Raw genomic sequence first — 72089 nt, forward strand, 5'->3', positions numbered from 1 at the left:
CACTATGTAAATGAGAAATGTGCAAAAGCATCATGTCACAGTACTTCCTTTAAAAAACATAAAGAACTTCACACTGGAAAGCAACCATATAAATGCAAGCACTGTGGGAAAGCATTCAGTATACATAGTAGCTGTCAAAGACATAAAAGTTTCACACTGGGGAGAAACCCTATTTATGCAACAAATGTGGGAAACCGTTCAGTATAGCCTCTGGATGTAAAGTACATGATAGAATTCACACTGGAGAGAAACCATATATATGTAAGCATTGTGGGACATCCTTCAGTCAAAATGGTACCCTCATTAGACATCAAAGAATCCATATTAGAGAGAAACACTACGTGTGAAACAAATGTAAGAAAGCATTCAATACAGCCTCTAGTTGTAAAGCACATGATGAAATTCACTCTGGGGAGAAAACATGCATATGTAAGCAACATGAGAAATCTTTCAGTCAAAATGGTAACCTTATTATACATAAAACAATTCATACTGGGAGAAACCCTGTGTATGTATGCAATGTGGGAAATCTTTCAGTCAAAATGGTAACCTTATTATAATGAAAGAGCTCACACTGGGTAGAACCACTATGGGTACAGCCAGTATAGCAAAGCATTCAGTATGCAGAAGTGCTGAAAATAAACTTTATCTATATATGTAAGCAATCCACAATGTTTTTCAGCTATAGTAGTACATTTTGTGTATATAAGAGAATTTACTCTGTAGAAAAACCCTCCATATATGAGAAATGGATAAGTGGATTTGTGGCTAAATTCTTACTTTCTAAACATAAAATTTCTACACCAGGAAAAAAAAAAGCCATCAACATGAGGAATGTAGAAAAACTTCCCACACTCAAAGAGATTGTCACTACATGAATGAACTCCCTGTGTTTAGTAATTCTATGCATTTGAACAATGGTGGATAGCATTTAGGGCACAAAAATCCATTCAAATAGTGGAAACATGCACAGAAAGAAGAAACCCCGTGTATGCAGACTGTGTGTAAAGTATTTGCTGTAGTGTTTCCCTTTTGCAACCTAAGATTCCCCTCACACCTGGGAGTAAATGCACATAAGAAATATTTGACAAATTTGACCCGACAGAGGTGCAAACCTGAGTGATGTTATATTGTTTCACAAGCCTATACATGCTATGTGGGGAAGCATTTGGTATTCATGGTTGTTGTCCAATGTGTGAAAATAATCATAATTTAGTAAAATCATACATATATAAGTGACTTTTGGTAATACTTTGAAAATTACTCATGCCAAGGGGACTTATAAAAATAATATCAAATTATTGCTCTAAATATATGTTCATAGATATTTTTTGTAAACTCCCTCAAACACAGTTATCCTAAAATGTTTTTGTTCCTTTTTTAATAAATTACACATAAATGTCTGATCTCTTTTTGTAGTCTTAACAAAAAATACAGTGTTTAAAGAAATTTTAAGTATGTTGAATCCTTTTTTCCTATGTTTTTAATCCACCAATATCTTCCTTTGATGGATGACACCCAATTATCTCATGACCATTTTTCCCACCATAATCTGTAACTCTTTTGTCAGTTTAGAGAAAGATCTATACATTTATAAAAAAAAGTGTTCTTGTGTTGATGGCCTGTGTCTATTTATGTAGTCATGCTTATGGTAATATAAACCATCACAAAAGCAAAGGCAGATCTAGTCACTTAAATCTCATGTATGCAACAAATGTGGAAATATGTTCAGTACACAAACAGATTCTAAAATACCTGATAGAACTACACTAGGGAAAAACCCTATATGGGTAAACTGGAAAATCTTTCAGTCAAGACTGAAACATTGTCCATAAAATTTACACTTGGGAGAAATCTTTTGTAAGAAATATTAAGAAGGCTCTGCTGATACTCCATATTTCCTAGACTTAGAAGATCCCACACAGAGAGAAACCATAGTATGTAAGCAATATGGAAATCTAGCAGCCAAACTCATAGCTTGTAGATGCATAAAAGAATTCACAAAGAGAAGAAGCTGTGTAGATAAGCAATTTGGGAGAGGATTCAGTTCACATAGTCACTGAAAAACACATGAAAGAACCCACAATAGCTAAAATTTGTATGCATGTAAGCAATGCAGCAAATGTTTCCACCAACAATGATTGTAATGACATGAAAGAATTCACACAGGGAAGTAACCCTATGCTTTGCAACAATGGAGAAAAGCATTCAGTGCAAAATAATGCCATCAATTAAGGAAATAATGCGCGCAAGGGAAAAACCCATGTACGTAGTCAATGTGAGGATTTCTTGCAAAATTTTCATTTTATAAATGCAAAATTTTCCACAAATTGGGGAGTAACTATGTCAAAAATATGTATTGGGGAAAAGTTTCCATTGACAGAGATGCTAACCTTCAAAATAATGTCACATTGTGGCCAAAGCCTCTGTATGCGATGTGAGGAAGCTCTCAGTGTACATGAGTATGGTCAAATATGTGTAAGTCAGCACTATGAATTGAGATTTTACATATGTAGGTGATAATTTGGAAAATACTTTGCAAATTACTCCTGTGGTTGAGGCCTGTAAAAATACTATAAAAATGAGGTCAATATATATTCATAGATTTTCCAGAGATCACCCTTAAAGATGGAGATATCCCAAATATATTCATTTTGTGTTTCAGTATCACACATAACTACTGGTTTGTCCATAGTCTTACTATTAAAAAACACAATCTTTAAAGGTAATTCAAGGATTCTGAAGAATATTCACCTTGTTTTTCATTCACCAATATCGTCTTCATAAAAAACACCTATTTTCTTCACAGACATTGTTTTCCACTTCAGGTTATTTTTCCAATTATTCTGAATTATTTTTCTAGAAAGATATACACAAATGTATTCAAAGGTGTCCTTCACCATGTTTTTTTAACATGTATATATGTATGTATGCTTATAATAAGACATTCACAAAAGCAAAAGCAAATTTATAATATGTATAATTGCATTAGTGCCTATTTCTAGTACATAATGGAAGTGTTCATCTTTGGAAGGCATCAATGTGTGTAGTAGGTCTGAGTTCTTTATTGCCTTAACATCCTCTATTTATGTTTTTCCACTGTTTCTTGCTACTCTCCATTTTGAAACACATATGCTCCTGCAGTTAATAAAACAGAATTATACATATTTAAACTACTTCCCTCTTATATTAAGTCCATTTTACATAAATAGCAGAATCCTGAATATGCAAGTGAATTTTGATTTCACACTAGTGAAAATCCTGCTGTTCAAAGGAAAATGCATGGAGTATAATTCCCAGAATAGAAATGGTGAGTGATGGAAATGATGTCATATTGTGACACAAGAAAGATGGAATCACCAGTGTGCAATAAATAAGGTGATAAACACAAGTGTGTGAATCAAGCATGAGAATTATAGAATTAGATTTTTTTGTCTGAAATGGTCTTTTTATGAAGTTATGCTGGTTTTGGGCTCATTTTTTGATCTATATTGACCTTGGGTTCACTTTGTAGTCCATGCTCTTCTTAGGTTCATTGTGTAGTCTAGGGTGATCTTATGCTCACTTTATGGTTCAGGCCGATTTTGAACATGCATCAATGCTCCTGCCTTAGTCTTCTGAGTTCTGGGTTTACAGTCATGCCCCACCATGCCTAGGTTGTAGCATTATGTTTACCTAAAATTTCATGTAGAGATGATAGTATACCACTTTTGCCCCTGGCATTCCAGTCTTTGGGGAATGGCACTTCTAAAATCTCATAGTCTCATTTTAGGCACATGTTCCACAGTGGTACTTTAGCAGCATTTTATGATATTAAAATAAAATTCAGAAATGAAAGGTGAAAATATCTGAATCTTGTTCGATTCTCAGTAGGATAAATAGATCTTATGTCACTCTTAACTTTCATGGATCTCAGTTTCCCTCATCAGAGAGCTATCACATGATGTCACAACCTGACAAGAAGGTTAAGTGCAAGGCAGGACAAGATCTGGAGAGAAAGACAACACATTAACTGGATGATTACGCCATGGTTATACCAATTTCTGCATTTATTAACATTTGTTTATTCATATATTTTTTCAATATATTCCAAAATTATAAATATATAAAAAGTATTCATTTCTATAATATATTGCTCTCCAATATTGGCAATACGTTTTGAGGCAGGTGGCATTTCTACACACTATTTTGAGGTTGAATAATCCTGGCAAGTTAGTACAATGTAGTTCCTATGTTTATTCCCTTATTTTATTGTTTTATTTTTTAAAAATGCAATGGTTCAGACATAGATAAAGTGGGGATTTCATAAGATTTAACCAAACTGGGAACCTGAGGCAAGAGGATTTCAACTTTGCAATTTAAGCCCAAGTTTGGCAACATAGAGACATAATAAAAACTTGTCTGCAAATAAAAAATAGTTCTGGGGAGATAGACCTGTATAAATGTCCTGGATTCCAATATCAGCCCTGAAATGTTAAAATAAGTCTTGTTTCCTGATAGAGAAGTAAAGCCAGTGACATCATCTCACACTCTGAGTAGACTGGCCTGTTCTCACCATCTCCCTCTGAGTTTAGGAGTCATTTCCGGAACACATAGTCTCAAATCACTGGAGTACAGTTTCCATCCTACTTACTACATGTAGGAATAAACTTGCAAAAAATATAGTTATTCAATTTCTGCTCTGAAAGACAAGAGCAACCTCATTTTAAGGTTAGTGATGCCCTTGTAGAGCATTTCATTAGCCCATCTAAATTCCCGGAATGGTAATTGGCACTTTGCTTATCTGTTCACATTTTGGATCATTTTCCCTGTCCCTTAAGTCTCAAATATTTGGTCTTTCATCACTAGCTATTTGGTGATGCAGGAAGGCTGTGTGCTTTGTGAACTGGAAAGAAGCACAGGAAAATCAGGACAATTGATTATGTGGAATCTACTTTTATATTTTTTCCACCATGTTTTGGATGCAGGGTCACCTGCTAATGAAGGGTCCTAGAATTTGAGCCTGGTTGGTGGATGACTTCCTCAGATATCAGGAATCAAATACAGAAGAAAATATCCTAAAGGGTGTAAATGTAACTGGCTGTAAAATGAGAGCCAGTTTTTCCAGTACCATTTATTAAAGAGACTGTCGTTATTCTAGTGAACCTGCTTGGCTCCTTTATCAAAGATAAGATGGTTGAGAGTGTTTGTAGTTATGGTTGTATCTTCTAATCTATTCCATTCATCTTCGTCTCTGTTTTGATTCCAGTACATTGTTGATCTTACTATTGTTGCTTTGTAGTATAACTTCAAGTCAGGGATTGTGATGCCTCCGGCCTGGCCTTTGCTGCTTAGAATTGCCTTTGTTATTCTAGGTCTCTTCTGGTTCCAGATGAATATTAGGAGTGATTTCTCTAGATTTATAAGGTATGTTGATGGTATTTTTATTGGGATTGCATTGAATCTGTATAACAATTTTGGGAGAATGGCAATTTTCACAATGTGTGTTCTTCCTATCCATGAGCAAGGGATGTCTTTCCATTTTCTGAGATCATCTTCAATTTCTTTTTTCAGTGTATTATAATTTTTCCTGTATAGGTCTTTCACTTCTTTCATAAGAGTAATTCCAAAATATTTCTTTTTTTTGCTTGCTAGTGTGAAGAGTGTGGTTTCTCTTATTTACCTCCTTCTGATTTTGTTGTTAGTGAATATGAATGCTATTTATTTCTGAGTATCGATTTTGTATCCAGCTACATTACTGAATTTATTTATTATATATAACAGTCTTTCAATGGAGTTTAGGGGGTCTTCTATGTAGAGCATCATGTCAGCTGCAAACAATGTTATTTTAACTTCTTCTTTTACTATCTTTACCCCTTTTATTTCTTTCTCTTGTATAATTGCTCTGGCAAGTACTTCCAGTACTATATTAAATAGGAGTGGTGATAAAGAACATCCTTGTCCTGTGCCTGATATTAAGGTAAAGGCTTTCAATTTTTGGCCATTTAGTACGACGTTGGTTGTTGGTTTGTCATAAATGGCCTTTATTATATTGAGGTAAAGACCATCTATTCCAATTTTCTTTAAAGTTCTTACCACGAATGAATGTTGGACTTTATCGAAGGTTTTTTCTGAATCTGTAGAAATGATCATGTAATTCTTACTTTTGGCTTTATTGATATGGTGGATTACATTTATTGATTTACGTATGTTGAACCATCCCTGCATTCCTGGGATGAATCCCACTTGGTCATGGTGTATAATCTTTTGATGATTTGCTGCATCCTATTTGCCACTATTTTATTGAGGATTTTTGCATTTGTATTCATTAGGGAGATCGGTCTATAGTTCTCTTTTTTAGTTGGGTCTTTCTCAGGTTTTAGTATGAGAGTAATATTTGCTTCCAGGAATGACTTAGGAAGGATTGCTTCCCTTTCAATTTCATTGAATAGTTTTAGGAGTGTCAGCATTAGGTCTTCTTTGTATTTCTTGTAGAATTCTTCAGTGAATCCATCTGGGTCTGGAGTCTTCTTTGTAGGTAAGTACTTAATTACATTTTTAATTTCATTAACAGAGATTGGGTTGTTCAGCAGTTTTACATCCTCTTGATCTAACTTTGGTACTTCATATGTTTCTAAGAATCTGTCTATTTCTACTGTGTTATCAAACCTTTGAGAGTAGAGGTTTTCAAAATAGGTGTTGATGATCTTCTGTATTTCTATTGGGTCTGTAGTGATTTCACCTTTTTCATTTCTTATTGCATGAATTTGAGCTTTTTCTTCCCTTTTTTCAATAAGGTTGACTAGGGGCTTATTGATTTAATTTATTCTTTCAAAGAACCACCTTTTTGATTCGTTGATTCTTTGGATTGTTTCCTTAGTCTCTATTGCATTGATTTCTGCTCTGATTTTTATAATTTCCTCTCTTCTTTTGGATTTGGGCTTGACTTGCTCTTCTTTTTCTATCTGTTTGAGGTGTAGCATCAGGTTATTTATTTGTGTTCGTTCTGTTTTCCTGATGTGGGAACTCAGTGCAATAAATTGTCCTCTGAGGATGGTTTTCCTTGCCTCCCACAGATTCTGGTGAGATGTTTTTGCATTTTCATTTTCTTGTGGGTATTGACTAATTACTTCTTTAATTTCTTCTGTGACCCACTGATTACTCAAGTGTGTATTATTCAGTTTCCATGTGTTTGTGGGATTTTTGCAGTATCTTTTATCATTAATTTCTAATTTCAGAGCACTATGATCCGTTAACATGCAAGGGATGATTTCAACTATTTTGCGGTTGTTTAAATATGTTCAGTAAGCTAATACATGGTCTATTTTAGAGAATGATCTATGTACTGCTGAGAAGAACGTGCATTCTGATGTTGTTGGGTAGAACATACTGTATATGTCTATCAAATCCATTTGTTCGCAGGTGTGATTCAGTTCTGTTATTTCTATGCTTATTTTCTGTCTGGTTGATCTGTCCCTTGGTGTCGATGGCGTATTAAGGTCTCCTGTTACAATTGTGTTACTGATAATTTGAGTTTTCATTTCTGGTTATAATTACTTTATATAACTTGGTGCTCTGGAGTTTGGTGCATAAATATTGAAGATAATTATATCTTCCTCTTGGAGTTTTCCCCTAATGAGTACGTAGTGACTTTCTTTGTCCTTTATGGTCATTGTTGGTTTAAAGTTCACGTGGTCTGCAAACAGAATGGCTACTCCTGCTTTTTTTGGATTCCTTCTGCATGAAGTATTGTTTTCCATCCTTTGACTTTCAGTCTGTGAGTATCTTTCCGGGTTAGATGGGTTTACTGTAAACAGCATATGGTTGGATTTTGTTTCTTGATCCATTCTGCTAGCCTGTTTCTTTTGATCAGTACATTGAGACCATGTACTTTAAAGGTTATAACTGTGAAATGCTGGATTATTGTTGACATGTTATCTCTCTGCTGTTGCATCTTTATATTTCTGTTCTGTTTAATTATCTGCTTTGCTTAGTGGTTTTTTTCCTTTGTGTATCTAAATTGTCTTTCAATATTTTTTGCAGGGTTGGCGTGGTTTTCACGAAGTTCTTCAGCTGTTCTTTGTCATGGAAGTATCGTGTTTCACCATCAATTTTGAATGATAGTTTTGCAGATTATATCAGTCTAGGTTGGAAATCGTTTTGCTTTAGGATCTGGAGTACTTCATTCCATGCTCTTCTTGACTTTATTGTTTGTAATGAGAAGTCTGCTGTGATTCTGATAGGTTTTCTTTATAAGTGATCTGTCTTTTCTCTCTGACAGCTTTTAATAATCTATTCTTGTGTTGGATTTCTGTGATGGTGATTATTATATGTCTTGGTGTAGTTTTATTTTGGTTATGACTATATGGAGTTCAATATGCTTCACTGATCCTGATATCGGTTTCTGATCTCATGCTTGGGAAATTTTCAGCTATTACTTCTCTAAATATCCTCTTGACATCCTTTATGTTGTCTCCTTCTTTTTCATTAATCCCTATCAATCTTATGTTATTGTTCTTTCATCATCATGCAGTTTTTGAATTGTTATTTCCTGATTCCTTGTTATTTTCAAAAGATCTTTCCTTTCCTGTTCACTAGCTGGTCTCCTGTCTTCAATGTCTGAAATTCTATCTTCACTTTCGTTGAAGCGATTTTTACAACTTTCAGTGGAGATTTTTATTTCCTGTATATCTCTGTGCATCTTCATTATGTATTCTGTTTGTTTCTTGTATTGCTCATCTAGGAAATCTATCTTTTTGTTTAGTTCCTGCAATTTTTTAACTGTGTTTTATTTAGATATATTCAGAATCTCTTTCATTTCTTTTATCATTTCTTCTTTTGCCTGGGAGATTATTTCAAGTTTGAATGTCTTTAAAGCTTCCTGGAGTTGCTTGTTGATTTCAGTAGCTATTATGTCCAATATTTGAGGTGAATGGCATATATTTTCTTCGATATACATCCATCCTAGGGTTTCTTGAGATAGGCTGGAGGTTTGAGGTTGCAATTTGGTCTTTCATTTTGTCATTTTCCTATATTTCTGTGTTTCAAGTGTTATTTGAAAGCTTTCTCAGGGTCTGTTGGAAATCCACTTCTATGTTCACAACTCCTGGGACTCTGGCACCCAGTTCCCCCAAGCCACTGGGCCTCTGGAACCAATGGCCCTCTTCTGCCTGTTTAGAACTCAGTAGTTCCAGATAAGCTGGGCTCCAGGGACACTGTATGCCCACCTGCTTGCTGGAAGCTCCACAGTTCTACAAGTGCAGCCAGAATGGGGAGGCAGATGTAGATGCTTCAAAGCCACTTATGCACTTCACTGCACCTGGAAGCCTGGAGGGTCTCGAACAGTCTGGGCTTGGGGCAGAGTGCACTGAGCACTTACTGCAGGCTGTGGGTTCTCTGGAACTGGTGATTCGCACCTGCTTGCTTTGGTATTCACAGTCCTCCAGAGACATGGGAGGTGGATTCTGGTGGCCCATGTCTGCCCAGCCCTTCCTCTGAACCCAGAAGGTGCAGGAGTCCCAAATAGGCTGGGGTCCAGGGATAGTATGCACCTGCCTGTTTGCTGGAAACTCCACAGTTCTCCAAGTGCAGCCGGAATGGGGAGGCAGATGTAGATGCCTCAAACCCACTTATCTACTTCCCTTGGTGAGATTTTTAATCACTTGCTAGGGCAAAAACATCACTGTCCTCACACTGAAGCAGTTACAGAAGATGGACCATGTAGCTTTTTCAGAATTTAATGAGAAGAAACATTTGATAGATGAGATATAATGCAAGAAATAAAATATATAAAAAGAGACAAGTAGCTGGGAGAACATGGCAGACAAATAACAGCAGCCAAGGAAGCTCTCTGAGATTACAAGTTTAGAATCCAGGAGTGGCGCGCATGTGAGGAGTCCTATGTGAGGGGAGATGTACCCTGCTGACCCAGGAACAAACTAAGCTGAGAGAAACCAACTGGAAATGCAATCCTGATGCTACAACAGGAATGGATAAAATCTCAGTGTGGAAGCTGGACCCCATGCCATTGGAATCCACGATTTGAATTTCCTGCTGCCGATACTGTGTCCCAATCCACACGGCAGGGAGAGAGACATGCGAAAGCTCTGAAGGCTTGAATCAGTGAACCAAACGGCATTGAGAGCAGCACTAGCAGGGAGCCTTGCATCGACCTGCAATTAGTGAGAGAAATGGGGATCCTTTCATAGACTGGGAGGCTCCAACAGAGGACATTCTGGGAATGAGCTGACTAGCCAGAACAGATCCCTGCAGTGACTTTAGTCACATATTCCCCTGTCAAGTGGGATTGGTGGGGAGCACTTGGCCTGGAGATGCTGTGGACTAAGATCCAGTAGGCTAGCAAATATCAGGTCCCTGCACCTGGCATTACACCCTAGCAGTGAAGCATTTAGTAGGTTGACTAGAGGGGCGAGCCCAGCAGAGGCTGCCCAGGTCTGTGTCTCCATATTACACTGCAGTGGACGGGAACACCTAGCCAGCAGATTAAAAACAAACTGCAACAGACAAAGAGAAAAAAAAAACTGGACCTCCTACATATGCTTGTATGGAAGGAACAAAAGTATGGGAAAGGGAGCAACAAGGAAGGGTCCTCAGTCCTCAATCCTGAGAACACTGATCCAGGAAAGGTAAATGCAAAAGAGAATGAAGACAGAAAACATGCAATATCAGACACAGCACCTATACACATAAAATGGTATCTCCGGAGCCTCATAGACGAGTTCAAAAATGAAGTATTTAATGAAATAAAGCAAGAAATATGTAGAATAGTTAGGAAATGCTAACACCACCCAAGAAAAAACAGATGGTGGAATGGAAGAACAGAAAAAAAGAGGAGAATTGTTTGATGGAGAAAATAGAGAAAATATAGAATATGTGAAGCAGGTTCAAAGAGATTACCAGGAAACTAAAAACTCTATTGAAAGCTGTCATAACAGCTTGAAAGAAACAAAGGATAGATCAGAACTGGAGGACAGATTTGTAAGGTGGGAGCATGAAATGAAAAACTTCTTTAAAATAACAAGAAAACAAACACCAATAATACAAAGACTAGATGATAAGAGTATCTATAACTTAAGAATTAAGAACATAAATGAAGAAGTACAGACTCAAATGAACTACAAAAGATAGTCACAGAAATAATCCAGGAGTATTTCCCTAATTTAGCAAAAGCTAAAGATACTCAGATGTATGAGGCATACAAGACCCCAGCCACCTACAACCCAAACAGAGCTACACCCAAGCATATAATAATCAGAATTCCAGAAATCCAATAATAAGAACAGAATATTAAAAGCCATCAAAGACAAGAAATAGATCACTTACAAGGGAACACCCATCAGAATTACAGCAGACTTCTGTGAACAAACCATCAAATCACGAAGAGCATGGGGGGAAATAATTCAAGCTTTGAAAGATAATAACCTGCAGCCACGATTGATATATCCTGCACAACTGTCCCTAGAAATTGATGGAAAAACAAGGTGCTTCCAGGATAAAGAGGAACTAGAGGAATTTGCAACCACCAGTTCAACTCTACAGAGATTACTGGAGGATATTCTAAAAATGAAAAATACCAAGATTCCAGAAAGAGTGGAAGAGAGGCCACAATGAATGGAGCAGAAAGTGAAATGAAGAGGACAAACTGACAACTAATGACAGAAAAAGAGCTCAACAGAAATGAGGCAGAGATATTTAAATGGTAGGAACAGCGATTTTGGAGAAAACAAGACATCTTAATAGGTAGTGCTGATTTAATATCCTCTTGTTTTTAAGTCCCATCAAGCTTTTTTTTTCTGTTTCCATTGGTTTTAATGTGTTGTATCTTATTGGATTTTATTATATGTGATAATATAAACAAAAACTTTTATAGACAAGGAGATTATACAGAAACCATTGTTCATTTTCTGTTAGTTGATTCTAAATACCCTGTAATACTGTCATTCTCTTGAATGGTTTTACATTGTCTTGATATGTTTGATGCTACAGTATATGAAGTTATACCCAAAAATTTTAAGGGAAGAGACACTACGGTAATTACTATTATGTCGAGATTATCTTGTTGTGAAATACTATATTGCTTAAATGGCTATGGTTTGACCTGCACAGTTTTATTGTTATGCCCTCTTTTTTTATCTCAATATCCTTTTTATTATCTACTTTTTCATTTTTATCCTTTTAATTAAGGGAAAATAAATAAAAATAGCAGGACATATTATAGTAACCCACTTTGCTTTGCTATTAACTTGATTTGAAACTCTGTATTGCTCTCACCATCTTGTTTTGACTGATTTTCCTCTATTCTGTTATGCTTGATAGTACCAAGTCTGAAAGTGTAGGTAACAACTATGAAGACAATAAGATGTATTGTGACACCCATTCTGGTTGACTATTATCTTCTTTTGAAGACCTCTAATGTCTCCAATGTTTTGGTTTTATTGGTGTTATTCTTTAATGTTTTGTTCAATTTTATTATAACTGATGATATAAGCAATTCTTTTTAAGATAACAAGAGGCATTATGGTAACCATTGTTGATCACCTTGCATTTTGTTTTTACATTGTGTATTATGTCCATCTTTTTGATTTGACTGACTCTGTCCTGATATGTCACAATTGGTTTTACTTTCTTCAAAAAAAAAAAAAGTAATAAGAACGGTGTGTGCAATAAAACCCAAAATGTGTAATTGTCATTGTACAAAAAAAGAAAAGAAAGTTCTCTAAAAGATATAACTGCATATATATTTAAGAGTATAAGATAGATAACCATATTAATGAGTTTTGTTGGGTCATTGAACAAAATTGTTTGCAGTCTCACTGTTTGAAAGCCCCCTCTATATGAGTTAATTTTGTAACTTCAACAACTACTTCTAAGATGACAATATGTAATTAACTAGTGATTTCCTACTGTTTATTTTTTCTGAAATTCTGTATAACTTGTAACCTTTTTCTGTTTTTTTTCTTTTTCTCCTTAAATAGAATTTTAAAAAAGAGACAAGCAAAATTATTCTTTTGTAAATAAAAATTATACTTTCAAAACACGAACCCATTTTAATGTTTTTTTTTCTATTCACAGAACAGAATAAACAGGGAAAATACCCATTTACATAGACAATTGTTTAGCGTTCCATTTCTTAGCAGCAAACGGACTTTTCATGTGTAGAGAGATCACTGCTTACATATGGAATAGGTTTTATTCATTGAATCCTTCATTATCATACTATACAAGGGCAATTCTACTCACCTACCCAAATGAAGAAGACTGTAAGCAGTCAAATTTCAGATTCCCATTACCTAAAACACATAATGTTCTCCAGATTCTAACTACAGTGCAGCTCACACACTTGATGGTCCACCATCAACTCTTCAATATGTAAACAAAATTACTCTGATTAACACTATCTGAACCTTCTTTTTATATGTTCTCAAAATTCTCCTTCTGTGAAAAGACTCAGTGAACCTCCATCCATCTGGGTGTATTGCATGTGAAGGTCTTCTAAGACCAAGTTCAGCAAAAAGACAATTGGAGATGAAACTGAACACCAGGGAAGAAGAGAGTGTAAATGAGGGGCAACAGCAGAATCAAAATAATCACAGTATATTTTATGTAATATATATATATATCAATGGAAAGTTAGAAAAAGATCACACATTCATTCTCAAAAGATGCACAAAAATTATTTCACAAAGAATACACATTTATGATAATTTTCTTACAAAATTGTAAAGATGGTTTTCAATCTTAATCTGATAATCCAACTGTGACACCAACAGCAAACATCAGTCTAAGTGGCCCAAAACTGAAAACTCACTCGGAATTCTGAAATGAGCATGAGTTGAATGCACTCTGCTCAGATGATGAAGTACAAATGGCAAATTCATATATGGAGAAAACTTCAACATACTTGTCTTTTTAAAGATGCAAATGAAAACAACTCAGATTTCATCTTACTACAGAAAATGGGAAATAAGAAAACAAGCAATAAAAATTGCTAAGAATAATTTGGGAAATAAACTCTTCTTCACTGTTTATAGAAGTGTAAACAGATACACACCTCTGGAAATCAATGCAGACATTTGTAAAATATCTAGTATTACAGGGCTCATGTGTCACAAATGTTCTCCAACATAATATCTTCCCAAAATAATTTAATATATTTTACAAGAATGATGTATGTGTACCCATATTTATAAGAAAATATTTGGTAATGCTAAAATCTTGGGAACACCTCAAAATTTCCATCAACAGATGAAAATATAAAGAAGGCATGATGTTTTATACAGTGATGAAATACCCAGCCATTAATGATATACTATACGCATTAGTAGGTAAAATGATGCACTTTCACAATCTCCTTCAGTGACATAAATTTTTAAAACTTGGGTAAATACTGCATGATCTCACTGGTGTAAAGATTTGAAAGTAGAAATAGAAAGCAAATGTAAAATAGATATAATGAAATAGTAATCAGTTGTTCAAAAACAAAGGAGAAGTAGTGAATGGGGAGTATAAATGGAAATAAGGAGAAAAACAGAAAAAAAGAAAAAAATCATTGAAAATGAGGAAAGGAGGGATTGTAGAGAGCAAAACAGAATTACAAAAAGAAGAATCAGAATATATAATGTACAGGTAACATTTACCTGTGATGAATGCGAAGATTAGCAATATCTAAATTGTAAAAATAAATAATAATAATAACAAAGTGACTCCCATAAAAATCAATGTATATTATATGCAAGTTGCAGTACACCAAAATGCAATCCACTATTCTGTGCAATTTACATGAATTTTAAAATCATTTTCAAATTCTATATATGTGGAAAGATTTATTAACTACCTTAATGTTTTCATTCAGCTATCTATCTAGCAAAGATTAAAAACTCCAGCTGTTTTTGGTTACAAGAAACAGGCTAGTGAAAAAGAAATCTTTCTCCATCAGAATTAGATGAACACACACACACACACACACACACACACACACACACACACACACAGACTCACTCACACATATGTCCAGATTCACTACAGCCAGTTATTTCTTACCAAAATTCCACTATTTGAATTCAGCATTTTAAATAAAATATTTGGATGATTAATGTCAACAGATTGCTCCCTAAGTTTCCATTGATCTTCAGTTCTATGGATTTGATCTCCTCTCATCCTGGGTCAGGTCAAGACACAGGTTTTATTTCCACCCTGTGACAAGCTGACCTCATGAAGACCTTCCTTGGTCCATGAGTTGATATTGCCATGCTCCTTCATCCATTATGCCCTACACAATTGTGTTTAAATTTTCTACTTATTTTTGCCTATGACAGAGATGCTGGTACAGAACATATTCAATGTATCTCTAAATTTTGGAATTATGTTCACTGAATCATGTTCTACCTCAGTCAGTATTCATGTTTGTTAAACAAGGTTAAAAGGACTCCGTGGCACAGACTATGTTAGAGATGGAAACAGTCTCCTTATTCTCTCAAAACCCAGTCATGGGTATTATGTATGTCCATGTGCAGATGTTCTGGAAACTTGAAATTTAATTCCTACCTTATAAATGCTTCTTTCTGTACTCAAATCATGAACTTCACACTTTGCTTCCAAAACATTCAGTAAATGTCTGTCTGAGTCAAAAGAAGAATGAAGATTGAGGAAAAAAATACCTTTCTATATAGAAACAGCAGATGGGCCCGTAGACTACACATGCACCAATGAAGTCACCATAAAGAGTGTCAAGACATGGAACTGCAGGATAATTTTCTAAATGGGTGCCACTTTCCATGAAAATGATATTGCAGCTGGAACAGGACAGGGTACTGAGGTCTCAACTGCCAGCCAAGCCTCATGGCACACTACTGAAGGAATCAAGAGGAAGCCAGTACACAGATCAAGTCACAGACTTCACATATTTATAAGGAGACTCCAACTTCATCAGATAACATCTAGTCTGTCTGTCTCCATCTCAGAACACCTTATCCCACACTTGCATTTCTAGCCTCTAGGTTGTTTCCTTGTGTATTTGATTCCTGCTCTCTGAGGAAATCATCCAGCAACCAGGCTCCAATTCTAGGGTCTTTTGTTGACAGGTGACCATGGGTCCAAAACATGGTAGCAAAAATATAAAGGAAGACTCCGTATAATGAATTGTCCTCATCTCCCTGATCCTCTTTCCAGTTCACAAGGCACACAGCCTTCCTGCATCACCCAATAGATGGTGATGAAAGACCAAATATTTGAGACTGAAAGGACAGAGAAAGTGATCCAAAACCTATACTGATGAGCAAGTTGACAGGTGCCTTTCCTGGATTACATATGGGCTACTGCAGTGCTCCACAAGGGCATTAGTACACTCAAAATGAGGTTTCTGTTGTATATACAGAGCAGGTATTGACTAACTGTATTTTTTGCAAGTTTACTCCTACTTGCAGTAAATAGAATGGAAACTATACTCCAGTGAATTCAGATTATGTAGTCTGGAAATGATTCCTAAACCGGGGGGGGGGGGGCAGGAGAACAGGCTGGATATGCTCAGTGTGTGAGATGAGGCCAGTTGTTTTACTGCCTTATGAGAAAACAAGGCCTATTTCAACTTTTCAGGACAGATGCTGGAATCCAGGACATTTATACAGACCTATCTCCTCAGCATTATTTTTCATTTGCAGACATGTTTTCACTATGTTTCCAAGTTACCAAGCCTGGGTTTAAATTGCAAACTTGAAAACCACTTGCCTCAGGTTCCCAGATTGCTTAAATCAAATGAAATCGCCTACTTTCCTATGTCTTAAACATTTTATTAAAAAATAATAAAACATTAAAATTAGAGAATATAAATATGAACTACATTGTAGTAATTCATCAGCAATATTCTATATCAAGATCAAATGTGCAGAATTGCCAACTGCCTCAATGTATATTACAATATTGGAGAGTAATATATTTCACACATGGAAACTTACACAAATAATATTTTATACATGTTTACAATTTTAGAATATATTGAAAAATGTATACAAGTAAATAATTAAATAGTACTAAATACAGAAATTAGCATAATAACCACAATATAATCAGAATTTTGTGAATGTTTTCTCTTTCTTTTCATATCTCATATTGCCTTGCACTTAACCTTCTTGTCAGGTTGTGACATCACATGATGGCTCTCAAATGAAGCAACATGAGATAAATAATGACTCCATGTGACATCAGATTTATTTACACTACTGAGAATGAAACATGACTTAGACTTTCTCAACATTTATTTCTGAGTTTTATTTTAATATCATAAGATGCTGCTGAAATGCCACTGTGGATCATGTGCCTAAATGGGTACTACGAGAGTTTAGCAGTGCCATGTCCCCAAAGACTGTACAGAGAGCAGCAAAAGTGGTGTATTATTATCCTGCATGAAATTTATTGCTAGAAATATAATGCTACAGCCTGGGCATGAAGGTGTATGCTTGTAATCTCAGGACTTGTAAGGCTAACACAAGAGGTTTGCTGGAAGTTCAAGATCAGCCTGGACTACAAATGGAGCCCAAGGTTAGCCTGAAATACAAAGTGAGCTCATGACCAGCCTGGCCTACAAAGTGAGCCCAAAATCAGCCTGAACTTCATAGCAAGATTGTTTCAGACAAAACAAAACTAACGGTATGACTCTCATGCATTGAATTCATGCACTTGTAGTTGTTACCTTATTTATTGCACACTGGTGATTCTTTCTTTCTGGTGTCATGATTTAAACGTCACTTCCATCACTCACTAGTACTATTCTAGCAACCATATTCCATGCATTTTCCTTTGAACTCTAGGAACTTATGTGAAATCATGATTCACTTGCATACTCAGGATTGTACTATTTATAAATGACTGCCTTAATCTTAGAAGGATGGTGCTTACATTTGTAGAAAAGTACAAGATTGTGTAACATGCAGTAGGAGCATACTTCTTTCAAAATAGAGATGATCAAGAAAGAGCAAAAACATAAATTGGGCATGTTAAGCCAACAATAATGAACTCACGCCTATTATATCCAGAGGCCTTCCAAAGATGAACACTTACATTGTGAGCTAAAAACAGGCACTAATGCATTTATACATATTTTAAATTTTCTTTTGCTTTTGTGATTATCTTATCATAAGCATACGTGCATAGTTGCATGTCATGAGCTGTTGTGAAGGACACTGCTGCTGTGTTTGTGAAGATCCTTTTACATGAAATAATTTATACACATCCAACTGGAAAAGAGTGTGAAAAAATAGGTGTCATCTATGTAGATGATGGTGGATCAAAAATGAGGGGGAAATTCTTCAGAATCCTTGAATTATCATTGAAAACTATATTTTTAATTGTAAGCTTACAAATAGTTCAGCTAGTTATATGTGATACTGAAGCATAAAATGAACGGGATATCTCCATCTTCAACTGTGATCACTGGAAATTCTATAAAAATATATTCACATCTTTTTTTTTTTGGTATTTCTACAGATCTTGACTACAAGAGTAATTTGCAAAGTATTTTCAAAATAGTCACATACATATGTCCAATTTGTTTTCATAGTGCTGACTTTCATGTATTTGACCATACGCAGGAATACTGAGTGCTTTCTCAGACAGCATACAGAGGCATAATTTTGGAGGTTAGCATCTCTGTCAATGGCATATTTTACTCAACACGTTTTTTCACAGCTATAACCCAGTGTGTGAGAAATTTAGCATTTATACAATGGAAAAATTTGCAAGAAATTCTTCTCACATTAACTACTTACATGAAATGTTTCTCTATTTGCATTATTTCAATATTTGATGGCATTATTTTGCACTGAATGCTTTTCTCCATTGTGGGAATGCATAGGGTTACTTCCTTATATGAACTCTTTCATGTCATTATAATCACTGGTGATGGACAAATTTGCTGCATTGCTTACATGCATACAGATTCTCCCCATTGTGGTTTCTTTCATGTGTTCATCAAGTACAAAACGAACTGAATGTTTTCCCAAGTTGCTTACCTACATAGGATTTCCTCCCATTGTGGAATCTTTGATATGTTTACAAGATATGGGCTTGGCTGGTAGATTTCCCACACAGCTTACATACTGAAGTTTTTTCTCTATGTGGAATCTTCTAGGTCTAGAAAATGTGGATTATCAGCAGAGCTTTTAAATTATGACTTGTATAAGTTTTCTCCTGTGTGAATTATTTTATGGACAAGATTACAATATTAATTGAAAGATTTTCCACATTATGCACCTATATAGGCTTTCTCCCTACGGAGAGTTCTATCATGTTTTTTATAACCTGTAATGAACTTTACTGCATACATGACACCTATTTTTTCACACTCTTTTCTAGTTGGATGTGTATAAATTATTTTATGTAAAAGGATCTTCACAAACACAGCAGCAGTGTCCTTCACAACAGCTCATGACATGCAAGTATGCATGTATGCTTATGATAAGATAATCACAAAAGCAAAAGAAAGTTTAAAATATGTATAAATGCATTAGTGCAGAGGATGTACTGAATGCTTTCCCACATTTGTTTCATAAATAGAGTTTATCACCTATGTGAATTCTTTCATGTGTAATAAGGTTAGACTTTTGATTGAAAGATTTCCCACATGGCTTACATACAAAGGGTTTCTCCCCAGAGTGAATTCTGTCATGTACTTTACAAGCATAGGCTGTACTGAATGCTTTCCCACATTTGTTGCATACATAGGGTTTATCCCCTGTGTGAATTCTTTCATGTCTAATAAGGTTAGACTTTTGATTGAAAGATTTCCCACATTTGTTGCATACATAGCATTTATCCCCTGTGTGAATTCTTTCATGTGTAATAAGGTTGGACTTTTGATTGAAAGATTTCCCACATGGCTTACATACAAAGGATTTCTCCCCAGTGTGAATTCTATCATGTACTTTACAAGCAGAGGCTGTACTGAATGCTTTCCCACATTTGTTGCATGCAAAGGATTTCTCCCCTGTGTGAATTCTTTCATGTCTAAGAAGGTTACGCTTTTGATTGAAAGATTTCCCACATTGCTTACATACAAAGGGTTTCTCCCCAGTGTGAATTATTTCATGTTTAATAAGGTCACTATTTTGACTGAAAGATTTCCCACATTGTTTACATGCAAAGGGTTTCTCCCCAGTGTGAATTCTATCATGTACTTTACAAGCAGAGGCTGTACTGAATGCTTTCCCACATTTGTTGCATGCAAAGGATTTCTCCCCTGTGTGAATTATTTCATGTCTAAGAAGGTTAGAGTTTTGATTGAAAGATTTCCCACATGGCTTACATACAAAGGATTTCTCCCCAGTGTGAATTCTATCATGTACTTTACAAGCAGAGGCTGTACTGAATGCTTTCCCACATTTGTTGCATGCAAAGGATTTCTCCCCTGTGTGAATTCTTTCATGTCTAAGAAGGTTACGCTTTTGATTGAAAGATTTCCCACATTGCTTACATACAAAGGGTTTCTCCCCAGTGTGAATTATTTCATGTTTAATAAGGTCACTATTTTGACTGAAAGATTTCCCACATTGTTTACATACAAAGGGTTTCTCCCCAGTGTGAATTCTATCATGTACTTTACAAGCAGAGGCTGTACTGAATGCTTTCCCACATTTGTTGCATGCAAAGGGTTTCTCCCCAGTGTGAATGTTTTTATTACTTTGACAGCCACTGAGTTTACTGAATGCTGTCCCACATTGCTTGCATTCATATGGTTGCTTTCCACTGTGAAGTTTCTTACATTTTTTAAAGATATTACTGTGAGATAATGCTTTTGCACATTTTTCAGTTATATGATGTTTCTCTATACCATATTTTCTAACAGGTTTTTCAATATTGGATGAAGAAATAGAAATATTCTCATAGTGTTTTTGTATGTACGAGTTTCCTGAATTGTCGTTTATCTTGGGGGTTTGAACACTGTTAGGTGTTGTGTGGGCTTTGACACTTTTGTTACCTACAAAAATTTTCTGCCCCGAGTGAGTTTTGTCACTAAGATCAGATCTCTCCTCCTCATATTGCCCATATTCACAGGGTCTCTCTACAGTCTTCCTTATTTCATCCTTCCAAAAGGACTGGAAATCACTGCAGGTCTCTACATCTTCATTACATTTATATTGCTGCTCTTCAATTCTCAAATAATTGTCTTCATCACATCTGTGAAGAAATACAAAAAAATGATATCAATCACAATGGAAAAGGCTCCACATTAGCAATAATTTTTATGATGACAAATTTAGTTTTATTCCTGCTAAGTAATACTCATTGGTTAACTGACTCACTGCCCGGCAGGACTTCTTTCAAAATACTATTCATTCTAAAATTTTTTTACTGTTTTTTTTTTTGGGGGGGGTACCAGGGATTGAACTCACAACTGCATGCTTGCAAGGCAGACACTTATGCCCCTGAGATAAATCCCCTGCTCCATTTAGGCAATTTTAAATTGTTATGTGATTCTAATACTTAATATCATTTTAGGAGACTGGTACAAATGAATAGCAAACATTGATCATTTTTTTTAGCTCTTCGTGTCTTAATCTCCCCTTTGTCTATTTAGCCTGATCATCTTTCTCATCTACAGAACATAAGGACTTTTGGTCATATATTTTCTCTCTTTACTTTCACTTCTCAAATAAGGTTTTAATTTCTCATTTAAGAAAAAACCTGAGTTGTGGCCAGCGATTTAGCTCAGCAGCATAAGCACCAGCCTGGCAAGCATGAGATTGTGAGTTTATTTCTCTGTACCAAAAGAGAGAGAGAGAGAGAGAGAGAGAGAGAGAGAGAGAGAGAGAGACCTGTGATATTTCCATTTCTATGTCTGAATTACTTCACTTAAGTTCCAATACTTCTTGTTTCTTGGGAAATGATATCATGCTTCCCTTTCATAGCTTTTTTTTTCAACATGGAGTTAAACACAGGTCATAGAATGAACTACATTTGCTGATCTATTATTTATTTTGTTGAGAGAGATTTTTATTGATCATCAACTTGCCCGAGCTGAACTTCAAGTTATCATCCTGCTGATTGAGCTTCCCCAGCTGCTTGGGGATTGTAGGAATGCACCACTGTGATGAGCTGACTTCACATTTTCTTTACCTTGACATCCAGTGATGGGCATCTGGGCTCTTCTCAATGCTTAGCTACTGTGAGTTGATTCTTGTATTGGATATTGTAAATGCCCTTTCATGTGCTTTAACAAACAACACACTCATACATCACTAAAATTTGATGATTTTAATGTATTTGACAATATACTGAGAGAATCATTACACATAATGACACAGTATGACCCACTCAATAGTCAGGAGGTAGAGGCAGGAGGATTCGTCTGAGGTTCAGCCCATTATGGGCTTCACAGTAAGTTCAAAGTCAACCTGAACTACAGTATAAAATCATGGCTCACAAGATTTAAAAAAGGATATCATTGTGGATGTACATGTGAAACAATATGAAATATGTTGTTTTAATTTTCAGACCACTGAATATGTATTACCATGTTTGTATTTTATGTGTCCATCAACAATGTATGAGGAATTTTAAACATGAACAGCTCAATATTCTATAGGATATTTTCAGAGTACTTATTGTAACAGTAGAATTCATTTTCATTTTGAATGCTAATGCTATGTGAAAATAATTCTAGATCATGAAAATCTCAATATTCACGTGTATACATAAATGGTATTTTGAAGATGGGTTTTTATCAACTTTCACAATTTGCTCATTTCCTACATATCAGAATACAATATTTAAATTTATTATCATACATTTATATGATGTTGATCATGAAGGCAATTTTTAAACTGATACATTAGTGTTATTTACTACATAGCATTAGAATTACCTCTGATTCTTATATTTCAGTATGTTTCTTTGATTTCCCAGATAATACAAAATAAAATCAAGTATATCTCTTGGTATTTTTCTGAAGTTAAATAAAGTATAACATGATTTCATTTCTTCAAGTTCCTTTGTTGTAATATTTTTGCTCACACATTGACAATTAAGTAATGTCCCCTTTCTCTTATGTTTCAGTCACCTTATATTACTTGAGCAATTTTTGTCCTCTTCCTTAATTTGCTGATTATTCCATATTCTTCCTGTAATATGGACATAGAAATAAAATACAATTACTATAACTGTGCATTAAAATATCACTGATTTGATTTATACACATAGTATAGTATAATCAGACTTGAGATACTCAAGCAAATGTTATTATTATCAAATATATTAAACTGTATCAATGAGCAATAATTAATGCTGTTAGTATAAACAAACATGTCATCCTTACTTGTTGCAGTAATATTCATATATGTTTCCCACATCACTCTTCTGTAGAGCTTCTTTTGGGATGGAGTCAGCAACTCCCACTCTGCTGGGGTGAATTTCACAGCTACATCCTCAAAGGTCACTGTCTCCTGAATAATGACAAGGGTCCTGAAGTTCAGTCACACATGACCTGATATATCTCAGTTCCTGTCATAAATAGTCTAACTGAAATTCATTCCTTCAAGTATTAACTGCATGTCATGGTCATCAAAACTCAAGTACATTCAAATAGAGGCACCCAGTAACACTGATGCTAGAGTATGACACACTGCCAAAGCAATCACAGAACTGTAGCATGGCTTATCCTGCAGGGCCACCAATAGTGTAGTTTTTCACTTACTTTAAAGCAGAGCTCAAAGAGTGAGCATGCAAACCACCATTCACAAAATATTGGTTATTCATAACACTGAGTTTGTCTTTCTTATCAATAGCATTGTGGTCTTGCATCTAGATTTATAGATAAATATTTAGTTGAATATGAAAAGAGATTTCTGAATGATTAAAATTTAATGACAGAAAAGTTGTATTTGACCATTCTATAGACAAGGAAATAAGGGAAAATATAGTTATAAATCTATAGCTCAAGGATACTAAATTATCTCCTTGTACTTATATACTGGAAATTCCACTAGGGTGCAACAGAAGATAATGTGGGAAAAAAACATATATGAAATGCTGGAAATGGAGTGAAAATTGAGGAATAGCAAAGTAACTGGTCACTAAATACAGATGGAAGAGTTCAGTCCAGTGGAGTAATATATGCTTGTACTCTCAGAACTTGAAATCGTGATGTAAGAGGGGTACCACAAATTTCATGCTTGCCATGCATACAGAGTTCAGCCTGGGCTATGTAATAAGGACAGTTCAGACTACAAGTGAGGCCATTCATCAAACTCCCATACCAAATGAAAATTAAAATTAATTCACAATCATTGACAAATCACAGCTTTGCACCCAGGATATATCTCAATGGTAAAAGCACCTGTCTGACATTTGCAAGGGCCTGAGTATACTTTCCAGTACCAAAAAGAGAATTCAAGTGCACCTTTGATTAGTTCCAACAACTGTAGATGTAAGTTAGAGAAAAAAAGCCTACAAACATTGAATATTTGTGTGCAAGCAAACATTTTGCATAATAAACAGGAAAACATTTGACATTCAACATTCATATCAGTGGACAAATGGATCTCAGGAAAGGAAAACAACCTGCAATTCACCCACATGGAAGTAGAATATTATGTCACAATTCAGCTGGCATTGTGCTTCTAGGCAAGAAAGCACAATATGTTTCATTTACATCCAGAAAGAAACAGGTATGTCCCTAGAAATCTGGCCTGCACACTATCGTTGCCTATGTGCATTGGTGAATTATTGAAATGGGAAAGAGAAACATAAATTACTGTGCAATTTATACTGAAAAACACTCAGTGCAAAACTCTTCTGAAGAAAATCAAGCAGCCATGAAAATTAGAAGAATTTGAAATCTATGAAAATTGGAATTAAACAAGAAAACATTTATTGGGAACACAATACAAAGATTTTACATAGAGTTATGATCAATGAGCACAAATCTAAAAGTAAACAAAATTTATGTGACCCAGCAGAAATAATGAATAGAAAAGAAAATCTAAATCACATTTGTGAAAATAACCAAATAATATTGAAGTGTGGAAGAAAAAATATTTAGATTTATTCTTAAATTCCACAAACTCCTTTTCTATGGAGTTTATGAAAATCTACACACAAGTGAATTCTTTCTAATGTCTACAAAATATTTTGTTCTATGATTGCTTGAAATACACGTGATTCTTTTCAAGTGAAATTACAGACTCAGAAACTGTGACAAGAGAATAAATGAGGGGGGCTGAGAAAATGGCGGCTTGCTAGGGGATCGGGCGGCGAGTCTCTCTGGAGAAATCATATTAGAAGCTAGAATATGACAACATGGAGAGGGCCAGACAAATGGGTAACGATTCTTATTAACCAAGACAGCAGAGCTGGAGGATTTAAAGTCGTGCTGAGGCTGTGAAGGCTGATAATGGGAGGCTGCAAATCCCATGCCTTTAAATCAGTGAGCTGACCCATGGACCCAACAGGAAAAGCTGTGTTGGCTTTTGGTCACTGCTGGAAACTGAGACCTGGGACCCCAAGAAGCAGCCAGGACTGCCCCACTGCACCAGAGGAGATTGTAAAAGGCTCTGGAGCTCCAAAGCCTAACGCTGTGCAGTTTTCTGACCATTCCTCACTGTACCAGGAGCGCGGGGAGGGTGGGCGGCGTGGTGTGCAGTGGACCCGGGAGGAGGACCTGCACTGAACCCTGGTGAGTACTGGGGACCATGCAACTGCTGGGGTTGGCCAGAGAACATCTTGGAACTGGGCAGTGCCTGCCACCATGGGGACATCAATAACACAGAGAGTCTGGCAGCAGACATCTTAGAGTTGGGCAGAACCTACAGCTCGGTGACATCACTGAGTCCCCTATAGGGAGGTCTGGTGGAAGACATATTGAAATTGGGCAGAGCCTGATGCCGTGCTGGCTTCAGCGTCATACAGAGAACTAGTGGTAGACATCTTGGATTTGGGCAGACCTGCTCTCTTGGCGCTCCTGTCACAGAGAGGTCTGGAAGAGAACAGCTGGGATTTGGGCAGAAACCTGTGTCATAGTGACATTAGTCAGCTGCTTCTGGTACAGGGAGAACTGGCAGAAGCTACTGGGGCTAATCTAAGCCTCTACTTGGGGCCCAATAAGCAGATACAAAATAGTCACAACTCAGTGACATCCAGAAAGTACAGCCTAATTTACGGATTGACTGGCACAGAGGCTAGAGGCTAGCCTGTACTTCCCCTGCATCCCAGTCTACCCCAGATAACAGCAAATTGGGAGGACAGCAAAAACTCAAGCCAGCACGCTTCTGAAAGGCTCTAAGCAATACGGAGAGGGCCAACGGACCCCCAGGACACTCCAGTCTGAAAGAAACCAGAAACATGAGAAGAGATAAAAATAAAAATAAAAAAAATCTCCCACTGCCCAACATGAGAAAATAAGCCCAGGAGAAGTAAACACTGAAGAGAACAAGCACAGTAACCATCCAATACTCGACACAGCATCAGCCGAAATTAAAAAATACCTTCATGACCTCATAGATGAATTTAAAGCTGTACTCCTAATCCAAGTGAGGCAAGATATAAAGAGATTAATTAAAGAAATGACAAGCCCCCCCCCAGAGAACACAGATGGAAGAACTGAGGAAATCAGAAAAGAAAGAGAAACTTCTAAAGAAGAATTTAAACATAATTTAGAATACATGAAACAGATCCAAAGAGATTACCTGGAAACTAAAAACTCCATTGAACACTGGCAAAATGCCTTGACAGACTAAAGACAGCCTTCTGAAACTTGAAGAGAGATTTATGGTATATGATCGTGAAAGAAAAAGACTCTTAAAAATAACAAGGAACCAGAAAGAAAGAATTCAAAAACTAGAAGATGACAGAGAGATACATAACTTAAGAATAAAGAATGTGAATGAGGAAGCAGGAGCAACCAAAAATGAAATACAAAGAATATTCACACATATATTAAAGCAAAATTTCCCATGTATAGCAAAAAGAAATGATATCCAGATAAAAGAGGCATATAGAACACCACCTACCTACAACCAAAACAGATCTATGCCTAGACATATAATAATCAAGATTTCAGAAATCCACCAAAAGAACAGAATATTAAAAGCAGCCAGAGAAAAGATGCAGATTACCTACAACGGGAAAATTATCAAAATAACAGCAGACTTATCCACACAAACTCTTAAGTCAAGAAGGGAGTGGGGAGAAATATTCCAAGTCCTGAAAGAAAATAATATGCAATGAAAGCTCATATACCCGTCAAAATTCTCTCTCAAAATTAATGGAGAAATAAGATGCTTCCAAGACAAGGAGGAACTGTGGGAGTTCGTGGCCACCAATCCAACCCTACAGAGAGTGCTGAAGGACATTACAGAGAAAGAGAGGAAGGGATACCAGGATTCCAGCAACAGCGGCAGAGAGGCCTCAATGAATGGGGCAGACAGTGGAATGAGGGAATAAAGTGGAAAAATTATAGCAGAAAAGTGGAGTAGCAGACATGAGTCAGAGACGGTAAGCTATAGCCTTTAAGATAGACAGCTCTGAAACACTATTTTAAAAAGGCAGAGGTCATTGTTAATGGTGTATAAGGATTTAAAAGACACAGTAGTCTTATCGCCATATTTAGTTTGAATTTAATTTGTTCTGGTCTGTCCACTCATGTCAGATTTGAGGGCACAGACATCCTGACCTAAAAATAGCAGGTTATACTATGGTAACTATCCTTACTTTCCTATTAACTTAAATTGAAACCCTGTATTACTTACATTGTCTTACTATGACTGATCTTAATTGAATCCAATTCATAAGGCCATGGGTTTGCCTTGGCTGATTTTATTTGAATTTGGTATGCTTATTAGTTTCAACCCTAAAAGTAGAGGCAACTACTCTGAAGATGACAAGATGTAAAGGATATCCATACTGGTATTAACTATTAGCAGCCCTCAAATCCTACAATGCTTTCAAAGTTAAGTTTTTATAAAAATAGGTAATACTATGTTTAACTATAATAAGCCGGTGTTGTGGACAATTCTATTGAAAATAACAAGAGAAAACATAGTAACTATGGAATATCATTTATATTGTGGTCTTATATGTCTTATCCAGTGCATGTTTTTTCTAGGAAATTCTTTTGCTATCTTGGTACGACTTGGTTTTCCCTATAATACAGAGAGGATAGATATATATGCAGAAATTCACACATGAATTTTTTTAATTATTTATGGGAACAGATTATATAATGCAAGATGTAATGAACAGATACTCTGAGGAAGAGATGCTAAGAAACCCGAGGCTAATCTTGTAGCATTATGATATAAATTCTAGCAATACTATTGTTCGCTGATTAGAATGACATTGGACTGGTTCCTTGAGCTCAATTTCAGCATATGTAGAGATGGGGACAGCTATCACAAAGAGAATGAGAGATGTGGTGGTGGTTATTATTGTCTTCCCTAATGTCAGATCTTGAAGACCTAAAAAGCCTTTATCATCCTGTAATGATTTGATTAGTTCTATAATATGCAGTAAGTATATAAAGTGGGTGAAGATCGGGACAACTATTTGTAAGAAACTGGAGACAGTTAAATAGTGAAGATCTCCAGTGGACTTGCTTTGAAATCTGTATTTCTTTAAATTGTTTTTTTAACTGTTTTGTTCTGTTTTGATATGTTTAATCTTATCCTTTTTGAGATGTAAAACAAATGTGTAGGACTGATAACCATATTACTGAGCTTTTGTTCGATCATTGAGCAGTTTGTAGTGTCACTTTTTGAATGTCATTCTAAATATTTTAATTCTGTAACCTGAGCAGCTATTTCTAAGATGACAATATGTAACTTATCAACCAGCAATTTCTTATCATTTATTTTTCTGTAATTTTGTATTATTTCTACCCCTTTTTATCTCCATGTATTTTTTTGTTTCCTTTTCTTTAAATAAAAAAAAAGAGAATAAATGAGAATGCACTTTGGCCTTGATTCACATATCAGCCCTTGTGAACGACAGTGAGAAATGATTGAATTGAGAAATACCACAAAACCACACAATATATTTCTATGTGCAATTTATATTCTAGTTTCTAAAAACTTAAAGGGAATAAGTTAAAAGAATCATCTCCATAAAAGAACACAGTGTACACTTTTTAATATTTCCAAAGAATTGTCATGCAATTTCAATTGTAGTTTCTAAAAACATAAAGGGAATAAGTTAAAAGAATCATTTCCATAAAAGAAAACATTGTATACTTTGGAATATTTCCAAAGAATTGTCATCAATCATGCAATAATACTTTCTGATCTGAAGGTATTTTTAACATGGTTACCTTCATTCCTTGCTTAAGACACAGTGGTGAAACTTTCTGAATACACCTGTGACTCTTTCACTGTTTTCATTAAATCTATACACAAAATCTTTGAGAACAAGATTTTATTTAAATGATTAAAACAATAAATTGCAATACAGGTACTAATTAATTTGTATCTGTTTATCTGTCTTGAGATATGAAATGATTGGACAGTTTACATATTAGATAGTGATAAACAAACTACAGTTACAAATATCAGTGTAACAAATTCAGCACTAACAGTTGTGAAATTTGAAGTTCACCAAAAGGAGAACAGGTCACCCTATCAGGAGAGGACAAATTATCAGGAGAACAGGTCAGACTAAAAGGGACTGAGAGAACAGGTGTCAGAGCTGATTAATAGCTAGACAACTACGTAATCCAAAAATACTCCCATGATCCGGAGTGCAGTGTTTATTATGTGCACACTGATATGAAAGTTTAAAAATTAAGCTATGCAAAAAGACATACCTCAGTGCCATTGATTCAACAAAACATACTCAAGCTACATTAGCTTGATTATATTCCACATGTACAATCAGCAGTTATTTAGAAACAAATATCATTCCTTAATACATGTACCATATAAAGAGCAATCAACTGCATAAACAGAAACAGAATTGAAAGAGAAAAATCAATCATTTACAAGTATATATTTAAGAGTTCCAAACATCTTCATCAGTGACTGACAGCTCAAGAAGACAGAGCAATCTTTAAGGTCACACATAAATTCAACAAGATAATAATTCAAAGCAATATATCAGATGGATTCTATTGAATGGTTTATCACAGAAAAACATACCACAATATTCTCACAGCAAGGCAATAAGTATTCACACGTGTAAACCAGATTCAACACAGCAATACAGAACGTAACATAGTCATGGAGTAGAAGTCATGCAAAGCAGGCTCTTACCCAATACTGGAACAAAATTATAAATGAAAAGTAGAAAAAATGAAGAATATCCTTAGAATGAGAGATCAAAACACAAATTTTAAATAATTTTTCAATAAAAAGCTTAAATAATTAAGGATTTCACAATCCATGTCAATGAATGCACATTTAGAATTATTTCAGTTCCTCAAAATTGATGTCTCAAAACATATTAAAAACAGTGAATGGAGGTACTGGAAAAGAACATAGACTTCCATTGTAGAACATTAGAGAACACACTGCAGAGGGAAGCTCAACAGAGGAGCTGTGAGCTGAGTGCATGGCATCACTCTGCATGGCAGTCTTTTGGAAATCTGAGACTATGGACAGCAGAGCACATAACAGGCCCATCCCTGAGCCTCAGGAAGCTAAGATTCCAGAGAGAACTAGAGAAAATTGCTGTAATGTAAAAGTGTTAATCACCCCACAGGAAATAGGATATTCATTGCTCTATATTTGAGCAGATTCCAAAGTACAATAGAGAAGAAACTCTTAAAAATATTAGAGGCATTACTTAGTAATTAATGTAACTAAATACATAAATATCTGGGGAAAAATCAGACATTGATGTCAGCGGACACAGACAAGACACAAGATGAAAAATTTAGCAGAGTAAGCTGGAATGCACACAAATATATTCACTTTCAAATAAGAGTCTACATGGTGAAAAAATGAAAGTTTCAACAAAAATTTAATAGAATTTATAGGATAATATACCACAGACAATATCTCTTCATTGGAATAGAGATACGTGCCATGTAAATATGTATCAGGTATCAACAACTGATTTGGCTTGCAGCCACCATGAACCGCAGCCCAGCCTTGCCCGCTTGCCTTGGAGCCAACTGAGTGTGGAAGCCAACCTCCAAAAACTGGATTGAACTCACAGCCTTGTGCTTGCCAGGAAGGCACTTATGCTGCTGAGCTAAATCACTGGCCAGAAGAAACTTGAATGTACTCACCAAGAAAAAATGTTGGACTTCCAGGAGAACATGGTGGATAGAGAGCAGCAGCTTCAGAGGCTCTCTGAGAAACCGCACTTAAAATCCTGGAATGGTGCTGGGCAAGAAATCCTAATCAAGTGAAGATACACTTTGCCAACCCAGTAACAAACTAAACTAAGAGAAACCAACTGGAAACACAATCCCAGTGATATAACAGGAACAGATAAGGTTTCAGCATGGAAGCTGGACCCCACGGCACTGGAAGCTGTGATTTGAATTTCCTGAAGCTGCTGCTGTGTCCCAATTGCACAGCAAGGAGAGAGCCACAAAAGTTCTGAGAGTGGGAAGCAATGAACGGAGTTGAGAGCAGGACTGGCTGGGGGCCCTGCATTGACCTGCGGTGAGTGAGAGAAACGGGGACCCTTCCATAGAGTAGGAGGCTTCAGCAAAGGACATACTGGGACCAGGCAGACTAGCCAGAACAGGTTGTTGCAGTGACTTCAGTCACATATTCCCCTCTGAAGCGAGATTGGTGGGGAGTGCCTGGTCTGCATGACGCTGCTGACTAAGACCCGGTAGGCTAGCCCAAACCAGGTCCCAGTGCTGGGAGGTGCACCCTAGGAGTGAAGCCTTCAGTAGGTTGACCTGGAGGGGAGGGCCCAGCATAGGCTCCCAAGGTCTCTATCTACCTAGTACACTGCAGTGGGCAGGAAAATCTAGCTGGCGCAATTCAAACAAATTTTTTTTTATCGGTACCTGGGATCAAACTCATGATCGCCTGCTTACAAGGCAGGTGCTTATGCCACTGAGTTAAATCGCCAGCCCAACTGTAACCAACAAAGAAAGAAACTGGGCATCCTATATTTGCTTGTATAAAAGGAACAAAAAATATGGGAAGAGGGAGTGACAAGAAAGGGTCCTCTGCACCCAATCCTGAGAAACACGCAATATCAGACATGGCACCAATAGACACAAAGCGCTATCTCTGGAGCCTTATAGACAAGTTTAGGAATCAAGTCATTAATAACCTGAAGCAAGATATAAGTAAAATAGTTATAGAAATGCTAAAAACCACCCAAGAAAAAAACAGATGGTGGAATGGAAGAACAGAAAAAAAAAGGGGAGAATTGTTTGATAGAGAAAATAGAGAAAACAGAATACGTGAAGCAGGTTCAAAGAGATTACCAGGAAACAAAAAACTCTATCAGAAACTGGCATAACAGCTTGAAAGAAACTAAGGATAGATTATCTGAACTGGAGGACAGATTTGTAATATGGGAGCATGAAATGAAAAACTTCTTAAAAATAACAAAATACGAACAGCAACAATACAAAGGCTAGATGATAAGAGGATCTATAACTTAAGAATTAAGAACATAAAAGAAGAAGTAGGGATACAAACAAATGGACTAAAAAAGCTATTCACAGAAATAATCCAAGAGAATTTCCCTAAGTTAGCAAATGGTAAAGATACTCAAATGTATGTGGCATGCAGTAACCCAGCCACCTAGAACTCAAATAGAGCTACACCCAAGCATATAATAATCAAAATTCCAGAAATCCAATATAAGAACAGAATATTAAAAGCCATCAGAGACAAGAAACAGATCACTTATAAGGGAACACCCATCAGAATTTCAGCAGACTTCTGTGAACAAACCATCAAATCACAAAGAGCATGGGGGGAAATAATTCAAGCTTTGAAAGATAATAACCTGCAGTCAAGATTGATATATCCTGAACAACTGTCCCCAGAAGGTGATGGAAAAATAAGGTGCTTCCAGGATAAAGAGGAACTAGGGCAATTTGCAACCATCAATTCAACTTTGCAGACAATACTACAGGATATTCTAAAAAAGGAAAATACCAACATTTCAGGAATAGTGGCCGAGAGGCAACAATGAATGGAGCAGAAATCAAAATGAAGAAGACAAGCTGACAACAAACGACAGAAAAAGAGTTCAACAGAAATGAGGCAGAGAAGATCGGATGGTAGGAACAGCTATTTTGCAGAAAACAAGACATCATCATAGCTAGTGTTGATTCAGTATCATCTTGTTTTGAAGTCCCATTAAACTTGTATTCTTCTGTCTCGATTGGTCTTGAAAGGTTGTATCTTATTGGAATTTATTATATATGATAATATAAGTAAAAACTTTTGTAGACAAGGAGATTATACAGAAACCATTGTTCTTTTTATGTTAATTGGTTCTAAATATCTGGTAATAATGTCATTCTCTTGAATGGTTTTATAGTGTCTTGATATGTTTGGTGCTACAGTATACGAAGTTATACTCAAAGATTTAAAGGAAAGAGACACTACAGTAACTATTTTTGTGTCAGCATATCTTGTAGTGAAACACTATTTTGCTTAAATGGTTATGTTTTTACCTGCACTGTTTCTGTTGTTATGCTCTCTTTTATCTCAATCCTCTTTTTAAAAAAAAATTATTTACTTTTTTCTTTTTAATTAAGGGCAAAATAAATAAAAAAAATAGCAGGATACATTATAGTAACCAACTTTGATTTCCTATTCACTTGATTTGATATCCTGTATTGCACTCACGATCTTCTTTTGACTGATTTTTCCATATTCCACTTTGCTTGATATTACCAATTTCGAAAGTATAGGCAAAACTGTGAAGACAATAAGCTTCATTATGATGCCGATTCTGGTTGACTATTATCTTCTTTTAAAGTCCTGTAATGTCTCCAATGCTTTGGTTTTATTCTTTACTGTTTTGCTCAATTTTATTGTAACTGGCTATTCTTCTTAAAATAGCAAGAGGCAGTATGCTAACCATTATTGATCACCTTGTATTTTGTTTTTACATTACCTATTATTTCCATCCTTTTGATTTGACTGACTCTGTTCTGATATATTGCATTTGGTTTTATTCTCTTCAGAAAAAGTAATAAGAACTGTGGGAGTAATAATACCCAAAAATGTGTTAAAGAAAAGAAAGTGCTCTAAAGGTTGTAACTGCATATATGTTTAAGTGTATAAAATAGATAACCATAGTACTGAGGTTTTTCTGATCACTGAACAAAACTGTTTGCACTCTCACTGTTTGAAAGTTCACTTTATATGCTTCGATTTTGTAACTTGAGCAACTATTTAAGAAGAGAATATGTAATCTATTAACTAGTGATTTATTACTGTTTATTTTTTAAATTTTGTATTACTTGTACCATTTTTCTGTTTTTTTCTCCTTAAATAAAAAAAGAAAAATTAAACAATTGATTGAAATTATGAGCATTATACCACATGCAACTCATACTGACATAATTTTAAAAATATGAATACCACATATGAAACATATAAAGAGCCCAAGGTGCATCTTTTAGCGTGTCCTTTTCAACAATGTACAGTCACTATCAATGAAGTATAATAATTACAGGAGCAAATGGTGCTTCCTTCTCTGCACACAGAGAAAAAATCTTGTACAAGATCAGGGATATAGCTGAGCAGCACATTGCTTACCTGGCAATGTGGCATTGTGAGTTTGATTCCCAGTTTTAAACAAATTGCATGTACATGCGAATGCTCTACTTCAGAGATCAATTTGTGTTTTTAACAGGCAGCCCCTTTGCAAGTTGTCCTTTATCATATTATTTCACTTTCTGTTATTTAAATTCCTATCACAATATCCAACTTTTATCATTATAAGGTATAGAACCTAATATATTCAAAAGTGTATTCATGTATTGCATGACCCTAGATGTAAGACAGTAGTTTATACATGCCTGGAAGGCTCCTAGTAATTATTTTCATCATAGCCATAGTAATATGTATTTTAAAATTTATTGATGTTAAACTTTAAAAAAAATTCTCATGTGATTTTTAAACATCCTAGAAGGACTTAGAATTCTCATGGTGCATTCATTGATTCTGGAATTCAACATCATTACAATCATACTCAATGTGGAGGATACTATTTGTCTGCTTGAGGCCTCATATTAAACTCTCATTTTATTTGTCATAGTTAGATGTCGCTGGCATTTCCTATGACTTGGTTAAAATATCCAACAGTGTCACTACAATGGATTCAAGACTTATGAAAACTAAACCTAGCTGGAGAGCAGAAAGAAGGCTGTGTGCAGTGTCCCACCCTCAATTCTGGCCCTGTGAGAAGATAAGGATTCAGCATGTAAATTTTCTGTAATAGACCTTTCCATCTCAAGGGATGAATGCTAATCTCTTTTAACTTACTAATTTTTTCAAAGTAAATACTCAACTTTGCATGCCTGATGCCTAGAATTCTACTGTCACATTCTGAGTGTTTGAAGGCATTGAGGTTATTAGGAAAGACATGTATGCATGTGGCTTTATGTTGCAAGGAAACCTGACCCACAACATTACATCTGGTGCATGAACCCTGCCTCTCAGGCTCTCTCTCACTCCTAAAGAATCTCCACTGGAAGGTTGAAGATTTGATTCTGAGAGAATGAGCAACCTGAAGCCAATATCATAAGGCAATGAAATACCTATGCCCATGCACAAAAAGTAAGAGACTTGTTTTCCCTTATTATTCAAACCAGGTCATATTTGTTTTTGTCAAGCACATAAAAGGGAGTCATTTGCCATGTGCTATAAATCAGTAATTCATAAAGAAGTGCAGAGCATTAAAAATGGACTGGGACATTCATACTATCATGAGACACACCAAAATAATCACTACAAAAAATAATCTTTATTTTGCTAAGAATTCCCTTCACAGATATTCTTCATACATAGTAATTATTTTCTGATTCTCTTAAATCTTTGCAGGAGATAAAGAAACATTTTATCAGTAAAGCCCTATAACCACTGGAATCTCTTCTCCAGAAAGAAAAGATTCACAAAATTATCTGTATATTAGACACAATCATTCCAGTATTCTGCAGCCTGCCCTACTCAAGAGTACTACGTCACCCTCATGGATTTAAAGCAGTAATTCATATCATGAAAAATAAAAAATGCTAAAATTTTATTTTAAGTGGAATAATTAATCACAAAATACACAATGTGCTTTGCCTATTTTTCCTGGGCAGTTTCACCTCCCCCATTCTACTTGAGTGAAGGCCCTAGGAACTGAATCAAGTGATTTTCATGCTCTAGTCACCTTATTGAACAATTTCTGTATGCTCACACAAATATATATGTAATCCATACTCTAATAAAGTCCTAGATACCTTAGAAACTCCTCTCCCTTTAAAGAGATGAAACTCCTGAAAATACAAAACCTTCTGATGATAAATCACACCACTCAATTGAAATTATAAACCTTAAGCTGTGTTACAGAGATGACATTAAAAGATATATTACAGAAACACTTGCAGAGTCTAACTATAAACTTAATGTCAGCCTCTCAGCTCAGTTTCCACTAATTTAAAATTTCCATTTTATCCTCTTGTCTGGGGTATATAGGTCAAACAGTATGCCCATATGGGGCTACATCAGTACAACAATAATTTAAAAAATCCAGGGAAACATAGACACAAAATACCCAGAGTAGTGTTCACATTTCCAAACAGGATTTTACTGCTCTCCTGATAGAGCTGCTCAAGAGAAACAGGTGAATACAGCTATCTAAACTGGAAAGAACTGGGTAAGTGAGGCTCCTGTTCTACAGGGTACAAAATTGAAGGCTGGAAGAAATAACGCAAAAGAGATATTTGAGTTTCATAAGGAAAATGACTTGATCAAACTAAAACTAAGGGACAACAAAATGAATTGAATATTAAAAACAAACCTTTTATTGCAGACACTATCATTGAGCATTAGATTTTTTTCAACCTGCTGAATACAAATGCTTTAATATGTATTTCAGATATAACAGAAAGAGAAATTCATAATACAACACTAAATGACATGTAGCTCACTGAATGCAGCACACTGTGAATCACTGTTTGTTCACCCATGGTGTCCTTTTTCAGAGAACAGAGACTCATCATTGTATCCTCCAACGTGAGCATATAAACTTCACATTGAGCCAGTATCGCTAGTACAAACTATGTGTCAACTTAAATATTTAATATAAGTTTACACTCAAACATTTTCTCCGCATTATCCAAGGGCCCCATGGACTTTAGAAAAGATAATTTGAGATGGGCATAAACTTTCAATTAGCATCTCATATTGAAAAAGTTCAGTAATCCGGGGTGGCCTTGATTTTTAAGCACTCCTAACTTTCTGAGGGGGCTGGAATTAAATTTGTGCATCACCATGACTCAGTGATGTTTATTTTACCCCACCAGTGAATTCTTGGTGAAATTGGGTGACATGAAAATAAAACACTGATCCAGGCATGGCAGTGCATGCCTGAGTCCCTAGCATGACAATGGATGATGTATGAGGCTCTGAGAATTAAGGACCATGTGAACTAAAGAAGGAGACCCAATTACCTCCAGCAAAGCAGAGGCATAACCATCACCATCAAAGTAGAATATTTCTGTCATCCCCTCACTGGCAGTTGAGCTAGTTAGAAATATTACATCCATCAGAAATGGCTAGGATCTGGAAGGGCCCCCACAGAGGACCAGATATCTGGTGACTTTGGAAGAGATACACACACCACATGCTGTGGACCAGATCTCAAGATAGATGACAAAGAAATACAATCACACCCTTAAGTATAATTCTTAGGGGTTAGGGATGGATCACCTTGAGAAGACAGGAGTTGCCATTCTAACCACCTACAGAAAAAGTGACTGGTCCATAAATAATGCTAGCTTGCTATGTGATTCAATTCCCCATTTGTCTCTGATATAGTCAATTTTACCTGAGGAGGGAAACTGATTGTTTGACCATAGCTCTTTCCCACCTCATGCCTGCCTGTCTTGTGAGTTATTGATCTGCCATTAGACTTCCCTCATCTCATTGTTTTACATTATAAAAATTCCTAGAAAATGCAGAGTCTTTGGCAACTCACATGGGACCCCTTCTGTCTCTCTCACAGAAGCATTCTTTCACTCAATAAATACTTCTTCTCTTAACCTTGGTTGTACCTAAAATTCATTCTTAAATTTAAAAGAACATGAATTTCTGCTGGATATATAAGGATAGACAATTTCATTCCCATATATCAAACTCAGCAAAGTGCTGGCAAAGACACACCTCTTCTTGTGACCATGTGCAAAGTAGTAAGACGTCATCTCTAAATGCCAAAAAAATTTTATTAATTAAATCTTTTTTCAAAATTTGCAGGATGTTAATAAGGGCCAGGTTTCTAAGGTCAGTCACTGGACAAGAAGAAACAACAAATGTATCTTAAAATCTTTGGTGTCCAAAAGAAACTCCTTCCCATGTTATTTTAATTGTGATGCCCAACATATTTCAAAACCTTCAATACTAGGGTTCTAAGTACCTATCTTACCTCATACACGATTAGGAGAGCTGATCAGTACACATAGAAAAAGTTTTTATCCATGACTAAGTTTCCCTCCTTTCTATAGGCCTGTGAGTTTTTTCCTACTCTCAGACCTACCACACAGTCAATCCTCCAGTGCTGTCACAGTAGGTCAAGCTCACCTCAGAAGTCCTTTACTATGCTGCCTGCTGATTGGGCCTCCCTCCTCATGCCCCTGCTCTCTCATTTCCTTTCCATCATGTTGGCACATATTATTAAAACTTTTTTCCTTATTCTTTAATACTCATGCAGATCCTGACCATGTGAAGATACCTCTACTTCAGTAAAACAGTCCTTTTCATCGTTCAAATTTCTTTTCGAGACAAGGACTCATGATGTAATTCAGGATGCCATGTCCTGGAACTCACTTCATCCCCCAAGCTTGTCTTAAACTTGCAAGGATCCTCCTGTATCAGCCTTCTGAGTGCTAGGATTAAAGCCATGTGCCACCACACCCCACTCACTGCTTCAAATTTCAGGTCAAACTAAAGCACAACCCAAATGTAACAAATTTTTGCAGTTATGAAACCTACTTCCATTTCCACTCTCATTTTATCAGATCTCTACATCCCTGTAGACACCAGTTTGCTGATTTTCTCAGTGTGGGATTAGCATGCAGCACCTACAGGAAGTTGTTCTCAGCAAGAAATTTGCACTCAGGAACTAATGCATTACCATCCCACAAATACCTCACAACATTCTAAACTTTAAGAAAACCATTGCTTCAGTAGTTCAATTGTAAAAAAGTATTTATCTACTTAGCTTATAAATAAGGCACTCCCTAAGGAAATGGCCTGAGGTAAAGTTGCAAAAGTAGTGGCTGGGATAAGAATTAAAATCAGAACAGACCATGAACTAGGACTTTGAACTTCACAATAAATTGCAGATTCTAGTCTACTAGAGTGAGTTGCAGGTGCTAATTACTAAACTCTTGAGGTAACATAAATGTAAACACAAACATCCAGTTTATCTCTAAAACCTGTTTCCTATAGACCCCACAGGCTGAAGAAAACGGTTGGACAACCTCAGCTCAAAGTATTTCTTTTTCTGGGTGCAGTGACTCTGGTCTGTAATCTCCTCACACTGGAGACAGATGGAAGAGGATATCCTGGATCTCATGGGCTGGCCAGACTACAGAGATACACTCTGTATCCAAACAATAATAATAAAACATAAAAGAAAAAAGAAAAGGAAACAAAGATGGAGATCTATTTTAAATCCATAGAGCCAGGTGTACCCTCATGGCTATCTATCCATGTACGAAACATTCACAAAGTCAAGCAGTTTTCTCATTTTTATTTTGGTTCCATAACTCATAACACACAATGACATGAGATTATGAGTTCTGTTCATGCCATAACATCACGGCGGGTAGAAGTCTCACATAAGGAATTCAAATGATAGTGTTTTCTAATTTTGAGGCCAGAATTCATGTTTGCCTCCAAAGAACTGCACTCCTTAAACACAGCTGTGCCTGAGGCTGTGCAAAAGACACTCTGGGTATACAGGGGTTCTGCCCAGTACCATCCAGACTGGCCAAAATTCCATCCCATTCCCAGCTGCAATACCATCAAGTTACCATTGTTATGCTTGAGGATTTCCAAGGATCCTTTCCAGTCCTCAGTAAGAAGTAGTCACAGAAACTTGACATGAGCTCAGCTCCAGGCACTCAGCACTGAACTCCCAGTGAGCACTTCTACAAGAGGGATGGGAAGACCCTCCTCCCCTGGCCCACCTGATTGGCCCTCCTACCTTCACCCACCTTTATCAATAATTGGCTCCTGGGCCCATCTTTCTTCTATGATGTCACCCTCACCTGCCAGGATTCATAGTTTACTCTTGGCTTTTCAGTGCTGTCCTTGGTTTCCTTAAAGGTTTAGTGCCCTCTCCTGAAGCTGGGTCCCAAATATAACCAGGTGAATGTTCTGTGGAAGAACCAATCCCTTGAGGACAGAAAAGTTTATTTGTCAAGCTCAGGCTGGGACAACTTGGCACAGGTAGGGGCTGCTCAGGAATAAGACCATAAGCTTTATTGCCCAGAAGTTCACAGGGTCTCTCTCAGTCTGCTCATTTGCATTAAACTAATTTTTAGGCCATCTACCAAGAGAAGTCCATCACAGCATGAATGAAGAAACTACACATTAACAGTAAGAGATTGCTGAGAAAAAGTAAAGATAAGGAAAATCAAACAGTCCAACTGCTTCAGAAAAGCTTTACACTCTATTCAGTGTCATAAATCATAACTACGTTTTGAAGATAATCCTTGCCAAGCATAAGCTTCACTATTACTGCTGAAAAAGGGTACCGCACTTGATCCACTAAATCACTTCCTGGTATTGAGTGTGGGATAAAAAAAAAAAACACTTTAGATTGTGTTATGGATTAAGAACTGGTGGTCAACTTAACACCAGATGGATTACATCAGCATGACATTGATTGAAGATGCTCCACCTGAGGAAAGTTGCAGGATAATAAGTGGAGAAGAAGCGGTGCTGAAGAATTAGGGCGTTATTGCATTGAGGTATAGTGGGTTCTCCTACGAGTTGCTGTTTGAACTGTTGGTTCTCCTGCAGAAGCTTTGGTCCTCACACCCAGCATTGCTTCCTGGCTCCAGAGTGGAAGACATGTGATGCTTGGACTCCAGGATTAAATCATCATGCTCCTTCCTAGCACGTACCCGACTGTGCTTGTTTGGAGGAGCTCAGGGCCTCCGTGTCGCTGAGGATCACTTTTGTGCCTTTCAAGACAGACCTGGTCTTTTTTGTGAGTGTGACTTCTTGGCTCCAGTGCAGAACCCTCATCCCCCCAGCACAGCACCTTCATTCTACTGGCGTGGACATTCTGGCTTCCACCGCTGAACCTTTGGGATTTCCTGGCATAGATCCATAAAAGAGACTGGGGTGAGTCTTTCTTGTGGGCACTGGACCTCCAGTTGGACTCATCAGAGGCATTGTCCTGAGGATTTAGGCCCTTGACTAAATATTCTATGTCTTTGGTGTTGTGGATAGGTTTCCTGCATTTTCCTGTGTTAACTCCCCGTGACCATTATAAAAATATTATAAACTCCATGCCCTGATTCTAATTGTTCTCAGTGTATAACCCCTAACTACAACAGACTGTAAGTGAAAACATTTTTGGCAAGTATGTATATATTTAACTCTAGAATCATTATATTTTTGTATTAACCTGTTGCCTAATTGTTGACTTCACTTCATGTGCAAGATTGCTTTTAGCCAATCTATATATTTAAGATCTAAAATATAGAAAGTATAAAAAAAAAAAAAAACCTAATGACGCTGAAGTAGGAATGTGCATGTAGGAAATGGTACCTGAGTTGGGATCATAGAGCCTGGCACAAGTTCCAGGGAAAGTTTTTTTTTTTTTTTTTTTGTCTCTTTAATCAATGCTGCCAGGAACATAGGCCTTCAATTATGCAGCCACTACCTTCTCACAGGTAGCTGCCTGATTGTCGTTTCTCTTCCTTCTTCCAAACTGTTTTTTTTTTTCATTTCAATCTTGCTGTCTTTAAGCCCTTATTTTTATGATTGTTACCTTCCCTTATTTACTATAGTGCAGTAGTAGGGTGTGCACACCCACCTGTCCCTAGGTAAGATAGAAAACCAATTCTCTTTTTTCCATGGATTCCACTTATTGAACAGCAAAAAATTATTTTCTTTTCTTGTTTACTTTTTAGTAAAGGAAGAAAAATATCTCTCCTAAGTTTCTGGTTTTGTCCACAGCTACATATCTTGTCATTGTGAATCCCTGAGCTCAGTTTGTACCAAATTAACAGGTTCAGTAATTTTCTCCATAATGATTACTGTTTGGCTATTGCTAATAGCCTTGCTATCCACCTAACAACAATGCCTCTTGAATAATAGACTTTTCATAAGTGTGCTCATGCAGTTTTTAATTACCAATCATGTATCTAACTAGATTTATTGTAATGCGTTTATCTGACATCAACTGTATAAAATTCTGTTTCTAAGCATCAAGCTTCTGATGTACTAGAGGCCCTAATTCACTCCTTAGAAAAAACTGGAAACCTGACACTAGCAGGTTCCATATGAAATTCCTTCAGATGTCTGTGACAACCTTCACAGGGCACAGGTACTTTATTGGTCGTAATATTAAATAAACTGCTATTCATGAATTTTGGATTCCTGAGTGTTTTTGTACTTACAAGAAGAGATGGTAACTGAATTTTTATCATTCTGCATTCGTGTTAATGAACTTTCTATCACTGTGATAAAGTGCCTGAAAAATCCAGATATTAGAATTGGAAATTTACTCAAGGTGTATTTTATCTCATACTTTCTGAAGATCACCCCATGGGGTAAATGTGAGATAGAACACAGGAGCTAGGTCATGTTGGTAAACATGCAGAGTAAGAGATGATGTAGCTACATCAAAGTAGGCAGGGTCCAAGGGCACTATGTGCATGTGTGTGTGTCTGTGTGTGTGTGTGTGTGTCTGTGTGTGTGTGTTTGTGTGTGTGTGTGTGTGTGTGTCTATGTTTCTGTTTCTCTCTGTTTGTGTCTATGTCTGTGTCTCTGTCTATGTGTCTGTGAGCAAGGGATTCAACAATCCCAATGGGAGTACCTGTTCTTTCTCTGCACAGCTATGACCTGTGTCACTGTAAAGCTCAGCCCCTCAGTACACTAAAGCTCAGTTTTCTGTCTCCACATGGTTGTTGTATCTTAGTGAACACAGATCTCACTCCCTGTGTCTCTCACACAGTGAGGCTCATCAGCGTCCTCATGATCACACAAGGAGACTGCTGCAAAACAGGCTTTTGGAGTGGTCTCTGGAGTTGAATGCATTATACTGAATTAAATCCTATAGTAAGCATAACATCCAGCATCAGTGTGAACAAATAATTCCAACCCTACAAATTGCTAAGGAGTAACAAATAGGAGACAACATACGGTGATAACTGACAATGTTATATAAAAATATAAAAAAAATTATTGACTAGAGACACTGTATACTGCTTCCTTCCATCCAAGTTGAGCACTCCAAATGAGATAATTGACATGTCCTACATCCAGCTGAGATAACAGTGTCCAGCTCCATCATGATATATCCTTTCACTGTCACCTAAGCACTCATATTCCCCAGGCAATTACCAGGATTGGCATTTTAGGATTTACTGAAGGCCCTTAGTCCACTGGCAGTGTCTCCCTGTGAAGGAAGTGGCACCTGCAGGGGGCTTACACCTGTCTTTGCTGACATTCTCCCTGTGTTCATTGTCCCTGGACAGGAGTCTCTGATCTGGAACACAAGGCTGACAGAATCAAAAGGTACTTTTACAGGTCCCTGATGCTTCTTTGGCTCTGAGCCCTCCTGTTTCACATCCAGGATTCTCAAGGCCTTCCTTCATGGTACTGCAGTCCCTTCAATGTGGGAATTCAAAATTGGTGTGTAAAGTTGTAAAGGCCTTTAAATTCCAACCCAGATTTCCTACAGTCTGCACTGGGGGCCTGAACATGTATCATCCATCTATGCAGAAAATAACTCCTCTGGCCCAGATAACTGCTGGTGTTGGCAAAGGAAAACAAGGATATCTGTGGATGAAGGAGTGCCTTATTCCTGCAGATTGTCATTACTGGGGCTCCCTATAGAAGAAAGATAACTAAAAGATTGCAGTCTTTATAAGCTTTTAATTTTAAATCATGCAAGGATCCAAGTCCTGTAGGAATGTGTCCCTTATTTGGAAAGTTTCCCTTTACTGAAGTGCAGGGAGGTCACCTGTTAAATTCCCTTCTGCTCTCCATACCACAGGAAGGGATCTGTATTGATCTTATGCATGTATTAGCACTTCTGATACACATGTAAAAAGGTGACTTAGTATCAACACATTTGTCCACTGACCCTGGTGGTGTGGTTTCAGGGTCAACAATTGGAAGCAACACTTGCCTGATCAGAAAATTCATCTATGAGACATATTCTACAGGACACATTCTAGCCAGGAAGGACACAATGCTGGTGTGGTGGTTTCCAGATACTAAGCTTTTCCATTCATGACCTGAGAAACCAGGATAGACATGAACACAAACATCCTTGAGTCTGTGTTGTGTGACTACTTGGTTGAAGGAAAATGTCTGTCTGGTGTGTCCTTCTGGGTCTGTATCTTCAGCTGCATCTCATGGCACTCCTGGATGTCCCAGCTGCCCATGTGAGATAATCATTGCTGTGATTATCAAGGGGAGAGGGAAAAATGCACTTGAGGTCTTGGGGGCTTTCAGCATTGTATGGAGTTTGTGGAGGCAGATGCTGTTCAAAGTTGCCCTTTTTTCTCTTCTGTCTCCTCTGCCTTCTGCAGCTTCACTTAGTTTTCTCAGGTGAACCTGGGTCCTGCAGCTCCCTCAGCTCCAGTTCTCTCTCATCACACTGTGTACCTGTTACTGTGGAATTCTGTGATCCCTAAGATTTTCTATCATATGACATCCTAAATAAAAGTCTTGTGATATAGATCATTATCACCTGACAACTGTAACTTTTGGTGGGACTCCATTTTCTTTGGTTTGTTTCACCTATGAATTGTTTTAATTGTTCAGGATCATATTTGAATTCTGGCTGGTTGTTCTGTACTTGTAATATGTTATATCCACATAGCATCCATTTCTGAAAATGTCCTTTGAGAGTGCCTTCCATCTGCACCAAGTTCTATGTCCTTTCCCAAAAATCAGTCCTCTCTTCCCCATATCAGGGACCTGGGTGATTTTTGTTAATATTATGCTTGAGATTATGAGAGCTGCTACAGGTAACATTTGGTTTCTGTGACACCTAGTACCTTGATGTTAACTCCTCATGGTCCTCTCCTGTCCTCCAGTCATCCAGCATCTTGCCATTAGTGCTCCCTCCACTCTGGGCCTGAGGCACTTGCTGTACCAGGAAGCAGGGCTTGCCTGGGATCTGGATATTCTGTCTCTCTAAGTTAATTGGTGTTCATTTGGTCTACAATTTTATTTCTTTCATTGGTGAACCAAAAGAGAGTGATGTTTATTTTATCCAGATTTTTGTAAATTTGAATATGTGAGAAATGATTTTCTGTTTCTTTACAAGTTGGAGCAAATCTAGGTACAACTTCAGTAGCAAAATTTGAACTCTTGTTTGAATCAGGGTTCTAGGATCAATAATTGAAAATGTCATTTGCAGCAGAGGAGGAGCTGGGCAGATCTGGGGTGCCTTCATGGGCCTCTCTGTGTGTCTGGAGGACTGTGGATATCTCCGCCCAGACTGTTGGAGTCCCTCCAGGCTTCCAGGTGCAGTGAAGGGGAGAGGTGGGTTTGAGCCTTCTACATCCGCCTCCCCATCCTGGTTGCACTTGGAGAACTGCTGAGCTCATGATGGGTGGGCGGGCCCACATTATCATCCGAGCCCAGCATGTTTTGCTGCCACGCCTAGCCATCAGTGTGCAGAGGAGGAGCTGGGCGGATCTGGGGTGCCTGCATCGGCCTCTCCGTGTGTCTGGAGGACTGTGGATATCTCTGCAAGCAGGGAGGGATCACAGGTTCCTGAGGAACCACGGCTGGTGGCGAGTACCCTAACCCGGCAGCAATTGAAGAACTGTGGACATTACAAGGGTCAAATGGGTGCACAGTGTCCCTGAGGCCCAGCTTGTCTGGAACTGCGGAGTTCTAAGCAGGCAGAGGAGGGCCACTGGTTCTGCAGGCCCAATGGCCTGGGGTAGCATGATGCCAGAGTCTCAGTAGCTGCAAACATAGAAGGGGATTTTCAACAGATCCTGAGGAAGCTTAAAAATAACACTTGAAACACAGAAATAGAGGAAAATGACAAAATGAAAGACCAAATTGCAACCTCAAACCTCCAGCCCATCTCAAGAAACCCTAGGAGTGATGTATACAGAAGAAAATATATCCCATCCACCTCATATATCGGACACAATAGCTACTGAAATTGACAAGCAACTCCAGGAAGCTTTAAAGAAATTCAAACTCAAAATAATCTCCCAGATAAAAGAAGAAATGATAAAAGAAATGAAAGAGATTCTAAATATATCTAAAGAAAACACAGATAAAAAATTGGAGGAACTAAACAAAAAGATAGAATCCCTAGACGAGCAATATAAGAAACAAACAGAATACATAATGCAGATGCACAGAGATATACAGGAAATAAAAAACTCCACTGAAAGTTGTAAAAACCGTATTAATGAAAGTGAAGATAGAATTTCAGACCTTGAAGACAGGATTGCAGCTAGTGAACAGGAAAGGAAAGATTTTTTGAAAATGACAAGGAATCAGGAAACAACAATTCAACAACTGCAAGACGATGCAAAGAAGAATAACATAAGAATGAGAGGTATTAATGAAAGAGAGGGAGACAACATGAAGGTTGTCAGGAGGATATTTAGAGAAGTAATAGATGAAAATTTCCCAAGCATGAGATCAGAAACCGACATCAGGATCAGAGAATCATATAGAACTCCAAATAGTCATAACCAAAATAAAACTACACCCAGATATATAATAATCACCATCCCAGAAATCCAACACAAGAATAGATTATTAAAAGCTGTCAGAGAGAAAAGACAGATCACTTAGAAAGGAAAACCTATCAGAATCACAGCAGACTTCTCAGCACAAACAATAAAGTCAAGAAGAGCATGGAGTGAAGTATTCCAGATCCTAAAGCAAAATGATTTCCAACCTAGACTCTTGTATCCTGCAAAACTATCATTCAAAATAGATGGTGAAATACGATACTTCCATGACAAAGAACAGCTGAAGAACTTTTGAACACCAAACCAACCCTGCAAAAAATACTGAAAGACAGTTTAGATACACAAAGGAAAAAACCACTAAGCAAAGCAAATAATTAAACAGAACAGAAAGATAAAGATGCAACAGCAGAGAGATAAGATTCCTACAATTAACCAGCATTTGACAGTAATAACCATTAATGTAAATGGTCTCAATGTACCAATCAAAAGAAACAGACTAGCAGAATGGATCAAGAAACAAAATCCAACCATATGCTGTTTACAGGAAACCCATCTAACCCAGAAGGATACTCACAGACTGAAAGTCAAAGGATGGAAAACAATTCTTCATGCAGCAGGAATCCAAAAAAAGGCAGGAGTAGCCATTCTGTTTGCAGACAATGTGAACTTTAAACCAACAATGACCATAAAGGATAAAGAAGGTCACTACATACTCGTAAGGGGAAAACTCCAAGAGGAAGAGATAACTATCTTAAATATATAGGTACCAAACTCCAGAGCACCGAGTTATATAAAACAATTATTAACAGAAATGAAAACTCAAATTATCAGTAACACAATTGTAACAGGAGACCTTAATACACCATTGACACCAAGGGACAGATCAACCAGACAGAAAATGAGGAAAGAAATAACAGAAATAAATCACACCTGTGGACAAATGGGTTTGATAGACATATACAGAATGTACCACCCAACAACATCAGAATACACATTCTTTTCAGCAGTACATGGATCATTTTCTAAAATAGGCCATATTTTAGCTCACAGAACATATTTAAAAAAATGCAAAAGAGTTGAAATCATCCCTTGCATGTTATCGGATCATAGTGCTCTGAAATTAGAAATTAATGATAAAAGATACTGCAAAAATCCCGCAAACACATGGAAACTGAATAACACTCTCTTGAGTAATCAGTGGATCACAGAAGAAATTAAAGAAGAAGTTAAACAATACCTAAAAGAAAATGAAAATGCAGATACAACTTACCGGAATCTGTGGGATGCAGTGAAAGCCGTCCTGAGAGGAAAATTTATTGCACTGAGTTCCCACATCAGGAAAACAGAACAAATACAAATAAATAACTTGATGCTACACCTCAAACAGCTAGAAAAAGAAGAGCAAGTCAAGCCCAAAGCCAAAAGAAGAGAGGAAATTATAAAAATCGGAGCAGAAATCAATGCAATAGAGACTAAGAAAACAATCCAAAGAATCAACGAACCAAAGAGTTGGTTCTTTGAAAGAATAAATAAAATCGATAAGCCCCTAGCCAAGCTTATTTTAAAAAGGGAAGGAAAAGCTCAAATTCATGCAATAAGAAATGAAAAAGGAGAAATCACTACAGACCCAATAGAAATACAGAAGGTCATCAACACCTATTTCAAAAACCTCTACTCTCAAAAGCTTGATAACACAGAAGAAATAGACAGATTCTTAGAAGCATATGAAGTACCAAAGCTAGATCAAGAGGATGAAAACTGTTGAATAACCCAATCTCTGCTAATGAAATTGAAAATGTAATTAAGTCCTTACCCACCAAGAAGAGCCCAGGCCCAAATGGATTCACTGCAGAATTCTACAAGAAATCCAAAGAAGACCTAATGCCGACACTCCTCAAACTATTCAATGAAATTGAAAGGGAAGCAATCCTTCCTAAGTCATTCCTGAAAACAAATATTACTCTAGTACCAAAACCTGAGAAAAACCCAACTATAAAAGAGAACTATAGGCCGATCTCCCTAATGAACACAGATGCAAAAATCTCAATAAAATATTGGCAAATAGGATCCAGCAAATCATCAAGAAGATTACACACCATGACCAAGTGGGATTCATCCCAGGAATGCAAGGATGGTTCAACATACGCAAATCAATAAATGTAATCCACCATATCAATAAAGCCAAAAATAAGAATCACATGATCATTTCTATAGATGCAGAAAAAGCCTTTGATAAGGTCCAACATTTATTCATGATAAAAACTTTACAGAAAATTGGAATAGATGGTCTTTACCTCAATATAATAAAGGCCATTTATGACAAACCAACCGCCAGCATCATACTAAATGGCCAAAAATTGGAATCCTTTACTTTAAAATCAGGCACAAGACAAGGATGTCCTTTATCACCACTCCTATTTAATATAGTACTGGAAGTACTAGCCAGAGCAATTAGGCAAGAAAGAGAAATAAAAGGGGTAAAGATAGGAAAAGAAGAAGTTAAGTTATCATTGTTTGCAGATGACATGATACTCTACATAGAAGACCCTCTAAACTCCATTGAAAGACTCTTAGATACAATAAATAAATTCAGTAATGTGGCTGGATACAAAATCAATACTCAGAAATCAATAGCATTCCTATACACGAGCAACAAAATCACAGAGATGGAAATAAGAGAAACTGGACTATTCACATTAGCAAGCAAAAAAATGAAATATTTAGGAATTACTCTTACGAAAGAAGTGAAAGACTTATACAGTGAAAATTATAGTACACTGAAAAAGGAAATTGAAGATGATCTCAGAAAATGGAAAGACATCCCTTGCTCATGGATAGGAAGAACAAACATTGTGAAAATGGCCATTCTCCCAAAACTGTTATACAGATTCAATGCAATCTCAATAGAAATACCATCAACATACCTTATAGATCTAGAGAAATCACTCCTAAATTTCATCTGGAACCAGAAGAGACCTAGAATCGCAAAGGCAATTCTAAGCAGCAAAGACAAAGCAAGAGGCATCACAATCCCTGACTTGAAGTTATACTACAAAGCAACAGTAGTAAAATCAACATGGTATTGGAATCAAAACAGAACCGAAGATCAATGGAATAGATTAGAAGACACAACCACAACTACAAACACACTCAACCACCTTATCTTTGATAAAGGAGCCAAGCAGGTTCACTGGAAGAATGACAGTCTCTTTAATAAATGGTGATGGAAAAACTGGCTCTCCATTTGCCAAAAACTAAAGCTAGACCCATGGCTATCACCATGTACTAAATTAAAATCTAAATGGGTCAAAGATTTGAATATTAAAACAGAAACACTAAATCTATTGGAAGACAAATTGGGTAGAAACCTTGGAGACATAGGAGTAGGTAAAGAATTCATGAACAGGACTCAAACCGCACAGGAAATACTTCCCAGAATCAATAACTGGGACCACCTCTTATTAAAAAGTTTCTTCATATCAAAAGAAATCTCCAGCATAGTGAAAAGAAAACCCACAAACTGGGAAAAGATTTTAGTGAACTCTCTCTCAGACAAGGGACTCTTGTCTAAAACATATAAAGAATTAAAAAAACTGAGACCCCCAAAATTCAAAGATCCAATCCAAAACTGGGCATCTGAGATGAATACGCAATTCTCAGATGAAGAAATGCAAATGGCAAATAAATACATGAAAAAATGCTCATCATCATTGGTCATTAGAGAAATGCAAATTAAAACCACACTGAGATACCATCTCACTCCTGAAAGAATGGCCAGGATCAAGAAAACCAACAACAAATGCTGGAGAGGCTGTGGGGAAAAAGGAACTCTCCTTCACTGTTGGTGGGAGTGTAGGCTGTTACAGCCTTTGTGGAGATCTGTCTGGAGATTTCTCAAAAAGTTGGGATTGGAAATCCCATTTATTCCAGCTATTCCTCTTCTAGGCATATTCCCAGAAGAACCGAAAGCATCATACCACAGTGATATATGTGCACCTATGTTTATAGCAACACAATTTGTAATTGCCAGATCTTGGAAACAACCCAAGTGTCCATCAACTGAGGAATGGATAAAAAAGTTGTGGTATTTCTATACAATGGAGTATTATTCAGCTATAAACAAGGATCACATTGAGATATTTATCAATAAATGGGCGCAGCTTGAGACCATACTCATAAGTGAAATAAATCAATCTCGCATGTGTGAATACCGAATAGTTTCCCTAATGTAAGTAATGATTCAAATATATAAAAATATGTGGTAATCATGATTCCCCATTATGTGGCCTTGAAGCCTTATAAAGTTTTCCCTCATTAATTAGAAAGGCTTTATTCTGGGCTTCTTGATATGGAAATATTTGATGCTATAGTATATGAAGTTTTATCCAAATATTTCAAGGAAAAAGACAGACACTATGGTAACTACTATTAAGTCAGGTTATATGGTGGTGAAGTACTAGGTTGCTGAAACAGTCAAGCTTTGACGGCTATTGTTATACTGTTATGTCCTGTATTATCTCAATCTCCCCCTTATTCTTTAAAAAAAAATTTAGTTATTTCTTACGTTTGTCTTAATTAAGGGGAAAAATTTAAAAAATTAGGATATATAATAGTAACTCTTTTTGATTTCCTATTAACTTGTTTTGAAGTCCTGTAATACTCCCACCATCTTGTTTTGACTGATTAGACACTGTTCCATTCTGTATGATAGTATCAAGTTTGAGGGTATAGGCAACTACTTTGAAGGCAATAAGATTCACTAAGATGCCCATTCTGGTTTGACTATTGTCTCCTTTGGAAGTCCTGTAATGTTTACAATGCCTCAGTTTTATTGGTCTTGTTCTCTACTGTTTTGTCCAACTTTATAATATCTAATGAGCTAGACAATTCTTTTTAAGGAAACAAGAGACAAAGTTGATAACCATTTTTGATAACCTTGTACTCTGTTCTACACCATGTGCTATGTCTATCCTTGGTTTTGACTGACAGCTTTGTTTTGCCATATTTGACTGTATTCTCTCCCCCGCAAAAAAGTAATAAGAACTAAGGAGTAATAAAATCCAAAATGTGTAAATTTTGTTGTAAAAAAGAGAGGGGAAAAAAAAGAACTCTAACGGATATAACAGCAAGTGTGTTTAGGGGTGTTAAATAGCTGACTATATCAATGTTTTTGGATCATTGAACACAGCTGTTTGCAGGCTCCCTGTTTGAATGTCCACATTGTATTCTTTGATGCTGTGATTTGAGCAACTATTTTCAAGATGATAATATGTAATCTATTAACAGGTGATTTCCTACTGTTATGTTTTGTTTTTGTTTTTGTTTTTTTTGTAGTTCTGTATTACATGTACGCTTACACCATTTTGTTTTGTTTTGTGTTTTTCTCTTTTTCCTCTTAAATAAAATTTAAAAAAAAGAAAATGTCATTTGCACATCCATGATTGAAAATTCAATAACAGAGAAATAAAAAGAAGGAAATACATGAAAAGTTTTAGACATTTCAGAGATCTGTTTTTAGCTGGAATTAAGAAGATCCATCAGAGGGGATCTGGCTAAATCTCAGGTGATGATGTTACTGGAAATACAGGTATGTTTGAATATTTTAGGAAAAGTTAAATATATATGACTTATAAATACAGAATTAATTGAGGCAACCTGACATAAAGTAAAGGAAATGCATGAAGACAGAACTATAAGGATATGTTTAAAAATATTGAATATTATGATACTAAAGTATTTAATATTACATATGAAAGACACAAAGAGAAACAGAGACAGTGGGAGAGACACAGAGAGAGTGAGAAAGAGAGAGACACAGAGAGAGAGAGAGTAACAATGGCTACATTGTATTGTGCTGTATTAATGAATCCCTAGTTTCTAATGTTTAAAAGGAAAAAAAAAAACATGCCAAAGTCCTGCTCAATGCACTGTCATAAGAAGAGAACTCTAAAGCCCCTGGCTTGTACCCTGAGTCTAGCTAGACTGCCTTATTTCCTTCCTCCCTCAGGTCTTTGCTGCTGGGACTGAAGCTGGGGAATAGGAATTCTGAGGGGGCCAAGGAGAATAGAGGTCTGTGAGTTCTCAGAACTTAGAAATAGGAAATTTATGCAATTAATTTACTAAAATGAAGCATTTATTCTTGAGTGACAAAAGTCATTGCCATCCAGAAAAGATAGTACATTCATTTTAGATGATGATTAATTGCCATATTGAAGAAAGCAATTGTATGGATGAATCTAGAGTGAAGCTGCTAGGTTGGTGAGGAGAAATTTGTTTGTCATCAAAATTAAAGAGACCACAGCAACAACTATTAAGACAATAAGATTCATGTGACGCCCATTCTGGTTGATTATTATCTTATTTTGAAGTCCTCTAATGTCTCCAAAGTTTTGGTTTTATTGGTCTTATTCTTTACCGTTTTGTTCAATTTTATTGTAACTGATAATATAGGCAATTCTTTTTAAGATAACCAGAGGCATTATGGTAACCATTGTTGATCACCTTGTATCTTGTTTTTACATTATGTATTATGTCAATCCTTTTGATTTGACTGATTCTATCCTGGTATGTCACATTTGGTTTTACTTTCTTCAAAATAAAGTAATAAGAACTGTGGGAGTAATAAAACCCAAAAAGTGTAATTGTCATTGTACAAAAGAGAGGAAAAGAAAGTCCTTTAAAAGATATAACTGTATATATATATATATATATTTAAGTGTATAGGATAGATAAGCATATTACTGAGTTTTGTTGGATCATTGAACAAAACTTTGCAGTCTCACTGTTTGAAAGTCCCCTCTATATTCTTTAATTTTGTAACTTCAACAACTATTTCTAAGGTGACAATATGTAATTAACTAGTGATTTCCTACTGTTTATTTTTTCTGAAATTCTGTATAACTTGTACCCTTTTTCTGTTTTTTTCTTTTTTCTCCTTAAATAAAATTTTTAAAAAAGAGACCACCATAGGAAACAAGAATAGCAAAATCTGAGCAGTGATTCTTGTCAATACCTACGTGGCAGACTTGGAAGGATGTAGAGACACAGAGCTGGAAATGCTTGAGTAGCAAGTGTCATGTCACACTTCATAAAGACATACTTAACAACACTGCATATGTACATGAAAATTTTTTTTTAATTTTGGTGATCAGGAGAAACTCCTGCCAGTTAAAATCACCCCAGGTTTATGTCTGAGTTTACACTGAAATCTTCTGAGTGTCTTGCTCAGTAAAATGTGATCATGTCCTTGGAGGTCATGGAGTTCAGTTGCATGGTAAAGTGGTTCTTATTTGTGTCACCAGTGAGGGAGATGCAGAGTTGAAAATCCAGGTTGTAGATTGTGCTAACAAGTACCTCATCCATTGTAAATCTTTCCCAGGAGGCTGGTGGCTCCAACTCAAGTAGTAATCAGAGACAGAGCTCCTTATGACAGGCAGGTGTAGGACAGAAGCTTTTCTCATTCAACAGGCTTGATCCTGACTGACCAAGTGTCAGATCTCACAGCACACATGAGAACAAGGGGATTCATGAAGAATCTTCCATTCCCACAGCCAGAACCCTTAAATATCTAGAGACCTCAGGACTAACCTAAGGTCCATATTATTCGCATGTTGCCTGCAGGATGTGGACCTACCCAATAGCCAAGCTGCTGACAGGAATTTAGTCTGCTATCCCCTAGCCTAATTTGCACATATGTGTTGAAGGACAATATATAGGATACTGAGCCAGCATGACTTTCAATGTATCCAAGATCAGGCATTATTGTGTATGAGAGCTGCCCAGCCTGGCATTGACCATGAGAGATTTATCCATGCCTAAGCTGTACAGCGTTCTGTGGCTTTTGTGTGTGGTTGATGCAGTTGTTGGGCCTGGAAAGGAAATGTTGAAGCTTTACCTGTTGTCTTCCATTTTTGAAGAAAATCCAATGTCAAACCAAGTAGAAGGCTCTTTGCACTGAGAAATGAAGCAGGCTACTTTAGTGATCTCAGCACCATTGGGCTGGGGGATGATAGCGTCTAAATCACCAATGAGAAACCCTAGTTTGAGTTCAGTTTAAATAGTTTTTGAGCAGAAATGCAAGGCAGATGGCAGGTTATTGGTTCCCTGAATCTAATTAAGTTACATATTGTCAGGCTACTTAAGTCTAAATAGAGTTACTTAAAAGCCATCATTTAACATCATGTAGGAACATGATGGGGACAAGGAGAGGGGACGTGAGTGGAGAAAGCAAAGTTAAAAATATTCTTGATTGTATCACTTTGTTTAAATCAAAGACCTTGAAACAAGTTGGAAACAGGATATATGTTTTTTAAGTAAGAGAATTACAAGCTAGGAATAGTCTGCCTGATCAGTGTATGCTCAGAAGAAAGCTCCTGAGCAGTCAAAGCTAACTGAATGTAGCAGGCTGCTTATATGAAAAGCACCAGGAGGTTAGGCCGAGGCCACTACTTGATTTTTCACTTGCTGTCATGTCTTTCAGTTTGTTGTGCTAACTGTGCCTTTACTATTTTATAATAATGCCCTTACACCATGAAACCATCAGGCTGTGCTCCAGAGAACACTCCATGCAGGTGCTTCACTTGAGGAGATGCAAAATGTGCTTTTACCATCCATCTGGGACTGTAATGGTCTAACTCCATCAGATATGAGTCTTTCAGAATTCACATTGGTTTCCTCTCCAACATCTCCCTCACTCATGTTACATCATTATCATGTGTGCTTCACATAATTTGATTAGCTTTTCTATATTTGTATTGCCTTTTTTAGAATTATTGATGACTAAATTTAACAGGTCCAATGTTTTATTTCTTATTCTGTGCCTGTACCAGTTTTTAGATTGAAAGGTTTTGTTATCCCTCTCAAACCACATTGAATGATTCACTCTGAGGTTTTTGGTTTCTTCACCATCAGTGCTACATGGATGAGTTTTGGGAGAGTTAGGATTCCTGGGAACATTTCTGTTGGATTGCCTTCTTGTGTTTCTCTTTGTGTTTTTGTTGTTTTGTTTTGTGTTGAGAGTAGTTAGTTTATTGCAGTGCAGTTCTTATTTTAGAGATATCTCTGGTTAATTTCTGTTTTTTAGTGATGTTCCCTGGGAGTGGTTAACCAGCAACCTTTGCCTCTGTCCCAAGATTCAGTCACCTCTGTTTAATTGATATGTGATGTGGTAGCATGATGGGCCCATACATAGTTCTCCTGGAATAGTCCATAATATTTGTAATAACACCAAGTTAACATAGATGTTTGCATGTCAAAGAAAGTCAATTAATAGCAATATTATATTACTTTGGAAAAATAATTAAATCAGTATCCACTGTGTCATTAAATGCAAAATGAATATCAAACCTAAGAACCATTAAAGTACTACACTTATTGACAGAAAAAAGATCTATTTTTATGGTATGAACACTAAGACAAACAAAATATTCACCTGCTATTAACCTAATGTAAATATCTACTAAATGGAACAGATTTGCCTCTAAAAAATAAAACACCATTCAATGGCAATACTGTAATGTACACTAGTTATGTAAAGATTAATAAAGTTTAATACCTACACTAGTCAAGACAGAGCTGCATGAGAGCAGAGAATGGAAAAAGCAATTAACAAATTAAAAAAATGGGATATGAGAAATAGTAGTATTTGAAAATGTAAATACAGGCAGGTGCTGGGGTCTTGAAAACCTGATCATGGCTTGATTCACCCTCTCATGGCACAGTGGATTAGTAGCTTGTTGGTGAGGGCCTAATTACTTGGCCAATTATTGTCTCACACAGGATGTCACTGATTTGGGTAGACCCAGTGTGAAGTGCTCTCTTTAAATCACAGCAGAGGCTTGTGCCAAGCATTTGGGTCACTATAAAAAAGGTTGACAGTGAACCCTCATCATTCAGAACTTATTCAATCTGCTCCATCCATTCTGTTCCAGCGATAGAAAATGGACTCAGATACCTATCCAGTGCCATGAGTTGGAGGACATTTTGCCCATAAAACTGAGAAGGTGATGACCCATACTTTTACTGCACCTCTTAGTGTGGACAAAAACAAATTGAGGGAAGGTATAATTATTATCAACCACCATTTCCCCACAATTACAGCCACTGGTTACCTAATGAGTTTTGGATGAAGAAAATATATTAATGAGTTGGCCCACTGTGTCACAGGAAAAAGAATTTAGAGACATATCATAGGAATGCTCTCAAATATTTTGGCCAAAATATATACTCTTTGCCGCATGAAGATAATTTTCCCTCTATGCAGAATAGTTATTCAGGTATCATTTTCTCTAATCTTTTAGATTTTGTGAATAATTAATTATAATTATTTCAAATTACTTCTCTTTGTCACTATGATTATCATGTATCAGTTTTATGCACATTAAGAATTTGTCCTTATACTCTTGCAAATTTTATGTCACTAGCACTGCACTTACACATTTTCCTTTCCTGAACATTTTCTCAATTCTAAATGTTACAATTAATTCTTTTCTGGCAAAATGGATCTTCTTAGGAAGTGTCCTGCTTACTTGAGGACACACGCTAAAGCACTGGGTGAATTGCTCCACGTATTTCAACCAGCAAAGGATCCTGCAGTGAGCCCCACAGAGACACAATTGTTAAGAATATTTTTTTATTTAAGGAGAGAAGAAAAAAAAAGACATAAAAATTTAGTAAAAGGGTACAAATAATACAGTATTTCAAGAAAAAATATATATAGTATGAAATCACCAGGTAATAGATTACATGTTATCTTCCAAGAAACAGTTGTCCATATCACTAAATTAAAGCATATGAAGTGGACAAATGTCCACTCAAAACAGTGAAATTGGAGACAGTTCCATTCAATGATCCAACAAAACTCAGTTATATGGTTTTCTTTTTTTTATATGTCATATACATATTTTATTTTTTTTAATTTTATTTAAGGAGAAAAGAAAAAAAAAGCAGAGAAAGGGTACAAGTTATACAGATTTGCAAAAAAAAATGAACAGTAGGAAATTACTAGTTAATGGATTACATATTGTCATCTTAGAAATAATTGTTCAAGTCACAAAATTAAAGCTTGTAAAGTGGACATTCCATCAATGATACTGCAAACAGTTCTGTTCAATGATCCAATAAAACTCTGTGATATCATATTCTATCTTATACACTTAAATATACATGCAGTTATATAGTTTAGAGCACTTTCTTTTCCTCTCTTTTGTACAATGACTATTACACATTTTGGGTTTCATTGCTCTCACGGTTCTTATTACTTTTTTGGAAGAGAGTAAAACCAAATGTGACATAATAGAACAGAATCGGTCAAGTCAAAAGGGTGGATATAATAGATAATGTGAAAACATAATACAAGGTGATCAACAATGGTTACCATAATGCCTCCCGCTATCTCTAATAGAATTGCCTATACCATTAGTTATAATACAATTGAACAAAACAGTAAAGAACAAAACCGACAAAACCAAACCATTGGAGACATTGTAGGTCTTCAAAAGTAGATAAAAGTCAATGAGAATGGGCGTTATAATGAATCTCATTATCTTCACAGCTGATGCCTAAATTTTCGAACCTGATACTATCCAGCAAAACAGAATAGGGGAACATCAGTTAAAAACCAGATGGTGAGAGTAATACAGGGCTTTAAATCGAGGTAATGGAAAGTCAAAGTGAGTTACTATAATATATCCTGTTATTTTTTTCCTTTAATTAAAAGGATAAAAATTTTTTAAAAAGTATTAAAAAAGTAAATAATGGCATGGAGATTGAGATAAAAGAGGGCATAACAACGAAACAGCACAGATCAAAACATAACCATTTAAGCAGAATGGTGTTTCACCACCAGATAATCCTGACCTAAAAGTAGTTACCATATTGTCTCTTCCCTTGAAATCCTTGAGTACAACTTCGTATACTGTAGCATTAAGTATATCAAAACAATGTAAAACCATTTAAGAGAATGACAGCATTAAAGAGTATTTAGAATCGACTAACAGAAAATGAATAATGGTTTCTGTATAATCTCCTTGTATTTAAAAGGTTTTTGCTTATACTAACGTACATAATAAAATCCAGTAAGATACAACCTATTTAGACCATTGGAGACAGAAGGACAAAAGCTAGATGAGACTTCAAAACAAGATGATACTAAATCAGTATTACCTATTAAGATGTCATTTTCTCCAAAATAGCTGTTCCTATCATCCAATCTTCTCTGCCTCATTTCTGTTGAGCTCTTATTCTGTCAGTTTGTCTTCTTCACTTTGTTCTCTGCTCCATTAGTTGTGGCCTCCACTATTTCTGGATTCTTTGTATTTTTCTTTTTTTAGAATATCCTGCAATACTCTCTGTAGAGTTGAATTGGTGGTTGCAAATTCCCCCAGTTCCTCTTTATCCTGGAAGCACCTTGTTTTTCCATCAATTTCCAGGGACAGTTGTGCAGGATATCTCAATCTTGGCTGGAGATTATTATCTTTCAAAGCTTGACTTATTTCCCCCCATGCTCTTCGTGATTTGATGGTTTGTGCAGAGAAATCTGCTGTAATTCTGATGGGTGTTCCCTTGTAAGTGATCGGTTTCTTGTCTCTGACAGCTTTTAATATTCTGTTCTTGTATTGAATTTCTGGAATTTTTATTATTATATGCCTGGGTGTTGCTCTGTTTGGGTTGTAGGTAGCTGGGGTCCTGTATGCCTCATACATCTGAGTATCTTTACCTTTTGCTAAATTAGGAAAATTCTCCTGGATTATTTCTGTGAGTAGCTTTTGTAGTTCATTTGTTTGTGTCCCTACTTCTTCTTTTATGTTCTTAAACCTTAAGTTATGGATCCTCTTATCATCTTCTTGTCTTTGTATTATTGCTGTTTGTTTCTTTGTTATTTTTAAGAAGTTTTTCATTTCATTCTCCCATATTACAATTCTGCCCTCCAGTTCAGATAGTCTGTCCTTAGTTTCTTTCAAGCTGTTATGCCAGTCTTCGATAGACTTCTTAGTTTCTTGGTAGTCCCTTTGAACCTGCTTCACGTATTCTATGCTTTCCCTGTTTTCTCCATCAAACAATTCTCCCCTCTTTTTCTGTTCTTCCATTCCACCACCTGTTTTTTCTTGGGTGGGGCTTAGCATTTCTCTAACTATTTTGCATACTTCTAGCTTCAGGTCTTGATAACTTCATTCCTGAATTGGTCTATGAGGCTCTCTATATGGTGCTTTATGTGTATTGGTGCGGTGTCCGCTATTGCCTGTTTCTCAGAATTGGGGGCCGAGGAGCCTTTCTTGTTGCTGCCTCTTCCCATATTCTCTGTTCCTTATATATGCAAGCTTATATGAGAGGCCCAGCTTCTCTCCCTGTCAGCCACAGCCTGATTGAATTGCGCCAGTTAGGTGTTCCCGCTCACTGCTGCGCACCAGGCAGCCTAAGCGGGGCCTGCCCCTCCCGGCCTCGGTCGGGCTCTGGGATCTGGTTTGGGCCAGCCTACGGGGTCCGCCAGCAGCGTCACGCAGGCCAGGCACTTTTCACCAATCCCGCCTGAGAGGCGAATGTGTGGCTGGAGTCTCCACCGTGCCCTGCTCCCGCAGGACTGCTCGGGCCCAGAAAGTCCGCTGGAGTCAAACTGTGGTGGAGTGTCAGTTTCTCTCACTCACCTCACCACAAGTCAGAACATGCCTCCCTGCCCGTCCTGTTTTCGACTCCGTTTGCAGACTCCCGTTCTCAGAGTTTCCGCGCGTCTCTCTCCTTGCCGAGCTGATGTAGAGGCAGCCAGCCACCGTGCGGCGGGAAACCCAAATCGTGGCTTCCAATGGCACAGGGTCCAGCCTCAGCAGCGAGACTTTTCTGTTCCTGTTTTAGCACCAGGACTGAATTCCAAGTTGGTTTCTCTCAAACGAGTTCGTTCCTGAGTCAGCAGAGCATAACTCCACCTGCTTATGTCTCTTTAGTCTGCACCATACCTGGCTTCTGAGCCTAGTTTTTCAGAGAGCCTCTGGTAGTTGCTGTTATCTGTCCGCCATGTTCTCCTGGAAGTCCCTGTTATATGGTTTTCCATCCTACACACTCGAACATTCCTGCAGTTATAACCCTTAGTCCACCTTACTTTCCTCTCTTTTTTACAATAACAATTAGACTTTTAGGGTTTTATTACCCTCACGGTTCTTATTATTTTTTTGAAGAGAATAAAACCAAATGTGACTAAACAAAACAGAGACAGCTGGAACAGAAGGGTGGACATAGCACATGATGCAAAAATAGAATACCAGGTGATCAAAAGTGGTTACCATTGTGCCTCTTTGCTCTTTTTAAATTGAGTTGTCTATGTCATCAGGTATAATAGAATTCATCAAAAGAGTACAGAAGAAAACCAATAAAACCTACACTGAGGACCTTACAGGACTTCAAAAAAAGGATAATAGACAATCCATATTGGGCATCATAGCATATCTTATTGCCTTCAAAGTGATTGCCTATACCCTCAAACATGATACTATCAAACAAAATAGAATATATAATAATCAGACAGAACAAGATTGGGAGAGCAATACTGGGGTTCAAGTCAGGTTAATAGGATAAAAAAAAGTTACTATAATATGTCACGTTATTTTTAATTTAGTTTTCCTTAATTAAAAATGAGAGAAAATAAGTTAATTTAAAAAGGGGGGAGATTGAGATAAGAGAGGACATTGTTATAGAACAATGCAGGGCAGAACCGAATAATTCAGGCATCATTGTGTTTCACCACCAGATAATCTAACATAATAGTAATCGCCATAGTGCCTCTTTCCATAAATTATTTGAGTGTAACTTTGCATACTATAATATCAAGCGTATTTAGACAGTGTGAAGCCTTTCAAGAGAATGCAAGAATTACAGGGTATTTAGAATCTGCTAATAGAAAACTAACAATGGTTTCTATATTATCTCTTTGCCTATAAAGAATTTTGCTTATACTATAGCATATAGTGAAATATAGTAAGATACAACATGTTAAAACCAGTGGAAACAGAGGTATTACAGCTTTATGGGACTTCAAAACAAGATGATATTAAATCAGCACTAGCTTTTATGTTATGTTGCTTTCTTCAAAACAGCTATTCATGCTATCAATTTTAGATACTAAAATTGAACAACCCCGGTTAAAACCATTGTGGATAATGAGTGAAAACATTATATGTCTTCAAACCAATATGATTGGGAATCATGATTACCACACACTTCTATGTATTCTTATAATTTCTTACACTAGGGAAACTATTCGGTATTTATACATGTGAGTTTGATTTATTTCACTTCTGAGTATGGTCTCATGCTGCGTTCATTTATTTATAAATGTCTCAATGCGATCATTCTTTATAGCTGAGTAGTACTGCATTGTATAAAAATACCACAACTTTTTTATCCATTCTTCAGTTGATGGACACTTAGGTTGTTTCCAAGATCTGGCTATTACAAATTATGCTGCTATAAACATGGGTGCACATGTATCACTGTGGTATGATGCTTTCAGTTCTTCTGGGAATATGCCTATAAATGGTATAGCTGCGTCATATGGGGCTTCCAGTCCAAGTTTTCTGAGAAATCTCCATACTGACCTACACAGTCTACACTCCCACCAACAATGCAGGAGAGTTCCTTTTTCTCCACAGCCTGCCCAGCATTTGTTGTTGTGGGTTTTTGTGATCTTGGTCATTCTTTCAGGAGTGTGATGAAATCTCAGTGTGGTTTTGATTTGCATTTCTCTAATGACCAATGATGATGAACATTTTTTCATATATTTAATTGCCATTTGTATTTCTTCATCTGAGAATTGTTTATTCATCTCACATGCCCATTTTTGGATTGAGTCTTTGAATTTTGGTTGTCTGATTTTTTTTTAATTCTTTATATGTTTTAGAAGGAAGTGCTTTGAGGGGCAGTTCACTAAGATTTTTTCCCAGTTTGTGGGTTTTCTTCTCAGCACACTAGAGACTTCTTTTGACATGCCAAAACTTTTTATAAGAAGTGATCCCAGTTATTGATTCTGGGAATTATTTCCTGGGTGGGTTAAGTCCTGTTCATGAATTCTCCACCTATTCCTATATCTTCAAGATTTTTGCCCAATTTGTCTTCCAATATATTTAGTGTTTCTGTTTTAATATTTAGATCTTTGATGCATTTAGATTTTATTTTAGTACATGATGATAGGCATAGGTCTAGTTTTAGTTTTTGACATATGGAGAGCCAGTTTTTCCAACACCATTTATTAAAGAGACTGTTGTTCTCCCAGTGAATATGTTTGGCCCCTTTATCGAAGATAAAGTGGTTGAGTGTATTTGTAGTTGTGGTTGTATCTTCTAATCGATTCCACTGATCTTTGGCTCTGTTTTGTTTCCAGTACCATGTTGATTTTACTACTGTTGTTTTGTTTTGTAGTATAATTTCAAATCAAGAATTGTGATACCTCCTGCTTTCCCTTTGCTGCTTAGAACTGTCCTTGCTATTCTAGGTCTCTTCTCACGCCAGATGAATTTTAGGAGTGATTTGTTGAGTTCTATGAGGTATGTTGATGGTATTTTTATCGGGATTGCATTGAATCTGTATAAAAGTTTTGGGAGAACGACCATTTTCATATTTATTCTTCCTATCCATGAGCAAGGGATGTTTTTCCATTTTCTGAAATGATCTTCAATTTCATTTTTCAGTGTATTATAACTTTCCCTGTACAGGTCTTTCACTTCTTTTGTGAGAGTAATTCTTAGATATTTCATTTTTTGGTTACTAGTGTGAAGGATGTGGCTTTTCTTATTTCTCTTTCTGTGACTTTGTTGTTATTGTATAGAAATGCTATTGATTTTTGAGTATTGATTTTATAGCCAGCTATATTACTAAATTTATTTATTATATCTAGCAGTCTTTCAATGCAGTTTTGCAGATCTTCTATATAGAGTATCATGTCATCTGCAAATAATGATAACTTAACTTCTTCTTTTCCTATCTTTACGCCTTTTATTTCTCTCTTGTCTAATTGCTCTGGCTAGTATTTGCAGTACTATATTAAAAAGGACTGTGATAATGGACATCGTTGTCTTGTGCCTGATTTTAAAGTAAAGGCCTTCAATTTTGGGCCATTTAATATGATATTGGCTGTTGGTTTGTCATAGATGGCCTTTATTATATTGATGTAAAGACCATCTATTCCAATTTTCTTCAGGGTTCTTATCATTAATGAATGTTGGACTTTATGAAAAGCTTTTTCTGCATCTATAGAAATGATCATATGGTACTTACTTTTAGCTCTATTGATACGGTGTATTACATTTATTGATTTACATATGTTGAACCATCCCTGCATGCCTGAGATGAATCCTACTTGGTCATGGTGTATGATCTTCTGGATGATTTGCTGCATCCTATTTGCCAATATTTTATTGAGGATTTTTGCATCTGTGTTCATTAGAGATATTGGTCTGTAGTTCTCATTTTTAGTTGGGTCTTTCTCAGGTTTTGGTACTAGAGTAATATTTGCTTCCAGGAATGACTTAGCAAGGATTGTTTCCCTTTCAATTTCATTGAAGAGTTTGAGGAGTGTTGGCATGATGTCTTCTTTGTATTTCTTGTAGAATTCTGCAGTGAATCCATCTGGTCCTGGGCTCTTCTTTGTAGTTAAGGATTTAATTATGTTTTTGATTTCATTAATAGAAATTGGGTTATTCAGTAGGTTTATTTCTCCATGACCTAGCTTGGTACTTCATATGCTTCTAGGAATTGGTCTTTTTCCTCTGTGTTATCAAACTTTTGAGAATAGAGGTTTTTGAAATAAGTGTTGATGATTTTCTGTATTACTGTCGGGTCTATAGTGATTTCTCCTCTTTCATTCCTTATTGCATGAGTTTGAGCTTTTTCTTCCCTTTTTAAAATAAGTTTGGATATGAGCTTATCAATTTGATTTATTCTTTCAAAGAACCAACTCATTGATTCCTTGATTTTTTGGATTGTATTTTTAGTCTCTATGGCATTGATTTCTGCTCTGATTTTTATAATTTCTTCTCTTCTTTTGGCTTTGGGCTTGACTTGCTCTTTTTTTTCTAGATGTTTGAAGTATAAAATCAGGTTATTTATTTGTATGTGATGTTTTCCTGATGTGTGAACTCAGTACAATAAATTTTCCTCTGAGGACATTTTCAATGCATCCCACAGATTACGGTAAGTTGTATTTTTGCTTTCATTTTCTTTTAGGTAGTGTTTAATTTCTTCTTTGATTTCCTCTGTAAGCTACTGAATACTCAAGAGTGTGTTATTCAGTTTCCATGTGTTTGTGGGAATTTTGTAGTATCTTTTATCATTAATTTCTAATTTCATAGCGCTATGGTCTGATAGCATGGAAGGGATGATTTCAACCCTTTTACATTTATTTAGATATGTTTTGTGAAATAATATATGGTCTATTTTATAAAATGACCCATGCACTGCTGAGAAGAATGAGTATTCTGTTGTTGCTGGATGGAATATTCTGTATATGTCTATTAAGTCCATTTGGTCACAGGTGCGATTCAGTTCTTTTATTTCATGTTTGATTTTCTATCTGGTTGATCTGTCCATTGGTATCAATGGTGTTTTAAGATCTCGTATTAGAATTGTGTCACTGTTAACTTGGCTTTTCATTTCTGTTAGTACATGTTTTATGTTACTGGGTGCTCTGGAGTTTGGTGCATATATATTTAAGATAGTTATCTCTTCCTCTTGTAGTTTTCCCCTAACCAGTATGTAGTGACCTTCTTTATCCCTTCTGATCATTATTGGCTTGGAGTTCACGTTGTCTCTAATCAGAATGGCCACCCCCAATTTTTGGGGAGTTCCTGTTGCATGAAGTATTGTTTCCATCCTTTGACTTTTAGTCTGTGGGTATACTTTTGGGTTAGATGGGTTTCTTGTAGAAAACATATGGCAGGATTTTGTTTCTTGATCCATTCTGCCAGTCTGTTTCTTTTAATTGGTGCATTGAGACCATTTACATTAATGGTTATAACTGTTATATATTGGTTTGTTGTTGACATGTTATTTTTCTACTGTTGCATCTTTGTCTTTTGGTTCTGTTTAATTGTGTTCTTTGTTTAGTGGTTTTTTCCTAGATGCATCTAGGCTGTCTTTCAGTATTCTTTGCAGGGTTGGCTTGGTGATCATGTAGTTTTTCAGCTGTTCTTTGTTATGGAAGTATATTATTTCTCCATCCAGTTTGAAGGACAGTTTTGCAGGATACATCAGCCTAGGTTGGAATTCATTTTCCTTTAGAATCTGAAATCCTTTGCTCCATGCTCTTCTTGACCGTATGCTTTTTGCTGAGAAGTCTGCTGTGTTTATGATAGGTTTTCCTTTATAGGTAATCTGTCTTCTCTCTCTTGCAGCTTTTAATATTCTATTCTTTTGTTCGATTTCTGGGATGGCCATTACTATGTATCTGGGCATAGTATTATTTTAGTTATGGCTATTTGGAGTTCTATATGGTTCATTGATCTTGATATCGGTTTTCAATTTCATGTTTGGAAAATTTTCAGCTATATCTTCTCTAAATATCCTCTTGACATCCTTTATGTTATTCCCTTCTTTTTCATTTATCCCTATCAACCTTATGTTGTTCCTCTTTACGTCATCTTGCAGGTGTTGAATTATTTCCTGATTTTTTTTGTTATTTGTAAAAGATCTTTCCTTTCCTGTTCACTGGCTACAATCTTGTCTTCAAGGCCTGAAATTCTATCTTCACATTCTTTGATGCAATTTTTACAACTTTCAATGGAATTTTTGATTTCCTGTATATCTCTTTGCATCTGCTTTATATATTCTGTTTGTTTCTTATATTGTTCATCCAGGAATGCAGGTCAGGATTATCACCACGTGAAAGGAGTGGTGATTCAGAATGCTGTAAAGCAGTCAGTGAAAACTGGATACTAGACTAGATACAATGCACCTTCCACTCCTCTAACTTAGCTGTAGTATCTCATCACATGACAAAAGCACAAGCCTCCACCTATCCATGCCTGTGGGAGCATAACTAAAATCATTCAGAGCACTGACTAATGAGTGAAGGAGGCAGGTTTTGTAGTCCATTCAGCTCTTAATTCAAGCCACTCACTGCAGGAAAGCAAGAAAATCATAGGTGAAGAGCCCACTTAGTTCATTGCAGAAAAAGACAGACCTGTGATGATAGGAAAAGCAAAAAAAAAAAAAATCCAAGCAGTATCCCGCCCCAGCTAATTCAGTGTCCATGACCTACTCTACACAACAACCATTGTTCGGTACTTGAAGGCGGATTCTTCCACACTACAACCAAAATCCTGCTGAGTTCCATGAGGCCTGTGTACCACAGAGTTTATGGACTGAATAGCACATTTGGTGTCCAGAGGTGCTAGAGGAGAAGAAGAAAGAAGCTGCATAACCAGGGTTCATTTTGCAGTATGGTACCTTAGAGTTATGAAAAGGAACAGATTGTTTTCTTTTTTGTTTTGTTTTGTTCTTTTTTGTTGTTGTTTTGTTTTTCTACTCCTTATCATCTTACTTTTCTGTTCTTTTAAAATTTTGTATTTTTATTTCCACTTCCCAACCTAATCCATTATTAATATTGCTATTAAGCTTTGTCAATCTTTAGATATTTAATTGATTCTATTCTATCATTACCTACTTATTTTCTATTGTTAATGATAATGTAGTTGCTTCATTTAGTATATATTTATGGAATGTCAATAATTGGTATACAGTTCTGTATACATTATTATTATTATCCTATATTTATTTACATTTATGAATGGTACATTATTAGTTCTTATATTACACATATATCCAGATTCTCTTTGAGTTTATTGTTACTGATTTCTTTCCTGATTTTGGTGATATGATTGTTGCTACTATTGGAGTTTTAGTATACTCCAATATCTGCTTTGCCTTGAGCCATCAATACTACTGTGGATTATTTCTAAGAAAATGGTATTAAGCCAATTACACCACACCCTTTCCTTCCCAAATGAACAGAGGTGGTCAAATGTTGAGGTAAGCAAGTCTAGCCATGCCAAGAGTGCATCACTGGAAAGATGAGGCTGACTGAAGAGATCTACATACTAACAAACTGTCTTTCTACTCTTATCAACCCTCAACTCTTAATGTGCACACACACGTGCACGTGTATGCACACACACAGTCACACAGAGTATTAAATAGAGGTAAACAATGCAACAAAATGTCTCCAAAAACCCCAGTGCCCCAAAAATCATCCACAGGATGTTTGTGAGGAGAAAACTTTAAAATCAAACAGATAAATTATATCCAAACATAAAAGAAACAAAAATAGATTGATAATGTGTTTGGTGAGCTCATGTACTAAATAAACAAATTGATCTTAAGAAGACATGACAAAAATCTTGCTGAATAACACAATATGTTACAATACATGAATGATTAATGTAGCAAAAATGATGGTCCATGGAAATGTACCAAACATACATCCAGGAGATTTTTTAAAAAATCTAGTGAAAGGATTGGCAGCAGAAGTCACAAATGTCAGAACAGACTAGGGCTCATGCATGTGAATGTACACTTGGTAAATTCTTATAAAAGAAGAGAACACAGAAAATGGAAGTTTATAACCATGAGTGTCAACACATGTTAGATGATGCAAAGAATACTAACCTATAATTAATTGAAATTAGTGAGAAATCAGAAGTCTGCATGAAGATTGTAACAGCAGTTTACAGAAATCATACAAGGAAAGTTTCCTTGTATGGAATTTAAAATACAGGTAAAGGGCCTGGGGTTTAGCTCAGAAGTGTAAGTGCTTGCTTGGCAAATGTAAGGTTGTGAATTTGACCCCCAGTATGAAAAAATAAATAGGTAAATAAATCAATAAAATAAAATACATGTAAATATGGTATATCGAGCCCCTAAATAGCTACAATCAGACACTAACTTCTCCACAACATTTATGTTGAAATTCCACAAGTCTAACACAAGGGCCAAATCTTAAAAGCTGTTAGATAAAGCAACAAGTCAAATGTAAAAGTAAATGCATTACAATCAAACTCCTAATCAACACAAAATATAAAGTACAGGACAGCATGGAGCAAATAGTTACAAGCCCTAAAGGCAAACAATTTCCAATCTAGATTAATATGCCCACAAATTTACCTTTCGCAGTTAATGGACAAATAAGGTATTTCCTTGACAATGATCACCTTAATAAATTCATGACCACCAACTGAACATGTCAAAAATGCCCAGGCTATGGATATAGCTTATATCTGGCTGTCCCCCAAAGCCCAAATGCCCTCATAGTTGGGGCTTTTCAAGGTGACTGCATCAGGATGTGTGAATAAGAGTTAAGGGTGCATGATTACATGTTACTCCACTGATTGGCTTAGCACAGTTCTAGGTGTGGATAATAGGAAGGCCATCACTACCATGGTTGCTAACAATTAGTATGCTTGTAGTCCGAATACAATAAAGGAAAAAGCAAAAGGAAAACTGACTGCTTTTTGCCTATCCAACCATGGACCAGTTCTCCTCTACAATGATGCAATGACAAGACTATCTCAAACACTTTATGTAATGATTCTCAACTGAATGATGTCACCTCCCAAATGAAGGACACCAATTGCCAGATTGGATTAAGCAAAAGCAAAAATTAATCATACATGATGTACAAGAAATACATTTAATCCAAAATTTAAAAAAATTATAGACTAAAAATTTTACAAATGGAAAGCAATATTCCATGCAACAGAGGCTGAAGAAGAGAGGAACAATTATCCTATTTTTAGTCTAATTGGACTTCAAGATAAAGTCGACCACAAAAGAACAATAAGGCACAGTATATTAGTTAATGTTGTGACTTAACAGGAAAATATATTATTTATAAATATTTATACACCAAATATTGATGTGCTAAACTCATAAAACAAATATCCCTGGATATAAAATTAGATAAACATCAACACAGTTTGGGGGAAAGTTCAATACTGTACTCGCATAAATAAGCAGATGAACTAGATAAGAAAAGAACAAACATTTAACTATAATCTTCCTGTGGAAAAAAAGAAATGAACAAACAAATATTGAGGTTGAAAAACACCTATAAACAAATAGATATAATAGAATATCTACAGAGCCTTACATCCAAAAATGAAAGACAGCTTCTTTCCATCAACATATGAAACTGTCTCAGAAAACAGACCTTATATTATCAAAAAATGCTTAAAATAATATAAAATAACAGAAAATTTTCTTTGCACATTATCAGATCACAGTACAATAAAAATAGAAATCAATGGCAAAAGAATCCAAAAATAATAAGCAAAGGCATAGAAATTACATAGTGCTTTCTTGAATGTCTGAGCTACACAACAAATCAAGGAAGATATGACAGTTTATAGTATCAAATGATCTCATTACAACATACCAGAGCCTAAGGGACACAATAAATGTAATTTTAAGATGGAAGATTATAACCATGAGTGTTTACATAAAAATAGCATTATACTTTGTATTTAATACAAGGTGGGAGATTCTGAGATGCCTAGATCTAGGACATGTGGCAATGCAATTAAGTCTGTTTATCACTAAGTTAGTCCACAGATAGGAATATAGTTTTACATGTAACAATGGATTTATTGAATACAGAAGATTTCCTGAGTTTATGTGGGTCCACTAAAAAGCTTGTATCCTTGATGGAATAAAAGGGAAAGATAAGCTGCTCCTTGCAGTCTTCCTCCATGAACTGTATTTCCTCTTTGATGTCCCTCAGCCATGTTACTCTGCTGTAGATCAGCTGACCACAGAGTGAAACCTCTACAAACTGTGCACTGAAGTAAGTCTTTCCTTCTTTAATTTTGGGTATCATGCATTTTGTCTCAGCAATAAGAAAAATAACAAGACTGCGGCCCTTCCAGGGGGAGAACCAGCAACAGCTCCTGAGATCCACACCATGTTGGAACTTAGGACGCTGGGAAGCCAAGCAAGCACCTCCCCTCCCTGGTAATCGGTGGCAGTGTGACAGACAGCAGCCCTTACAGTGGGAGAACCAGAAGCAGCTCCTGAAATCCACACTATGTTGGAATTTAGGACGCTGGGAAGCCAAGCAAGCAATTCCCCTCCCTGGTAATCAGTGGCAGTGTGACAGACAGCAGCCCTTACAGCGGGAGAACCAGCAGCAGCTCCTGAGGTCCACACCATGTTGGAACTTAGAACTCTGTGAAACCAAACAACCAGCCTGCCCCCCTGCTAAGCAATAGTGAACCTACTGATACTGGGCCTAGAGTCAAATATCCCACTTCCCCTACACCCTTTCTCCCCCCTCCCCTCCCATTAGCAAATGGGAACCAGAAATGTGAGTTTCTCCTGGGAGGTTCACCATAGCTAATAATGGGGAAGGACTTCCTTCTATCATCTCTTTGAAGGCAAATATTTTTATTACTGTTTTGCTCTTTTCTGATTAATGGTGCTGCTCTATTCAGTATTCTGTTTTGATAAGTTCCATACTGTTCTATATTTTATCTCAATTTGATATACATGATTGAAAGAACAATTATTTTAAAGATGATATAATATACTGTGATACCTATTACTGTTATCCCGATAACCTGCTGTGAAGTTCTGTACCAATTTCACTGTACAATCTTAGTTGGCTTTATTCTGTCTTTTTCTGTTGTATATTTTCAAAATAAAAAGAAAAATAACAAAGACACAGAGCAAGCACAAATAAATAACATAATGATAGACCTCAAGATCCTTGAAACCCTTGAGCAATCCAATTGCAAAGCTTGTTTAAGAATGAATTTTAAAAGTTCAGTGAGACATTACTGAATTTGAAACAAATATACAAAGAATCATGAACTATAAAGCTGCTTCTTTGAAAGGATAAACAAATAAAACCACTTGCACGAAAAATGGAGGAGAGGCCCAAAGCAATGCAATTAGGAATGAAACAAGTGAAATCACAAGTAAAGCTGCTAAAACCCAGATTGTAGGAAATATTTGAAAACTTATACTTCAATAAGGAGGATTCAGAAGAAATGGATAGATTTCTAAATTTATG

The 72089-nt window shown here is 36.4% G+C and overlaps 1 long non-coding RNA gene across 1 annotated transcript; it reads right to left on the minus strand.

Annotated features, from left to right (window-relative positions):
- Positions 1-22321: 22321 nt before the first annotated feature.
- Positions 22322-40270, minus strand: LOC134476748 (uncharacterized). The gene is made up of 3 exons (XR_010048553.1): positions 40157-40270; positions 23303-23429; positions 22322-23108 (listed from the first exon to the last, which is right to left on the minus strand). It is a non-coding gene; the product is annotated as an uncharacterized LOC134476748 (long non-coding RNA).
- Between the last annotated feature and the right edge of the window lie 31819 nt (positions 40271-72089).

Source organism: Cavia porcellus, unplaced genomic scaffold (genome assembly GCF_034190915.1).
Source record: "Cavia porcellus strain 051 isolate PalLab524CR breed Dunkin Hartley unplaced genomic scaffold, mCavPor4.1 scaffold_7, whole genome shotgun sequence".
In the NCBI taxonomy this organism is placed as follows: Eukaryota; Metazoa; Chordata; class Mammalia; order Rodentia; family Caviidae; genus Cavia; species Cavia porcellus.